Source organism: Schistocerca cancellata, chromosome 3 (genome assembly GCF_023864275.1).
Source record: "Schistocerca cancellata isolate TAMUIC-IGC-003103 chromosome 3, iqSchCanc2.1, whole genome shotgun sequence".
Lineage (NCBI taxonomy): Eukaryota > Metazoa > Arthropoda > Insecta > Orthoptera > Acrididae > Schistocerca > Schistocerca cancellata.
In genome coordinates, this window is record NC_064628.1 from 378,642,434 (window position 1) to 378,714,522 (window position 72,089).

Genomic DNA, 72,089 nt, shown 5'->3' on the forward strand with positions numbered 1-72,089 from the left:
TGTGGAACATGTGCAGACGGTAAAATTGTGTACATGGTCAGAATTTAGAAGCATCTTAGAAGAGTAACGCACTATATATACGGTACACAGTTTCTGGTGTAGAAGATAAATGTATTTTCATTCAACTCACCACACCCACAACCTACTTTATTAATATTTCGTTACGTTATTATTTAAGCTTTCTGTAGAAGGTTATAAATGATAGAAGTATTTGAGCCAGCGCCTTGACAAATGTCTGCACGAGCTACACTTCTTTGGAGATTTTAGATGACAACGGTCTTTCGTCTGGACGTGTACTCGTAGGAAACTGAACGTTTAGATCATTCGGTAAAAATGTCTTACATCTGATGTAAATGTTAAACTTACGACACGCTTTTTCACCTTATTTCACGTTTCCCAATAAGCTTTAGTGTTAAATATATCCTCTTGAGGTCTAGCTGTGAGCTAGGACGCTCGGAAAGAAAGTGCAGTTTCAGCTGCTGAGGTAAAAGAAAGTCGAAAGAGGCGGCGGAACTGACCAGTCACTGACGTCACAACTGGCTGACCAATCACAGTGCGTTGCTGTGGAGTGGCCACCTATTGAGTGTTACGAATGCTGCGATAATGAGGTCGCGGAATCTAGAGGCTGCGATACGTTAGCTAGATAGTCGCTGTAATTGCTTGCTCGTTCACTCCAGTGCCACTTTAAACTGCGGCGTTTAATTCCGTTCAGTGAATATCACGACTGTTGCAAAGGATTCTAGTACAAAGAGTCTGCTGTGTGATATTCAGCATGGAGTTAGCAAAAGTTCTTGTTCTGGTGATTATCATCTGCATCAGCCGTGTGGTCGTTGGTGACGAAAGTATGTAGCTCTAAAGCAATATCATTGTTGTAATCAGTTTTCTACCAGCCAATTATGATCTTTAGTGTGTAGTATATGTATGGTGTACATGTAAGTAGCTGTACTATAATAGCTCAATACAGCTTACACTTAACACAAAAACAAACACAATTCATACTCTTTTTAAACAATATTGCGGCGCTTTTAGCGTTATGCAATTGAGTTATTGAGGAAGGCTGGCTTTAAACGGCATATATATCGACCACCAGAAGCTTTCGACTTTCGAACTAAGCAAAAAGATCTGTTGCACGTATATCTAACATTTATAGAATAAGTTAGTGTCCTGTTCATAAATCAAAGTCGAGGTATTTTTTTCGAATAATAAGAGACACAGAAGTTTTATTGTTTTTTATATTAATTCGTCTACACATTCATCTTTTTTCCGAAGTTTCTCGACTATAAAAGTTACGAGTGCCTTTAATAATTCCCTTCATATTACATGGGATAATTCAATAGGTAGAACACAGGACATATCAGCCGTGTAGTGTGTCTAATATTATAGTTTTATAGACCATCAAATTAAACAGCTAGGTGAAATTTTCAAAATTTCATTCGCTATGAAAATGAAGGAAAATTCTCTCTTTGTTATGACTTAAGGTTCACCGATAATTTTCCACGTGAAACAAAAAACTGTAGTAGTTTACGTACAGACGATATTTGTGCAATAAATCAGCTTAAAACAAAAGGTGGAATAAACTTCGCGAGTACGTTGTGTAATAATAGAGGTTTTTTATTATTAAGTTATATTACTTTTCTCCAATTGCCACTCAGTGTTATCAATACAGTCTTTGAGACTACTGTAAGTATTAATTCAATAGTTACTTATTAACTACAGTAACTTTATTTGCTGTTAGAAAACGAGAGATGCAGTGATCGATTACTTTTTCTCTGTAAATGTATGTTAAATCTGGCTCCTGCCTCCTTGCTGATACAATAATCTCTGAAGGCATAGTCCATATCAATTCAGGCAGGCTAGGAAAAAATCTTGCCTTCATAGTCTCAGATGTTATTGAATTCAGCACATGTTAAAATGAAGGACTAAGTAAGGAACACGTCTTTTTTTGTTTTCTCCAAAAAAATTTCTGCTCCGAGATACAGCCCTCCAAAGATAATCTCTGAAGGCATAGTCCATATCAATTCAGGCAGGCTAGGAAAAAATCTTACCTTCATAGTGTCGGATGTTATTGAATTCAGCACATGTTAAAATGAAGGACTAAGTAAGGAACACGTCTTTTTTTGTTTTCTCCAAAAACATTTCTGCTCCGAGATACAGCCCTCCAAAGATAATCTCTGAAGGCATAGTCCATATCAATTCAGGCAGGCTAGGAAAAAATCTTACCTTCATAGTGTCGGATGTTATTGAATTCAGCACATGTTAAAATGAAGGACTAAGTAAGGAACACGTCTTTTTTTGTTTTCTCCAAAAACATTTCTGCTCCGAGATACAGCCCTCCAAAGATGACACTGCACATACCATTTTGAAGATGTGAATTTTGGAAAAAATTTTAAAATTCTGTATCTCTGGAACAGTTCCAGATATTTTGTTGGTTTTTTTATTTGAAAGATAATTGCTTTATCATTACAAAGTAATCCTCCGTTTGGACTTATCTGTCAAAGTTCGTTTACTATAAGGTTCTGAACTATTTTTATAATTTATGGAATTTTTTTCAAAAATACCAATCAATAAAATTTTGATTTTTTTCTGTTGATTAGTATCATATAGTTCTACATTCCCTGAAAAGGAGAGATTCCACTTTTAGGCTGAACAGGTTTTATAAACAATTGAAATTTTTGCCATACATAAACCTGTTTTATTACTGCATTATCACAAAACAAGCTCATAAAAATCAAAACCTAAGCTTATTTAACATAATTTTAGTTTTGAATGATGATTAAGAGACTCAATTTCACGCATTTTCAGTGGTTCCAAAATGTATGTGAAAGGTCGAAAGGTTTCAACTTTACACCTTCTGGCCACCCTGTTTTGTACTAAAATCAGCCAGTTAATGAACTAAAAATGTGTTCCACTGCTTCAGTATCTTCCTTTGATATAGAGTGATGCCTTCCTGTTGAACCAGTAGGAACTGGAGCACTTAAATCTTCAGAACATTGTGAACAGGAAGTAATCACTGATGGCATTGGTGCTGTCCTTCAGCTGGAAACCTATATCCAGCAGCTGGTCCACGTGGTAGCATAAAGTTCACTACAGTTTCGTTTAACTGCTGTCGATAATCTCTGCAATCCACCAGTCACAGTCATACACACGTGCCACAAACATCCTCCTTGTCAGGTTGTGAATCTGAGTATTATCCTGCTGTTTCTGAGGTGTTTGCCGAACGAACGAAATTTATTCTTTCTTGCTCTTTAAAGTGTGTGCAATATGAGTTAGCCCATCATTTTGAGTCCAAAAATGTGTCATCTGAATTTCTTTTATTGGATTAGTTTATTTGGACCATCGTTCTTTTCTCTGCTCACGGAATTCCTCGGTTTCCTCTTTGGACAAAAGAATGATGGCTGTGGCTGTGTAAGATTTCACGAATCTTGTAAAATACTCAGCATTCTGAATTGCAGCTGTATTTGGTCTGGAAGTATTATGTTTTGTAGCATGGTGCTTCAGCAGGCCTCCTACACCATCACAAGGCCCCTTCCCATGACCAGTAGCACTGTATACCCAGTCAGTTGGCACAAGCGACTTACTCAGTTCAAACTGCTGGTAACGATGTTTAAAACGACTACGAGCACCATTAAAAATAATGATGATCATCTCTGCCCCTGTTTGTAGTTGAAGAGTTTTGCACATTGCCAGCAAAGAATGTGCTGAGTCATGTCCTGTGTCATCACTTATAACTGCAACACTTGTGGTCTTGTTTTGAAAATATGTCGCTCCTGTAAAAATTGAAACCTGGTCATTACTCCAATGATACCCTTGTACTTCTTATGGGAGAATTACAAACCAATTCTCAGCAAAACCAGAGTGAAGTATTAAACATAGTTCTTCGGCCTGTATACTTCACTTCTGCAATGTATTATTGTTGCAATTTCTTCAGATGCTAGTGTGTTACTGCTTTCACTGACTATTTACCAAGTTCATCAATGAAACTGTCAAAGGCAACAGTTTTCTTAATTAGTTTATTTTCCTCCCATATCGCATAAGTAATTTCTGCAGAGTTATCTGCTACATCTTCCAGGCCAAGTGTCTGTAAAGACAGCCCTTCCTTTCCAGGGCAGTCACCACATTCTAGAAACAAACAAGTCTCTCAGTTTACATCACAGACTACAAATGACTTCACACCCCAACCAAGGTGTCATATGTCATGTGCTCCATTAAGTTCTTCAAAGTTACCAAACAGAGTTCAAAATTCGCGTAGTAGACACATAAACAGACATCTCTAGATGAGTGTGGAACTACCCACTTAGGTTGTAGTGCATAAAAATTTGATCTTGCAATATGTGAAGTTGTGTAGTTGCTCTTATTAAATTGCAAAAAAAATTGCAAAAAATTGCAAAAAAAATACTGCGAGTCATGCACCTCTTCACATTCACAACTTTATGACCTTCAGCTGTTACAGTTATAGTGTCATTTTTGTTGGCACTCGGGCAAGAACAGTCCTATTTATCTTCCAGATAAAATGAGTGCACTATTTTAACTTGAGCTGCTTCTACAGGATGACTATAATAGGGATCTGATCTTCCAAAGACTCCTTTTACAGACCTCACATTTCTTGATTTGTCTACCATGTACTTTGATACTGATTGAATGTGGTTTTAAATTGTTTCCTTTGAAAATGTCTCTGAAATAATAGTTAAAACTTGTACCTTTTCGCTGTAGGATGTACAATATTCAACAGCTGAATTGATATTTGTGAAAAATTCCTTGCAAGAGTGCTTTGGTTCATTTTCTTCTGAAGTAGGAATTTCTTCTTTGAAGATTGTGGTCAGTTTTGCTGTAGTGTATTTATCCATAGCTTTAGTAATTTCTCTGCGTTTTCTAGATGCATAGAGCTTATGACACGACTTCACTGATCTCGGTTTCTTAACGGAGCTAACACCTACCTCTGTAGTTGACTGATTCAGGGTATTTAATTCTTCCTCTACTGATGCAAAATCTGCTTCACTATCATTGATGTTACTCTGTCAAAACATTTACAACACAAAAAGCCGTCACTGGAAACATCTTCACTTTCAAACAGAGTCTTCAAATGAGAACACTTATTCCTAACCTGAACAAACTCTATTTTTTTGTCTCCTATATCACTCTTTTATGGATATTCAAATAGTCAGCACACTTCACTCTCCTGTGACCCCAGTCATAAGACATTTCAAATAGTCCTTTTCACAAAACACACTGCAACTCTGTCAACTGGCAAATTACTCACGAAAACACAGAACACGCTGGATAGTCTCAGATTTCTTAGAGGCCTCTTCAGTAAACAAATTAGCAGTGAACAACTACAATACAGAAACCTGCAATGAACAATCACGACAAAAGAAACTGAGAAGAAACTACAACAAAGTGTAAGAAGTATCTGCAACAATAAAAGTGAAAAGAAACAACTGCAAAAAAGAATGTGATAAGAAATAACTGCGACAAAGACAATAGAAATAAACACTGTACAAAAGAAAATAGTAAGAAACAACTAAAGTGAAGACATACATTACCCTTGAAAGTTAAAAAATGATGTTTTAAAATAAAACCTTTCCAACTTAAAAGTGGAAGCTCTCCTTTACGGAGAATATAGTACTACACGGTACTAGACAACAGAAAAAAATCTAACTTTTCTGCTTTGGCATTTTTGAAAAAACAATTTTTTTCTGTATATTATGAAAAAATTCAAAAGACGACAGTAAAAGAACTTTGACAAATTTGTCCAAACGGTAGATACCATTGTAATCATAAAACAATTACGTTTCCAATAAAAAACTGTAACAAAGTATCTAGTGTTACAGAGATACAGCATTTAAAAAAAATTTCCGGAATTCGCATCTTCAAAATCGTGTTCGCAGCGTCATCTCTGGGGACCTGTACCTCGGGGCAGGAATTTTTTTGGAGAAAACAAAAAAAATACTTTTTTCTTACTTATCCCTGAATTTTAACATATGCTAAATTCAATAACGTCCTGCCTTCTTGTTGATACCATAATCACTGAAGTTACTCTCACTTTGCGTTACGCATTGGTGGATGTACACACACAGATCAGCTAGAATTAACAGCTTGCTGCTAGATCTTTACAAGATGCCTGATTACTATTTCTGTTGTTGTTTCTCTAGCTTAAAAATTGTGTCCGATTATTGTCTCATTGATCCTCGATAAATAATTCCATAATCAAAGATCGAAAGTTTATAGATGTCACATCTAGTACAAGGTGCAGGCTGTCAAATGTTTGTGGCAACATACGCCGATGAGATTCTCTTTATTGTTGCTGCTTCTTTGTTTATTACAATTCAAATGCCCGTAGCCTATCTAACTGAACATCAACTGTCTGAGTTGGCGCAGTGATTAAGACACTAGACTCGCGAATAGGAGTAAAGAAAATACGTGACACGGATGTTAAGACATAAACCTTCCGTTATTACCCGAAATTCATAAAGGATGCATAGATGGTTCCTCTGAAAGAGACACGGCTGATTTCCTTCCATAATTAGCTCTTTGTATATAGCGCTTTAAACCTTATTCTTCCTTTATTTTTCTTCTGTATTCTTCCCTAAAAATTTTGCTTTTACTGTACAGCGAAAAAAACATAACATGTGGTGCAAAAGGTACCCCCAGTCACGTATTTTCTAGTTATTCGTTGAGAATAAATGTAGCTGTTGATTATTGTACGAGTACTTTGTCACGAGCAGTAGTCGCTAAACCTCTTCGGTGGCAACAAGCACCAGACGATCAATTAACGACTGTGAATGGGAAGAAACGGTCGATCTTTGTGAATGTGGTCTGTCGCAAGGCGAAATTGCGTCACGTTGGATCGTAATACTACTACGTGGGCTGCAGAGAAACAGGTTGTTCGTGAAAAAGGCATTAGACTATGACGTTAACGTGATATGGCAGACGGAGACTGGAATGTCATAACAAGTGGTGGCAAAACGGTAGAGCTCTGCCCGTGGCTTTATGCACAGATTCCTCTCCTGTGGGTATAGCGCTTTTCCTTGTACCCCGTGAGAAAGCATACGGTTAACAACGAAACTTCTTTTTTTTTCCTAAACCAAGACTGACTAAGAAGAAAATCGCACCAAACAGAAACATAAAACACACCAACCAAGACGCTGTAGCAAAGTAGACAGGTTAGGACAGGAGCACATGACAATAAATAAACGAAGGGAGGGGCAAAACATGAAAAATTCGGCCTTGAAGATTTACTACTTTCAGTGATAACAATGCCTTCCTACAGGCAGTCAAAGCCATAAAATCAGCTCTGTGGCTGACAGCACAGTTACATTAGACAGTGGGTGGCTGAGACACCGCACATAGAAGACTGAAACGAATTCAGTGACGAAATATTATGGAAAGGGAAGAACTGAATGAAGATACGTTTGCACTACGTCAAGAGTAATCGCGACCCTTTCGTAGAACGTAGTGACTCAGGTCTATCCAAACACGTACAGAGAGAGTCAGAGTATGTTCCCGATTTTTTCGACTTCAGTTACCCTTCAAGGCATGACAGACTAGTAGTTATCGCAGCCATAAGATGATCCTCCCGTGTTGAAGCTGCTTTTCTTAAAACGCTTTTCAGCAGGTACGATAACGAAATCGATTACAAGACTCTACTTTAAGGAAGTAGGAAATAAGGGTCTAGTACAGGCATGCTGAAAAGCTTTGCCGAATCTATAATCACCGTAAGCTGTGAACATTCTCAACTTAGCGATTTACGTCGTCCTAAATTTAATCTTCATACGAGAACGGTAATCCAAAATCTTCTCGCTACTGCAGATCGGTCATCATTTTCTTTGTTATATTCACAGCATACCGTATTAATGATGAACAGAAGGCTTGTATTATAAAACAATGACCATGTGCGAGGAGGACCCCCGCTGAGGGGTTAGGTGCAAAATTAATTACATATATAGACATTTCATCCATCCCGGGAGTCGAGAAACTCCATGATTTTTTTGCATTTTGTCGTCAGTAATACTGACAAGACATCGGTTTGGGGAATTCCCACACTTTCCCGAATGTTTTAATTGTAAGTTTGAAGCTGGATAACAAAACGAAAAAGAAATTCAATATTTTCGGATTTTTTCGTTTAGTTGTACTGTGAAACCTTGCTTCCTGCCAAATTTTATACCAGGCCAACTGAAAGTACCCTACGGGTTTTGATGAGTGAGTTTGGGAGTATCAAATTATGTGACATGAACGACCATATCTATTGATTGCATTGACTTTAAAGCTTCAATTTTGTGCACCGCCAGGTGACCACAGACGTTAATACGTGACATAAACTTCAACTTGATATGCCTACCCGCTACTGAAAAAAAGGATTTTCGACTGCCGGACAGGCAGACAAGAGAGTGATCCTATAAGGTTCCCTTTTCTCCGACTGAGGTTCGGAACCCTAAAAACAAGGAAGAAGATACCTACAAAGAAGTAGGATAGTGTCACCTTTCGAAAGATTGAGAAAAAATGAAAATTCTTTGAAGCGCTTACCAATGACAGAAGTAAAAGCGCTGTAGGTTGTTTAACAGAGAAGTACACACACTCACTCCGTCTACAGGCCATAAGTGGCTCATCGGGACCATCCGACCGCCGCGTCATCCGCATGGAGGACACGGGTAGGAGGGGCGTGGGGTCAGCACACCGCTCTCCCGGTCGTTATGATGGTGTGCTTGACCGAAGCCGCTACTAGTCGGTCGAGTAGCTCCTCAATTGGCATCACGAGGCTGAGTGCACCCCGAAAAATGGCAACAGCACTTGGCAGTCTGGATGGTGACCTATCCAAGTGCCTTCGATTCCCGGGGGGATCAGGGATTTTCTCTGCCTCGTGATGACTGGGTGTTGTGTGATTTCCTTAGGTTAGTTAGGTTTAAGTAGTTCTAAGTTCTAGGGGACTGATGACCATAGATGTTAAGTCCCATAGTGCTCAGAGCCATATGAACCATTTTCTTTTTTTTATCCAAGTGCCGGTCACGCCCGACAGCGCTTAACTTCGGTGATCACAGGGGAACCGGTGTAGCCACTGCGCCAAGGCCGTTGCCTAACAGAGAAGTGAAACGTGAAATATGCGGAAATTCAACGGGACAACACCAACAGAGACGAATAAAATGTGAATAGCTAAAGACACAAATTGTTCAAATGGCTCTGAGCACTATGGGACTTAACTACTGAGGTCAGCAGTCCCCTAGAACTTAGAACTACTTAAACCTAACTAACCTAAGGACGTCACACACATCCATGCCCGAGGCAGGATTCGAACCTGCGACCGTAGCTGTGGCGCGGTTCCAGACTGTAGCGCCTAGAACCGCTCGGCCACACCGGCCGGCCAACTAAAGACGTACTCCGAATTATTAATGACTAAAGTAAACGCAAAAATATGTATTAGGAATAGACAAGCCAGCAGTATTGGTTACTAAGAAGTACGATTCATCACTGGAAATTAAAATAAAGCATAATGACGAGGGACATTTTTAAAATAAAAACTGATAACACATCGAGTCCACGCTTCCTGTCACGTGACGTCCATTCATGATCGGCCACTATTGACCAGTCTCGCACTACACCGCCATTACGTGTCACATGTCTGCCCGAGTTTGTTGTAGGGTTATACTGCTTCGTTTGTCGCCATGTCAATCAGTAATCCCATCGACTGTGAAATGCGCTCGGTTATTCGATTCTTAAATGCAAAACAAGTTGGTCCTCCTGAAATTCACCAGCGGCTAATTGAAGTTTATAGTGCAGATGTTCTTCTTGCTGAAATTCACCAGCAGCTTATTGAAGTGTATGTTTTAGGTGAATAATGGATATGTGCGTAAATGCTGTAGGCTGTTTAATGAATGACGGATAGAAAACGATCTGGACGGCTTACTATCATGAATGAAGACTTGGCACAAAACGTTCATGAGGCAATTCGCCAAAACAGGTGCTTCACTATTGACGAAGTGCATCAAAATTTCACAAGTTTCAAGATCAGTAGTTTTTTCACATTGTTAATGATAAACTTCACTACAAAAAAAAGTGTGCAAGATGGGAAAATGTTGACAGAAGAAAACAAAACAAAGCGAATGGCACATTCTTTGTCCATTTTGGAGCACTATCACGAAGATGGTGACGAATTCTTGATTTACATTGTGACCAGTGAAGAAACATGGCTTGCGCACTACAGTCCAGAGAATAATCGTCGATCCTGTGAGCAGCATCATTCAAACTTCCCAACGAAACCACGAAAAATTCAAACAAGAATCTTCAACAAAGAAAATCATGGCAACGTTTTTTTGGGACCGGAAAGGCATCCTCCTGTTAGATTTTTTTGGTAAAAGGAGTGAGAATAAACGCTGAGAGGTACTGTGAAACATTATTAAAGCTTAGGCGCGCTATTGAGAATCGCCGTTGCGTGCAGCTCTACAGCGGTGGCGTTCTGCTTATGTTGCGACAAGAACAAAGACACAACTGGTCAAATTTCACTAGGAATCACTGGATCATCCACCATACGGCCGAGACTTAGCACCTTGAGAATTTCAGCTGTTTCCAAAACTGAAGGAATTTCTTGGTGGAAAGCGCTTGGAAACTGATGAAATGTTGAATGAAACTGTTACTAAATGGTTTAATGGTCAGATGGCAGAGTTCTTTGATGCTGGTATCCAAAAGCTGGTGCCACGAGTTGCAAATGTTTAAATGTTCATGTTCACTATGTTGAAAAGTGAAAAAAAATTGCGTACTGTAGTTCGTGATACAATTTACGTTCATAAAGCCCGCCCGGTTAGCCGTGCGGTCCAACGCACTGCTTTCTGGGCGGGAAGGCGTGCCGGTCCCCGTCACGAATCCGACCAGCTGATTAGTGTCGAGGTCCGGTGTGCCGGCCACCCTATGGATGGATCTTAAGTCCGTTTTACATCTGCCTCGGCGAATGGGGGCTGGATCCCCTTGTCCCGCCCCAGTTACACTATGTCGGCGACTGCTGCGCGAACACTATCTCCACGTACAAGTACACCATAGTTACCCTACCACGCAAACGCAGGGGTTACACTCGTCTGGAATGAGATGTTCCCAGGAGGGGTCCACTAGGGGCCTAACCGCAAAATAACCCTATGTTCGGTGTGGGGCGGCGGTGGGGTGAGTGGACTGCTGTAGCCTGTTGTGGGGTTGTGAAACACTGAGGGCTACGGCGGGGACGAAGCCCCTCCGTCGTTTCTAGGTCCCCAGTTCAATACACAATACACACACACACACACACACACACACACACACACACACACGCACACACACACAATACGTTCATAAATAAAGTTTCTCTTTCTCAACTGCTAATCGACTCTTAATTTAAGAATGACCCTCGTAGAATGGATGAGGGAAGCAGGTTAAGGAACTGGAAATGAAGTGGTCTTGAGAAAAATTGATGCTACATACAGGAGAATTAAGACTTACTACAGAGAATAAAAACCCATGACATGTGTATGGAATCCACCTGTTCAGTAAAAAACAATGACCAGGTTGGCAGCAGATGGTACGACAGAGAAGACATGTCCCAATGCTTGAACAAAGAGGCGGAGGCAGATGTGGAATAAGCAGGTGCTGCGATAATACGCTGAATGTCTGATGAAGCACTCCATAATCTGAGGTCAAAGAAGCTCGATGATTATAAAAGTGTCACAAAGTCTCATGAGGAGGCTCTGGAGACAGTTATGAATCAGAAAATTTCCATCGTACGATACTACAAGGTCAGCCTAGAGTAACTGCGAAATCAACCGATGCCTGCTAGACAACGGTCTATTTAGCTTTAACGCTGTGTAGGCTGTGGCAATCCATCAAACTATGTATTGGAGGCTCGGAGGAGTTGGTGTGTATGCCAAATATCCAGCAATGTGTGGCCCGCTCAGAACTGGGCCATGAATGTGGGAAGGGATGTACTCTTCGCTTATGAACACTGATTCAGCTTTTGTTACACTTTCTCACCTTCCAGCTTCATGTTACACATACTGAGCAAGTCACTAAATGGCAGGATATTCTTTGTACTGTCGTTAGTAATTCCCTTTCCTGTTCCACTGTTCGATTCGCAAATGGGGCCAGGGGAAAAGATTGTTGTATATCTCTGTACTAGTCCTAATCTCTCTTATTTTGTCCTTGTAGACTTTGGAAGCGGTAGAATCGTTCTTCAGTCTGTCGCAAATTCTAGTTGTGTAGACTTCCTCAGTAACGTTTCGGGAAAAGATGGTCTTTTTTGCCTCCCAGGATATTTATCTAAGCTCATGAACAATTTTCATAACTATCTCGTATTGGTTTCGAACCATCCAATAACAAATCTACCGGCAAGCCTCTGAATTACTTCGATGTCTTCCTTTAAATCGACCTGCAGGGTATCACCAACATTCGAGCAGTACTCAAGACTGGGTGGCACTGGTGTTATGTGCGCGATCTTATTTATTGTTACGCCACACTTACCCAGAACTCTCCCAGTAAACTGTAGTCGGCCTTTCGTCTTCCCAACAAGTGATCTTATGTGCTCCTTCCATTCCAGTTTGTTTCGTAACGTTACTTCTAGATATTTAATCGAAGTGACTTTTAATACCGTATTCGAACATTAAAGGAATTTCATTCTAGCCATCCACATTAACTTACATTTATCCATCTTTAAAACTAGGTGTAGTGCGTTGCACCAAATAGAAATTCTTGGGTGCATCCATTCTTGCTGTGCTGGATGGCGGAACAACAATCGATATGTAAGTAATAAATATCAGAAGAACCGTAAGCTCTAAGTTCTTTTCCAATTTATTTTGTAGGCTACCGGTTTCAGCCATAAAATACGGCATCAACAGGCCCTCTATTCTAGATGGTGACTGAATTCTTCAATGACAAAACTTATGTACGTCATAAATGGAAAAAACCAACCTTCGCGCCGGTTAATGTACGCACGACTGTAGCGCACGTCGACAGCCGGAACACAACTCGAAACTAAATAAAATGTTGTCCAAGTCTTCCTAAATATCGCTACAGTCACGCAAGGAAGACTCTATTCCGTATACAGCATTGTCATCTGGAAATAGTCTCAGAGTGACGCCTACCCTATACAACAGATAGTTTATCTACACTGAACACAAGAGCGATCCTAGCACATTTGCCTGAGGCACTCCGGGCGTTACGTTTGACTCTGATGAACACTCGCCATCCAGGACAACGTAGTGTGCTCAATTATTCGAAACGTGTTCGAATTGGCCACTTATTTCAGAACGTGTGTCGTATGCTAGAATCTTTGTCAACAGTCTGCAATGTGGCACAATGTCGAAAGCTTTCGGGAAATGTAGGAGTACAGAACCTGTCTGTTGGCCTTCATCCATGGTTCACAGGATATCGTTTGTGATAAGGGTGAGGTCTGTTTACGTGAGCGACGACGATTTCTAGATGTATGTTGATTTATCGACAGGAGATTATCTCTCTCTAAGGAACAAATTATAATCTAGCTTACTGCTGATCTACATTAAGGATGTTGGTTTACAACTTTGTGCTTCCATTCTTTTTCCTTTCTTTATATATTTAATTGAATGGAAAGTGATTGCTTGTACAGTGTAGGAAGATCTTGGGAAAGTTCAAAATGGTTCAAATGGCTCTGAGCACTATGGGACTTAACTTCTGAGGTCATCAGTCCCTAGAACTTAGAACTACTTAAACCTATCTAACCTAAGGACATCACACACATCCATGCCCGAGGCAGGATTCGAACCTGAGACCGTAGCGGTCGCGCGGTTCCAGACTTTGGGAAAGTGATCAAGTTGATAAAGATGGGCTTCTTATATGCAGAGATACAACATTGGGTGTATGTAAGGAGTTTTACGTCTTCTTTGGAGATCACAGAAATACTGTTAACGCCAAAAGATGCATAAACCACGTACTGCAATCAGAGGTTGTGCGACTTTACAGAGGTGCAAATGGCCTGGAGTTCCTCTTCGTGGACAAATAATGCTCATTCACATGAATTATTTGTTGAGTGAATTTCTCATGCACAAACAAAAGCACCACGTACACTAGCCATCGAAATCTGTGGATCTGAAGCCTATAGATCATATCCGTTCCAAGAGTCGGACACCAACGGTCTCATGTCAACCAGTTGCGGCGATGACACACACTTCTACCATCACTCACACCAATGGCCAGTACAATGTCTGACTTCAATCCATCAATCTTAACTATTACAATAATTCACTAACGGGACGAAAATAATTGATGAACCAGATGTGTGTAGCTCCTTATTTTTGGCCTAATGTTTTAGCGTAGCAAAAACAATAGCCCCTAGAAATAGCACAATGAATTTTTGTCCGAATTTTCATAGCTAAACGAAGAACGGGAAATGAAAAAAAATTGAGCATCATATTGACAAACATGAGATCTAGTTTTCCTGAAAAGATTTAATTGCTTGAATGGTAACTGAGAAAAGTTTAATTAGTGATTTGAGAGAAACATTTTGTCTGAAGTTTCAAACGAAGTGTAGGAAATTGACAAATGGAGTATGAAATAGATCAGCGTAACATCTACTTAAAAAAAAAAACAGTTTATTATTTCGAAAACAGCCGCCATTACTGACAATACGTGTATTCCACTGTGAGACAAGACTGTCAATGCCTTCATAGAAAAATGTTTTCGGTTGACTACGGAACCTTGACTGTTCCTAGGTATGCACCTCTTCATCCGAAACAAATCGTAGCCGCGAATGTCTTTTGTCAGGGCTCCAAAAATATGGGACAACTCGGGACTGCATAAACTAAGTATAAATAACTGAAAATTCTGCAGCGTGGTCGATGTATCTTAGGCAACATGTCAGCAGACCCCGATGACATCTGGCTCATTAAATTTACTATCAGCTGAAGATTGTGGAGTTGCAGTGGTTTGGAACTTGGGTGAATTTCTTGTGGGTACCGTCAGTTCATCTTGAGTGTAAATGAAGGTAACATAGTGCGTATAAAAAGGCGAAGGACTCCATTACTGCGCCGTACATTACTGATGATAAATCACCGGAAACGGTAACAACCGTGAAACACCAAGGCGTAACCATCTGTTTTGAGTCCTAATGGAATGGTCACATACATATTATTGTAGGAAAATCAGATGAAAGGCTGAGATTCACTCGAAGAAGGAAACCTGCACCTCAGTTGATTGATTAGCTAAAAAAGCTCATGAATCTCAGAGACAGTATTCATGTGGCATACAAACTGCGCCCCACGCCTGACAATCATACTGCTTACAAGCAAAAGTGGAGAAATGCAAAACTCTGGTATAGCCAAACATTAACCGTGAACGGACACAGACAGAAGTGGAACAGACTCAGTCAAGCTGTCAGAAATGCAAAGCTTAGTTGTGGCCATTTGTTAACCTTTAAGAGACACTGATCAGCTGTGTCTTATGGGAAAATCCTGCGTGGTGTTGGTACAGGCAAAGTAAAAGCTGTAGTTGATCCCATTGTCCCAGTCGAGGAACTGAAAAGGTACTTGACATTACCTACAACCACAACTGAAGGGGTCGCTAACAAAATAGAGACTTACTGGTTACTTCATGAAGATAAGCTAAATTCTGTCCTAAACATTTCCTTGGCAATACCGTCAAATAATCCACCATGCGTGTCAGATCAGCATCTGGCGGACACGGTGACATCACAGTTCATATGATGAATGTTATTATTGACCCACAACTGCCCATATAACAGATATTTCTAGCCACTTCTTAACCACAAGTGTTTTGCCTGAGGAGCAGAACGGGGGCTTGTTAAGCCACTGCCTAAAAAGATCGTTTCCATGGAACCGTCTGATTACCGACTTATTTGCGTTCTTCTGCGACTATCCAACTACTTAACTAAGAACAACCTACTTGAGGAATAACAATCAGGTATTCACAAACATCACTGCACAACATCTGCTTTCATAAAAACAAAGACGGCCTGAAGCTTCCCACAGGTGGATGAGAGGCGACTATCATGTGCTTCTTAAACTTTAGCAAAGCCTTTGATTCTGTCAACTTCGATATTTTACTAGCCAAACTCAGCAGCCTAAATTTCTCTCCAATTGCAGTGCGGTGGTTTCGTTCGTACCTGACGTTTCTCCTGGAATGCATCATGTCCGGCACCATAAAGTCACAAAGGCCACAGGCAGTGTCAGACGTCCCCCATGGTTCGGTATTAGGTTTATACTCTTATCATTGTATATTAATGATCTGTTATTAGTTTTTTCCTGCTGTAAATACCCAATGTCTGCTATGATCTCCAGTTGTGTCTAAGTAAAAAACCAATAAAACTGAGGATGTCTGTCGAGGATTTCAATACAGACCTGTGTGCACTATCAAACTGGGCACAGGATATGGGGTTAAACTTCAACCCATTGAAAACACAAAAGGTCCTGACTGGTCCTTCTAGGCTCTTTAGACTGAAATATCGGAAATTCCTACCATATTTAATGCTTAATGGAACAAACACAAACATCTTTCCTTCAGCAAAGAGCCGAGGAGCAATAATTGGTGGAAAACTAAATGAGGCTGAACGCATAGCACCAGCGGCTTTCCAATGCCGTACGAAAATATAAAAAGCTATTCCGTCTTGACTGAGAAAGCTGCTCGGCCATCATTGACCAGACGTTTTCAGTTGGTGAGAGATATGGAGAATGTGCTGGCCAGGGCAGCAGTCGACCATTTTCTGTATCCAGAAAGACCCATACAGGACCTCCAACATGCGGTCGTGCATTATCCTGCTGAAATGTACGGTTTCGCAGGGATCGAATGAGGGGTAGAGCCACGGGTCGTAAGACATCTGAAATGTAACGTCCACTGTTCAAAGTGCCGTCAATGCGAACAAGACGTGACCGAGACGTGTAACCAATGGCACCCCACACCATCACGCCGGGTGATACGCCAGTATGGCGATGACGAATACACGCTTCCAATGTGCGTCCACCGCGATGTTGCCAAACACGGATGCGACCGTCATGATGCTGTCAACAGAACATGGATTTATCCGAAAAAGAGAAGTTTTGCCATTCGTACACCCAGTTTCTTCGTTTAGTACACCATCGCAGTCACTCCTGTCTGTGATGCAGCGTCAAGGGTAACCGCAGCCATGGTCTCCGAGCTGATAATCCATGTTGCTGCAAACGTCGTCGAACTGTTCGTACAGATGGTTGTTGTCCTGCAAACGTCCCCATCTGTTGACTCAGGGATCGAGACGTCTCTGCACGATCCGTGCAGCCATGCGGATAAGATGCCTATCATCTCGACTGCTAGTGATACGAGGCCGTTGGGATCCAGCACGGCGTTGCGTATTACCCTCCTGAACCCACCGATTCCATATTGTGCTAACAGTCATTGGATCTCGACCAAAGCGAGCAGCAATTTCGCGATACGATAAACAGCAATCGCGATAGGCTACAATCGGACCTTTTACAAAGTCGGAAACGTGATGGTACGCATTTCTCGTCCTTACACGAGGCATCACAACAACGTTTCACCAAGCAGCGCCGGTCAACTGCTGTTTGTGTATGAGAAATCGGTTGGAAACTTTCCTCATGTCAGCACGTTGTAGGTGTCGCCGCCGGCGCCAAGCTTGTGTGAATGCTCTGAAAAGCTAATCATTTGCATATCACAGCATCTTCTTCCTGTCGGTTAAATTTCGCGTCTGTAGCACGTCATCTTAGTGGTGTAGCAATTTTAATGGCCAGTAGTGTATCTGTAAAGTTCGACTCTTTGATCAACGTCACAGACGTAGTTCACCATTTTGTACAGAGCCGTCCTGACTGCGTGCAGATAAGCAAAGAAATTTCCATACACTCTATCTCCGCTACTGTCTTATCAACGTATACTGCCCGTCGTATCTCTCCTCGAACTTACCGCTCTTGTCTAAGCAACGTGGCAGAAACACTCGTTCCGATAAGAACAAAATTCATTCTGTCCCACGTCATCGGTCAACCGCGTTTGCGAAATCCTTTTCAGGATCAGGAATCCGACCCTGGAATACATCCGTCATTAAATCAGAAAACTGAGTAACAGCTCCAGCTTCAGAAGACAGTTAGTGACATATGTACTAAAGCAGCAATAATATCTTCCTTAGTCGCTGTAGGCACTCTTTACCCCAATATATACTTCTTTCCTATTAGATCTTCCTCATTTCGCAATGCTCTTAGCTGGAGTGGTCTACATAAATTCATCTCCCACAGAACTCACTACGTAAGAAAACATCACTTTCGTGTACCTGTTAGTACATATCGTATCTGCCGCTTCTGTTATTATTATTAGCTGCAGCAGTAGTTAGTCTTAACTTTATTAATTTTTATTCAGTATATTGACTCTACATACGTACTCTCAAATAATTTTAGTTCAACAGCAGCAGTACTATTTCATTACTGCCTGTCATATGAAAATTATTGTTATTTCTTAGGTAACTAAGATTTCTAAAAAAATACTGTGTGTGAAATCCTGTTGCGATGTAAGAAAGAGGTAGAACATCCTAATGTGAATTGTTAATGAGTTAATAATTCGTCTGCTAAAGAAATGACTAAAAACAGCCGTTGATAAATTCATGAACGCTGCTCATCAGTCTAGAACCCTTACAAGGTTGGTTTAATAGAAGAGATAGAGAAGATCCAACGAAGAGCGGCGCATGTCATCGGTGCGAGAGCGTTACGGAATTGCTCAACAAACTCCAGTGGTAGACATAACAATAGAGGCGTTGTGGGTCACGGAGAGATTTCCTGTTGAAATTACGAGCGCGTACGTTTCAAGAAGGATCGGGCATTATACATTGCTTCCTTCCAGACAACGACGAGAAAGTCAGAGACTTTTTTTTTTTTTTTTCTTTTTTTTTGACGGGTCCAGCCACACAGTCCATGACTGCAGCGCCCCAGACCCCCCCCCCCCCCCTTTTTTTTTTTTTTTTTTTTTACAGTAGCGGTCGCGCGGTTCCAGATTGTAGCGCCTAGAACCGGTTTTTTTTTTCTTAAATAAAAAAAAAATAAACTCCTCACTCGAGGTTAGACTTGAACCAAGGACCTCTTTTTTTAATTCAGTTATTTAATTTTAATTTTTTTTTTAATTTTAATTTTTTTAATTTTTTTTGTATTTTTTTAACAGTAAGGAACTGAAAACTAGTAAGTGCACTCGTTGGGCCGAGTTGGGGACGCACATAACTAAAACCATGCTAATAGTTGTAGAAAAAGGCATAAAGAAAGAGAGCAAAGTGCGGGGCGAAGGAAACCATGAAACAAAACTGAAGGGTGGAATCCTTACCACCATTAACCAGTGCTACATCTTGCACTGGATGGAAAAACAAAAACTGCGAAGACCTTTTCGCACTGGGGACAAAAAGAGGAAATGGGGCAAATACTGCTACAGAGTGTGAGGGTTCACAACGAACCTCTCCATCTGCTGTATCATCCAGGTATGACTTCTCGTAATGATGAAAGTAGATCCCACGTTGTACCGTGTAGTGTTCTATCATCGTCTTGTAATCTTAACTTCTCTTACCCGTGATGTTCCAGCTACGTGGAGGGTCGTGGAACGCACTCCACAAAAAATTGGAAAAATATTGTCGATACTTTGGGTTACGGAGGATCTTGCAATGTCGTTCCTGCAAATAGTTCCAAAAGTCTAAAGTGTCCTTAGTGCCGTCTTGAAACAAATAATGCACTGCATGTCCACGAAGCCACGTCATAGCATTAGTTTTAGTGCGTGGGTAATACATGTCATCCGGGAATAGGATAGTCTTGGGGTCGATATGATTCGGTGTTACCCGAAGGAAGTATGCTGACATTTGCCTCACTAAGTGCCACACTGCCGTAGACTCGCCACAGCTAAGACGGTGTTCATCGTTGTCTTGAACGCCGCAGCTCGTGCACGTGGGTGAGTCGACTATGTGGATCGCATGTAGCCTTGATTTGGTCACCTGCTTACCGTTGACAGTGATATACCACATCGCCGTGACGTCAGTGTCCAGTGTTACGTGGTGAATTGTCCTCCACACTACTCGCCAGTTGACGTTCGGGTGCTTCCTCTCCACGACGTTATCAGGTCGTCCACGTTGCAGGACCCTATAAACCACCTTTGCCGTCGCCAGGTGAGTCGCTGGTAAGGCAAGCCGAACGTAACTGAGTTCGAGGTAAAAGACACCGATGTAGAAGAGCGAGGAGGGGACGTGGTGTATCGGCACAGGCGGCAACAGTGAGGGCGGTGCTAGTTCTTCTATTAACAAACTGGTCAAACTGTCCGGACGGCGGTGCCATAGTTTGACTAATGTGCTCACAAATAGGGCGACCGCTCTGTCATGAACGTGATAAAGGCCAAGCCCTCCCCGATCCGGGGGAAGGGTGAGAGTCTCATATTTGATCTTGAAAAGCATTCCTGAACTCACGAAGGACCCAAAAGCCGCAAGTATACGGCGAGCTAACATCACCGGTATAGGTAATATCTGGGCGATGTGCGGAATGCGTGACGCTAAATGTGTGTTAACATACTGGGTCCTTTGGACGATGTCCAGGGCTCGTAGGCGGTTGTTGGCAATTCCAGTCCGAACATTTCGTAAAAGCCGTCGATAGTTGTGAGCAGCGGTCCGTCGTATATCGTCTGTAAAATCAATGCCGAGACATTTCAAACTATCTCTGAGCTGGAAAGGGGTGACACTGTTCTCAGACAATCCGGCCCCTATGTTCATAGCCACCGATTTTGCGACGTTGATACGACTACCAGTGGCCATGCCATATTTCTCTATCCAATTCAGTGCGCTAGCGGTGTCGTCACCGTTGCGGATGACAATCACCAGGTCGTCAGCGTACGCTTTACATCGGAAAGTGTGGCCTCGTAACGTCATACCCGTTAGTCGTTGGCGCAGGCCGCAGAGGAGAGGTTCCATGGCCACAGCGTAAAGTAAAGTGGACAGAGGGCAGCCTTGGCGTATCGATCGAGAAATGATGAGGGGCTGCGAAGGTCGGCCGTTGACGATCACCTTGGATGTCGCGCCACGGAGTAGTCGCATGACGACAGTGACGAATGGCTGTGGGTACCGCTTATGTTGGAGGACCGCTTCCAAATAGTCGTGGTCCACTCGGTCGAAAGCTTGACTAAAATCGATTGCCGCCAGTGCACCCTTCAGACGACATGCCCTCGCCAGTGAGATCAAGTCACGATATTCACTGAGTGCTGTTTGAATATTATTGTCGCCTCCTAATGACGTTTGATCGGGTGAGATAACATTTCGTAAGGTCTGGCGTATCCGCGCCGCCAACAGTCGAGAAAAGATCTTAAAGTCGCAGTTCAATAGCGTCAACGGGCGGTAGTCCTGCAGACGTGAGCCACCGGACGGTTTGTGAATAGGAATTATCATCCCTTCCACAAGGGCCGCAGGGAGCGGCACGTCCGGGGATAGTAGTTCGCGACAGATGTCCGTCCATCGGGAGGCTAATAAATATTGAAAAGTCCGGTAAAATTCCAAGGGGAGGCCATCAGGACCCGGTGACTTGTTGACAGCTCCTTTTCTAATGGCGTCGATCACTTCTTCTTCTGTAATTTCGTCCATCAAGGCCTCTTCCATTACCGGGGTGACGGTGCCGTAAATCGTCTGAGAGACGTCCTCCAGTGCTGTCAGATCAGGGCTCTGAGCGGAATAGAGTTGGGAATAATGATTGTAGAACGCTGTGTTTATGTCTTGTTGCGTGGTGAGGCGACGACCGTCCTCCGTGTCGATGAAGCGTATCAGCGCTCGTTGGCGTCGTTTACGTTCACGAAGGACGTGGAACATTGACGGGCGTTCGCTCGGTATCCGATCCTGCGTCCTCGAGCGGATGACTACCCCCTCTAGGTGGCGTCGCATATGAGCGAGGATCTGAGCCTTAGCACGGTGGACCGCCGTTTGTCGTTCCGGAGACGGCGCCATAGCATCGCAGTCGCGCAGGACCCGGAAGTAAAAGTCGAGTGTATGTCTTCGCCAAGTAGCGTGGTCGCGACCGTAGGTTATCAACGTTCGCCTCAGTGCCGGTTTGGCGCAGTCCAACCACCAGCGGATCGTTGTGGGATATGCACGGAGGCGATTTTCACACGAATGCCACGTATCCTCAACGGCTTGGCGGCAATCCGGGTACGACAGGTGAGCGATGTTTAATTTCCATGGGCTGCGGCTTCTCCACACTTGTTGCCGCCGCAGGGTGACTGCACAAATGTAAGCTGTGTGGTCCGAGAATGCTGCAGGCCACAGTTCCGCATCCTGTGTTCCAGCGGCGAGAGAGCGTGAGACATAAATCCGATCGATACGACTGGAAGAGTGACTCGTGAAGTGCGTGAATCCCGGTCGATGGCCGTGAAGATGTTCCCAAGTGTCCACCATCTGCAGTTCTCGAATTAGCGTCTCGAGTTCCGGGCACGGATTATGTCGTGGGAGTTGGTCTCTGGGCGCCAGTACGCAATTGTAGTCACCTCCAAACACCAGATGGTCGTGGCGGCCTTGGAAGAGCGGGGCGACGTCTTCCGCAAAGAATCGTGAACGTTCGCGACGTTTGTCCGTCCCGGAAGGTGCGTAGATGTTGATAAGGCGGACACCCAGTACTGTGAGTGCCATTCCTCTTGCCCCAGGCAGAAACAGGATATCGTCCGCCACTATCCCTTCCCGAAGAAGTACAGCGACACCACTGCCTGTTGGGGAAGCTGGAGAGACGCAAGCATCGTAACCGTACATGCCTGGGAAGTCGTCGACGTACACTTCCTGGAGAAGGGCTATGTCGATGGAAGCAGAGTTCAACATATCCTGAAGCAAGGATAACTTAGCGCGCGTCCGTATAGTGTTGATGTTTATAGTTGCAACGCGATAAGTTTGAGGTCTATCCATAGCATCCGTGTTGGCCATCAATACCCTTGTAAGGCTGCCTCGTCACTGTAAATGATGGCGGGAAAGGATCAACATTGGTGGGGTAAAGTTCCCCCCGTGTCGTCCGACACGATGGGCAAGGAGTGTTCCTCACAGTCGTCCGCCCACTCGCCATGAAATACCATCGGCTGTTGGTGGCTGTTAGTGGCTGCTGCGGCACTCGGCGCTGAATCCATCGGCTCTGCTGGCTGGGAATCGGCAGCGGCTGTCTGCTTGTGATCCTGTTGTTCTGTGGGGTCGGAGGGGCTGGAGCCATCACCACGGCGATCTGTTGAGTTTGATGTTACAGCGGCCTCTGTACCGTCGGTACCGTCGTCGGAATTTCCACAGTCCATGTCAGACGATCGCTGCAAACAATCGTCCGATGGAGCACGCCGCCGTCTCTTGTGTTTTCGCGGGGAACGCTGTTTACGGACGTGTGTTTCAGAATCTGAATGTGGGTGATTTTCTTCAGCTGCTCCGGTGTCTTGAAGAAAAGCCGCTGTCGGCACAACCCGTGGGTCAATGTCCATCCTAGCATCCACGCCTTCTTGCAAGGTCGGTCGGTGATTATCTTCAGGTGGGGGCGCCGTTGTAGAGGCCGGATCCTGTACTGCAGAAGCCATCACGGTCTCGCTATCGGGGGCGGCTATCGGACTAACGTGGGCAGCATCAGAAAGGGTTGCTGCCCGTGTAACTTCTGCGTAATTGAGAGGAAGTGTCGTCACCGTAGAAGGAGTCATAGATTCACCTGTCGGGATTTGAGTAAGCCGTCGTCGGAGACAATCCGACCGGACGTGCCCTTCTTGGCCACAACCAGAGCAAGTGCGTGGCTGACCGTCATACATAATGATCGCCCTACATCCGCCGATGACAAGATATGACGGAACATGTTTGGTCAGTTCAATTTTTATCTGTCGCACCCCGTTAAGAACGGGGTACGTTGTAAAGGTGGCCCATTTTTCGGCCATATGGCTGATCACTCTGCCGTAAGGCTGGAAAGCCGCGGTGACTACGTCCGGTGGTACTTCGAAAGGGAGTTCGAAGACGCGTATCGTACGGAGGCCAAGCCCCGCGTGATCGATAGAGACCGCCCCAATATGGCCATCAGAGTGTTTGAATTTAAGATCGTTCGCATGTGCGCGCACGATTCTGTTGCACACCTCGTCACTTACTAGCTTGACGTAGACAACACTGCTCGTGATAGAGAGATGGATACCAATTATGTCTCGCGGTTCAATTTTAACGTCGTCACGTAGAAAACGTTCCACTTCAAAAGCTCGCGGTCGTGCATGATCGGGTTGAAAACTGATCTTGATGGTGGTTTGTCTGTATGAATGTGCCATGTTGCGTCGGTAGTGATGGACTCTAAACTAGCGACAACGCAGTAGTAAACGACGGGCACTCGCGACCGCGCGGACGGGACGTAAACAAGACGTCCTCGCCGCAGCGCTGCGGAAAGCAGACTGTAGACTTAGGTCTTCTCACGAATCATTAGCGCAAGAAACTGGAAAGGCGAAAGAACATAGTGGTGGCGGAAGTAACGCTAGGCTGTACACAGTTCAAAAATGGCTCTGAGCACTATGGAGCTCTGAGCACTTAGAACTACTTAAACCTAACTAACCTAAGGACATCACACAACACCCAGTCATCATGAGGCAGAGAAAATCCCTGACCCCGCCGGGAATCGAACCCGGGAACCCGAGCGTGGGAAGCGAGAACGCTACCGCACGACCACGAGCTGCGGACGCTGTACACACTAAGATAGCTCGCAGAATATAGATGTGGATGTAGAAGTAGATACCATCGCAAACAAATTAAAAAAAAGGACGAATTCTTGAACCTCCCCATGAAGGAAGCGACGCAAAACGGGCACTTACTATTTCCGGTTTCACTTCCCCCTAAACACATCCCTGAACTTAAAACCAAAGGCGAGTGGGAAGAAACATAATAGGAAAAAGGCCTCCAGTACCTAACCTACAATCTTCAAATCTCTCCCTCTTCCTCCTCCCTTACGTACCAGAAGACTGTGGTATCCAAATTGATCAATCAGTGGAAGACAGCTAACGCCAATGATTAGCGTGCGCTCCGTCCGGCAAACTACCTCAGTTAACTTTATAAGATAAGCGTTATTGACCCACCAACTTGTTCGTGAACTCATAATCGGAAGGTGGTGTCAGTCGTATATTGCTTTCGCGTGAGTAGTATGACGTACAGAAAATAATTTTGTACAAGAGGCAAAGCAACTTAAAAACCAATTTCCTACCAATATTGCCAGTGCCCTCACATCAGGAAACGCTAACGTTTTAAGCTATTTGTAATTCTGGTTGAAACGTTCGTTTCGTCCGTGACTCGGAAATCCGTAGCGTCGCGTGAAACCACACACACAGCCGTGGCCAGAATCCATTGCACTCTTAGTGCTGTGCGGCGCGCGAGACAGATTATGCGATGTATTCATTCCTCTCCCCATCAATTGTAAATGTCTATTGGTGGACACAGATTAGTTCTCTGCATTGCTGCGTATCTTAATTCAGAATAAAGAAGAGACGCCAGACTCGCTTTGACGTGCGAGACAGGTTTAAACTTGACAACTCTCCAAGCTCATAATTAAGCCCTGTAGCAATCAAACTACTTTCACAAAGATTGTGTGACCCGAACACGGGGCTTCAATATGTTCACCACTAACAGCACATACACAGCCTCTAATCAACCACTACAACCTCCGTTGATAATCTCAACACGACAAAACAGCAATCCAAGTCATCCGCATACAGAGAAGTGGAGACCGACGGCCCTACAGCTGCTGCTAGGCCCTTAATGGCCACTAAAAATAGAGATGCACTCTGAAAGGAGCCCTGAGGAAGGCCATTCTCCTGGATATGGATGGAACTATGGGAGGCACCAACTTGGACACAGGAAGTACGGAGCGACAGGAAGTTTTGGATAAAAATCGGGAGCGGGCCCCAGAGACCCCATTCATACAATGTGGCAAGGATATGATGTCACCAGGTCGTGTCGTATGCTTTATGTAAGTCAAAAAAGACGGCAACCAGATGTTGGCGTCGGGAAAAGGCTGTTCGGATGGCAGAATCGAGGGACACAAGATTATCAGCGATAGAGCGACTCTGGCGGAAGCCGCCCTGACATGGAGCCGTTAGGCCACGTGGCTGCAGGACCCAACCCAACCGCCGATACACCATACGTTCCAGCAGCTTATAGAGAACATTTGTGAGGCAGATAGGCTGATAGATATCCACATCAAGCGGATTTTTACCGGGTTTTAGCACCGGAATGATGGTGCTCTCCCGCCATTGCGATGGAAAGACGACATCTCACCAGATCCGGTTGAAGATGACGAGGATACATCGCTTGTAGTCACAACGAGAGATGTTTAATCATCTGACCGTAGATCCGATCCGGCCCAGGACCTGTGTCGTGGCAATGTGCAAGAGCGCTGAGGAGCTCTCACTCTGTAAAGGGGCGTTGTAGGGTTCACTGTAGCGTGTACTGAACGAGAGGACTTTCCTTTCCATCTGCCGTTTGAGGGTGCGAAAGGCTGGAGGGTAGTTAGCCGACGCAGAGGCTCGAGCATAGTGCTCAGCAAAGTGTTCGGCAATCGCGTCTGCGTCGTGGAGAGCACGCCAGGATGTTTAAAACTTCACCTGCGAGTGCTGGAAAACACAGGCCGTCACGGGAATTACTCGCCCTTGAGCTGAGACCAGTCGCCCCCGACCATTAGTCGTTAATGGGGATTAGGGAAATAACACAGCATCATTTTCAGACGAACAGAAACCCCATTCCCCCCTGCAAGCGGAAACTTGCCGAGGTGCCACAAAGCGAAACACGTCTAGCACACAATGATGGTCACAAAATGACATGATACAAGGTTGCATTAGCCATTAAAATTGAAACAACAGGAAGGATAGGTAATAACGTAGTTTATATTATTGCGTTTATACGGTATAGTAGCAAGAACACATGATCAAATTTGCAGGTGATTTGTTGTTCTACAGGACGCAAAATTTGGTACACAGGGCTGACACATCCGATACCAATAATGTCTGTAGTGCAAATGGCTATCGAGCGGCGTGGCATTCTGTGGGTAATTGCACCCTGAGGGTAAAATGAAATTTTTAGGTGGGTAAAAACTTAACGATTCGATTCTGTTTCAGTCACGAAACTAAATATTTTCAAAAGATCATTACTATTATCATAACTCTGTAACAATCTAATACTGATTATATAAGTTATCAATAGTTATTCTTCTCAATTAGTAGCATTAATGCGGTGGAGGTTACAGGTTCCTCACACAATCCACCCACAACACACTTATGTTGTGCTTTGTTCCGTACATCACTGATGATAAAAGTGGGATGTATGTACGTAGCAAAAGCTAAATATCTGAGGAAAATGTCTTTTACATGTTGTAGATAGGAATTGGAGTAGTCAAGAAATTGCTTCATTACTCGTTTCGAGACAGATGAATGCATTAATTGACAGCACGACACAGAAGTAACTACATAACGGTTACTACATTGAAGCGCCAAAGAAACTGATATAGACATGCGTATTCAAATACAGAGATATGTAAACAAGCAGAATACAGCGCTGCAGTCGGCAACGTCTGTATAAGACAGCAAGTATCTGGAGCAGTTGTTAGATCGGTTACTGCTGCTACAATGGTAGGCTATCAAGATTTACGTGAGTTTAAATATGGTATTATAGTCGACGCACGAGCAGGGGGACACACCATCTCCAAGGAAGCGATAAAGTAGGGATTTTCCCGTACGACCATTTCTCGAGTGTACCGCAATATCAGGAATCCGGGAAAACATCAAATCTCCGACATCGCTGCGGCCGGAAAAAGATCCTGCAAGAACGGGACCAACGACGACGGAAGAGACTCGCAAATTGCTGCAGATTTCAGTGCTAGGCCACCAACAAGTGTCAGCGTGCGAAGCATTCGAAGAAACATCATCAATATGGGCTTTCGGAGTCGAAGGCTCACTCGTGTACCCTTTTTGATTGCACGATGCAATCAAAGCCTGGGCCGTCAACACCGATATTGGACTGTTGATGACTGGGAACATGTTTTTTGGCCGGACGTGTCTATTTTCAAATTGTATCGAGAGGATGGACGTGTAGGGATATGGAGACAACTTCATGAATCCATGGAACCTGCATGTAAGCAGGAGACTGTTCAAGGTGGTTGAGGCTCTGTAATTTTATGTTGTAATGTTGTAGTTAGAATGATATGGGACCCTTAATACTTCTAGGTACGTCTCTGACAGGTGACATGGGCGTAAGCATCCTGTCTTATCACCTGCATCCTTTCATGTCCATTGTGCGGTCCGACGGACTTGGGCTATTCCAGCAGGACAATGCGCATCCAGAATTACTACACAGTGGCCCCAGGAACACTCTTCTGAGTTTAAACACTTCCACTGGCCACTAGACTCTCCAGACATGGGCATTATTGAGCATAGCTGGGATGCCTTGCAACGTGCTGTTCAGAAGAGATCTCCACCCCCTCGTACTCTTACGGATTTATGGGCAGCCTTGCAGGATTCATGGTGTGCATTCCCTCCAGCACTACTTCAGACATTAGTCGAGTCCATGCCACGTCGTGTTGTGTCACTTCTGCGTGCTCGCGGGGGCCCTACACGATATCAGGCAGGTGTACCTTTTTCTTTCGCTCTTCAGTGTTTATGCCATGCACGGTGTTATTAGTATTATTGTTATTAATAGACAGCACGACACTGCAGAAGCTGGATAAGGGATACTCTGACAGTATTATCATTATTATTGTTAGAGTGGCTAGACACAAAGCATTAAGAACTTGAAGTAGTCAAATTTCTGCCAGACAGCAATCAGGTGATTTACAAACCGTAAGTATAGTGTCCACATCTGAACCTGTTTAGTTTTAAATTGGGTTCCACTGTGCAGGTCAGGCAAGTGTAGCAACGGTCAGGACTAATTCAGGGGAAGCATGTGTTGTAACAAGTGTCTACCTTCACTGTGGATCTTACCCGAGAAGGAGTTGTGGGTAGCACTTGCGATGCACCACTAATTCCTTCGTCATTCATTGTAACGCGCGCGCGCATTCTCTCTCTCTTCCTCTCTCTCTCTCTCTCTCTCTCTCACACACACACACACACACACACACACACACACAGACACAAAATATTATTAATCTTTCACCACTTTAAAAATAAAAGTGTTCCAAGAAAACACTTTCATTCTATAATTTAGTTAGCTGCTAAAGTTGATAATAATGTAAGTGGAGAGCAAGAGACGGCGGGGGAGGGGGTGGGGGCGGGGAGGGGGAGGGGGAGGCGGTGAGGGCACTAGCTAATGTCTGACTGCAATCAGGGGTAATGGTCTAAGAAATGTTGGGAACCACTAGTCCGGAGGAGGTGCTGGCCGGGACTACAGTGGAACACGCTCCGAATCGAGGTAGATTTGGACAGCACGGCCAACAAGCAGTCTTGCGTTATCTTGCTGTAAGATGTCACGGAGACGTCAAAGACAGGACACAGCAGCCAGTTTCAACGTGATAGCAATGCGGCGAGTGCTGTCCAAGTTATTTGCTGTGCAAACCAGGGGTGACCCAGTTGTGAACACAGTTTCATACGTTCCAGGTGTGGAACAGTATGACGGTGACAAACGCAGCCTAGCACCGTTACCCTCCGCCGCTCGCACGGATTACACTGGTCATCCACATGACTTTCCTGCTCAATTTTGTTTGACAGGGCAGGATTGAGATCGCTCCATTTTCAGTACCTTTCTGTTAACTCTCCAGCAGTTAGCTCCAATCATTGTTGGCTTTCAGTTACGAAAGATATATTGTTTATCAAACATTATTATAGTCTGGAGGACACCAGTCATCCGCGCGAGCTCTGCTGCCATAATCTGAAACAAAGTAAGTCTGTATTACTTTATTGCTTTCCTAGATTCAATCGATCTTTCATGTCCGTAAATTTGGACTTATTGAAACTGACTGCAGTTATCTTCCGTGTTACCTAGTATTCTCTTAATTTTTAGATTGTAGAAGAAATGTCAAAATCAAAAAAACCTCGGACAGAGTTTAGTATAGATCCTAATGTATGGTTGGAGTGGTTCAATGAGCTGAGTGATGAAGATGCTCACAGTGATAGCGCTGACTCAGAGACTGAGGACTGTGTTCATGAAATCAGTCATGATTCAGGAACAGAACTAGAAGTGCCAGAGAATTATCATGCACTAATATATCCATCAGCAAAGTTCATGGTAATTTATCTAGGGAAAGAGATGCTAAAGAAACAGATGCGATAGATATCAGAGCTTTCATTGGTTTATTATATCTGTGTAGATCTTTGAGATGTTCTAGGAAGAATATATCGAAATTGTGGGATAACTCAAAGGGAAACGGACTTGAATCATGTTGTTTACGCATAAGTGAAAACCGATTCAGCTTTCTGTTGAGATGTCATAGGTTTGATAATATCCGTGATAGAGGTGTTCTCAGAGAGACTGACAAGTTAGCTCCTATCAGAGGTACTTGAACTATTCACGTACAATTTCCAAAAGCATTTTTCACCTAGTGAATATCTTAATGTTGACGAACAGCTTTTAGCATTTAGAGGAAACTGTCCATTCAATTCAGGCAATATAGGTTTCTCGAAAAGAACGTGGCCTTCCTTCTAGGGATTCCCATTTGAGTTCCGAAGCATCTCCGTAATACTTACGTGTTGTTCTAACCTACCGGTAACAAATCTAGCAGCCCCTCTCAGAATTGCTTTGATGTCTTCCTTCAATCCAACCTGGTACCGATTCCAAATACTCGAGCAGTACTCAAGAATAGGTCGCACCAGCCTTTTATGTGCTGTCTCCTTTACACTAACCACTCCTTCCTAAAATTCTCCCAGTAATGTGAAGTCTACCTTTCGTCTTCCATGCCACAGTTCTCACAAGCTCGTTCCATGTCATACAGATTTGCAACGTTACACCCAGACATTTAAAAGACTTGACTGTGTCAAGCAGGACCATAGTAATACTGTATCCGAACATTAAAGGTTTGATCTTCCTACTCATCCGCATTAAATTACATTTCTCCACATTTAGGGCTAGCTGCCATTCATCACACCAACTAGAAATTTTGTCTAAGTCGTCTTGTATCTTTCTACAGTTACTCAACTTCGACATCTTACCGTACACCACAGCATTATCAGCAAAGAACTGCAGATTGATGCCCACCCTGTCCGCCAAATCATTTATGTATACAGAGAACAACAGCGGTCCTGTCACACTTCCCTGCGGCACCCCTGACGATACCATTGTCTCTGATGAACACTCGCCGTCGAGGACAACATACTGGGTTCTATTACTTAATAAGTCTCTGAGCCACTCACATATCTGTGAACTTAATTCCATACGCTCGTACCTGCGTTAACAGCCTGAAATGAGGCGGGCCGTGTCAAATGCTTTCCGGAAATCTAGAAATATGGAATCTGCTTGTTGCTCTTCATCCATAGTTCGTGGTATATCGTGTGAGAAAAGGGCAAACTGAGTTAGGCACGAGCGATACATTCTAAAATCATGATAATTCGTAGACACAAGCTTCCCAGTCTCAAGAAAGTTTATTACATTTCAACTGAGAGTATGTTTAAGGATTCTGCAGAAAACAGAAGTTACGGATATCGGTCCGTAAATTTGTGAGTCTATTCTTTTACCCTTGTTATACACTGGAGTCACCTGCGCCTTGAGAGCGTTCAAATACTTCACAACGTCGTTGGAGCCCTCCTAAACCCACAGATTCCATTTCAGCAACCGTGTCATCCCCATCACTATGAGCAGAAACATCACAGAACGATAAACTGCAATCTCAGTAGACCACGAGCCTGCCAGAATCGAAATGCAGTACGTGCTGGTAGACTTTCCTCCTCCTTACACGAGGTATAACACAGTATTTACCCTCAGACTTCAAGAAAAATGTTTTTAACTAACATTCCAAAGAAAGTGAGCACTGAATAAGTTTTCAACTGCCAAGATAGCTAAAATAATTTATTCATATAGATTACCGGTTTCGGCAATTATCTGTCGCATTTTCGGATCTGCAAAAGATGGAACAGAAAACGCTAGGATACGCCACTAACACAACGGCATACGTAATTATATCGAAGATTTCCGGTACATGCGATAACAACTTGCCCATATTTACATCACTGCACAATCTTCTCCTTCAGCACAGTAAGTGGTGCTATGTAACGTATCTTCACATTGGTATCGTGAACTATACCAGAAGTGGGCATGTCAGTCTTAAAATAACAACTATGTATACACATGTTACTGCTCCGATTACAAGTGCGCACATTCATCACTACTTTACAAATGACGGAAGATTCGTAGTGATTATGTACATTACGTGGCATAGTTGTAGTACCATCTCACATTAAGGCATGGATATACTATTCCATACAATTATATATGCCTAAATTTTTATCATAACTTAGACTGCTGGCCATTAAAATTACTACACCAAGAAGAAATGCAGATGATAAACGGGCATTCATTGGACAACCATACTATACTAGAACTGTCATGTAATTACATTTTCACGCAATTAGGGTGCATAGACCCTGAGAAATCAGTACCCTGAACAATTACATCTGGGCATAATAACGGCCTTGATACGCCTGGGCATTGAGTCAAATAGAACTTGGATGGCGTGTACAGGTACAGCTGCCCATGCAGCTTCAACACGATAGCACGGTTCATCAAGAGTAGTGACAGGCGTATTGTGACGAGCTAGTTGCTCGGCCACCATTGGACAGACGTTTTCAATTGGTGAGAGATCTGGAGAATGTGTTGGCCAGGGCAGCAAAGTTCAAAATGTCGTCAATGCAAACAAGAGGTGACCGAGGCGTGTAACCAATGGCATCCCATACCATCACGCCGGGTGATATGCCAGTATGGCGATGACGAATACACGCTTCCAATGTGCGTTCACCGTGATATCGTCAAACACGGATGCGACCATCATGATGCTCTAAACAGAACCTGGATTCATCCGAAAAAATGATTTTTTGCCATTCGTGCGCCCAGGTTCGTCGTCGAGTACACCGTCGCAGGCGCTCCTGTCTGTGACTCAGCGTCAAGGGTAACCGCAGCTATGGTCTCCGAGCTGATAGCCCATGCTGCTGCAAACGTCGTCGACCTGCTCGTGCTGATGGTTCTTGTCTTGCAAACGTCCCCATCTGTTGACTCAGGGATCGAGACGTGGCTGCACGATCCGTTACAGCCATGCGGATAAGATGCCTGTCATCTCGACTGCTAGTGATACGAGGTCGTTGGGATCCAGCACAGCGTTCCGTATTACCCTCCTGAACCCACCGATTCCATATTCTGCTAACAGTCATTGGATCTCGACCAACGCGAGCAGCAATGTCGCGATACGATAAACCGCAATCGCGATAGGCTACAATCCGACCTTTATCAAAGTCGGAAACGTAATGGTACGCATTTCTCCTCCTTACACGAGGCATCACAACAACGTTTCACCAGGCAACGCTGGTCAACTGCTGTTTGTGTATGAGAAATCGGTTGGAAACTTTCCTCATGTCAGCACGTTGTAGGTGTCGCCACCGGCGCCAACCTTGTGTAAATGCTCTGAAAAGGTAATCATTTGCATATCACAGCATCTTCTTCCTGTCGGGTAAATTTCGCGTCTGTAGCACGTCGTCTTCGTGGTGTAGCAATTTTAATGGCCAGTAGTGTATTAAGCGAAGTCAATATTCTACAGTTGAAAAAACAGTCTATAAAATCTTATGCAGCATTCATAAAACATAAATTTTACATAAATTTTTGCATCATTTTAGAAATTTTTTAAAAACATTTTATAAAAATTCTTAAAACTTCTTTGCGAAAATATTATTTGTACAAAATCACAAACAATATGACATATAACCACTTAAAAGATGTCTATGTACTACTAATGATATCACATGTAGGTTGATGTCAATTTGTACTATCACTGCGACGTTGTAATCTGTCAGTTGTAAATTGGTGTTGAATGTGATCATTTGTAATGGGCCGCCGACCAGGGTGCCCGAGCGGTTCTAGGTGCTACAGGCTGGAACCGTGCGACCACTACGGTTGCAGGTTGGAGTCCTGCCTCGGTCATGGGTGTGTGTGATGTCCTTAGGTTAGTTAGGTTTAAGTAGTTCTAAGTTCTAGGGGACTGATGACCTCAGCAGTTAAGTCCCATAGTGCTCAGAGCCATTTGAACCGTCTTCCTATACGATTTTTACCCTCCACGCTGCCCTACAATACTAAATTGGTGATCCCTTGATGCCTCATAACATGTCTTACCAACCGATCCTTCTTCTAGTCAAGTTGTGCCACAAATTTCTCTTCTTCCCAATTCTGTTCAATCCCTCCTCATTAGGTATGTGGTCTACCTATCTAATCTTCAGCATTCTTTTGCAGTACCACATTTCGAAAGCGTCTATTCTCTTCTTGTCCTAACTATTTATCGTCCTTGTTACACTTCCATACATGACTACACTCTATACAAATACTTTCAGAAACGACTTCCTAACACTTAATCTATACTCAATGTTAACAAATTTCTCTTCCTCAGAAACGCTTTCCTTGTCACTGCCAGTCTACATTTTATATCCTCTCTACTTCGACCCTCATCAGTATTTTGCTCCCCGAACAGCAAATCTCATTTACTACTTTAAGTGTCTCGTTTCATAATCTAATTCCCGACTTAATTCGACTACATTCCGTTATTCTCGTTTTGCTTTTTTGTTGTTCCTCTTATATCCTCCTTTCAAGACACTGTCCATTCCGTTCAATTCCTCTTCCAAGTCCTTTGCTGTCTCTGACAGAATTACAATGTCATCGGCGAACCTCAAAGTTTTTACTGTAATAAACTCCATTAATGCGATTTGCTTGAGTTGTTGTCTAGAGATCCGAGAGAACATCTTCCTAGGCACCCTATATTAGACGAGTGGCAGACACAATATTAATAATTTTTATTTTATTGTTATTTTATGGCCTTTGGCCATTTTCAATTACAATAATTTGTTTGTGTGTTAAAAGACGTTGGTCTAGTACGAAGTACAAGTTCTTGTCGAGAAGGCATATCTGGACATATGGGCCAGATCTGTCATTAGTAAAAGTCAGATGTTCCCACTTTATGAGCAGATATGCTTTTTCAACAAGGATTCGTATTGCATACCAGTCTGATGTCTTTTGGCATACAAATAATCTTGTACTCGAAAATGGCCTAAGGCCGAAATCTGAATCATGTAACAATAAAATAAAAATTATTGCAGTCGAATGGCTGCAGCATCAGTCTTGGGGTGGAGGGGTAAAACTGCGGAGGGAGGCCAACAGGCGAGTCCAGTAAGTAGGATGAAACGGAAGTCCATTGCAGTAGTTATCCTGAGATGTGGGGGCTTGTAGAGGATAGAGTAGTGTGGAGAGATGCATTAAACCAGTCTTTAGACTAGGACTGCTGATATTTTTACAAATATCGGGAATCCGATATATCGATATCTGAAAAAGGTATATCATAACTGTCTCTCGACATATCGAAAGCTGCTTCTGTATATTGATACATCGACAGAAAAAATATCGACGAACCTCGCCTATAAAAATTGTAAACACTCGTATACTGCTAGACTTAGAGCCTATATTTTCGTAAATACATAAATTTATTTAATATTAGATATTCTGTATATCAACAAGCTTGCAGCCAGCCTATTTGTCTTAGAGCAAGAACTGAAAGGGGAACGATGCATGTTCACACTTGGCGATAACCACTTTGCTAACAATGGTAACTGCATGTACATAGCACAATAGAAGGTGTTCGATGAGTCTGTCATTCGGTTTCGTCACCTATCGGGTCTGTCCAAAACACTTGATATCGACTTCCCCGTTTTCTCGTGTATGCCAACGCCAGCGACTTAGCAATCGCAGCATCAAAATTGAGCGGCTAAGCTAAACGTTGCAATTCTTGTTGATAGCACCGAGCGCCGATTACGTCAGCATTTCCCCTCACACGTCTCCGCCCACCGCAAAGACCAACCTTGTCATTTAGATTCTTGTTCATCAGTTTCAGCAACTGCCGAAGAATGCCGATGTGAAAATATAGCACAGCGTTATTTCTTCACTTAGGAAATCTTGTTATTTCATTCACAGTGCAATTCCCCCAGTGCAATCGGACTTCTTTTGCGCTACATATACTTGCTTTACATAGTGAAGGAGGAATATTGCCCGTGATGTAAGCTCAAAAAGTAGTAAGACGCCTTCACACAATGAAAGTAAAATTATGTTCTACTACAATTTCAAAAGAACAGCTTCGAATAACTACTAAAAATTGTGAAAAAAATATAATATGAAATAAAAATATCGGCACTCGAAACAGCCATTCTGATATAGAAGTATCGATGTATTAATGGTAAAAGGTCATCGATGTGTATCAATGTAATCTAGGAAAACTATCGATACGAGGGTCACTCCAAAAGAAATGCACACTATTTTTGTAAAAATCCAGTTTTAATTCTGCATTTGAGAAAGTTTTAGAGTGTGTAGATACATCCTTCTCGATTGTTTTCAAACTTAGTCCAACCTGTTCCCGTGAGTGGCGCCGTCATAGCATATCTTCAAGGTGGCTGCTACACTTGACGTTCGTCAGAAGCAACGTGCTGTCATAGAATTCCTGTGCTGTGAATACGAGGCAGTGGAAAACATCCACAAGAGGTTGAAAAAGGTGTATGGAGATGCTGCTGTCGATCGCAGTACAGTTAGTCTGTGGGCAAGCAGGTTACGTGATGAAAGCGGGCACGGCAATATTGAGGATTGTCCTCGCACCGGCAGGCCTCGTACTGCACACACCCCAGACAATGTGCAGAGAGTTACCGAGCTGGTGACTGCTGACAGACGCACCACAGTGAACGATTTGTCTCACTACGCTGGGATAGGGGAAGGAAGTGTTTGCAGAATACTGAAAGTGTCGACGTTAAAAAAGGTTTGTGCCAGGTGGGTTCCCAGGATGTTGACAGTTGCTCACAAGGAAACAAGAAAAACGGTATGCAGCGAACTTTTGGAACAGTACGAGAATGGTGGAGATGAATTTCTTGGAAGAATTGTGACAGGTGTTGAAACATGGCTCCACCATTTTTCACCAAAGGCGTAGAGGCAATCAATGGAGTGGCATCATGCAAATTCACCCAAGAACAAAAATTCAAAACCACACCTTCTGCTGGAAAAGTTATGGCTACGGTGTTTTTCGATTCCGAAGGACTCTTGCTTGTGGACATCATCCAAGTTGAACCATCATAAATTCTGATGCATGTGTGACGACAGTGAAGAAACTTCAAGCTCGACTGAGTCGTGTTCGACCACATCGGCAAAAGCAGGATGTTTTGCTGTTGCATGACAATGCGCGGCCACATGTCAATCAAAAAACCATGGAAGCTATCACAAAACTCGGATGGACAACACTGAAACACCCGCCTTACAGTCCTAAGCTGGCTCCATGTGACTATCATCTCTTTGGGAAACTGAAAGACTCTCTTCGTGGAACAAGGTTTGAAGATGATGACTTCCTTGTGCACGCTGCCAAACAGTGGCTCCAACAGGCTGGTCCAGAATTTTACCGTGCGGATATACAGGCGCTGATTCCAAGATGGCGTAAGGTAGTTGAGAGGGACGGAAATTATGTGGAGAAATGAAAATATTGTTCCTTGAGGATGTATCTACACACTGTAGAACCTCCAAACATGTAGAATAAAAGATGGATTTAAACAAAAATAGTGTGCATTTCGTTTGGAGTGACCCTCGTATATAGATATTTTATGTATTGCCCTACTTCGGACTCAAGACAACCACAACAAAAACGCGATCTTCTCACAATCAAACAACGTGAAAATGTGGTTTCTGAGTGAGAAATCCGTTGAGAAATTTTTTCTTGTATACAGACGGTAGATACGGTAGATGATGTTACGCTGGCTACTTTGCGTTGGTACACTTCGATGTTTGTTGCATGCCAGCTTCGTGGTTGTGCTGTTTTAGAGCCAAACAGTGTAGAAAGGCAGTGTTGAGTAATTGCGCTGTGTACTGTGCGGACCCGCCCAGTGTGCCCCAGGATGGTGGAGCCTGTGGTGCTGGTGCACGGCGGCGCCGGCGACATCCCGGACAGCCAGGACCAACCCAAGCTGGAGGGCGTGAGGCGGGCCGCCAAGGCGGGCTACGCCGTGCTGGAGCAGGGCGGCAGTCTTCTGGACGCCGTACAGGCCGCCGTCGAGGTCATGGAGGACGACGAGGCCTTCAACGCAGGTACCCGCACACCACAGCGCTCTCTCTCCCCCTCTCAAACTGGATCTTACCTAAAATGCTTTTTTATTCCAGTCTCTGATCACAAATGAATCCTTTAGACGATGACCGGTTTCAGTCTGTAACGACCATCCTCAGATCTTTTTTACACCATGCCCTAAAGTGATACGGCCATAATGGCATCGTCAAAACATGTAAATATAATCAGCATAGCATCGTGACATAGATTTAAAATATGTGATCAGAGACTGGAATAAAAAAGCATTTTACAGTACTGGATCACTGTTTATATACGCGATTATGTCGCAGTTGGTGGATCTTACCTGCTTGCTTGCATGTTCTTCACAATGAACACCTGTAATTTGAAGGTATATTTCATGCATGATGATACAATGAAGAGCCAAAGAAACTGGCACACCTACCTAATATCGCGTAGAGCCCCACGAGCACGCAGAAGTGCCGCAACACGACGTGGTATGGACTCCACTAACGCCTGAAGTAGTGGTGGAGGGAATGCACACCATGAAACCTGCAAGGCTGTCCATAAATCCGGAAGAGTACGAGGGGTTTGAGATCTCTTCTGAACAGCGTGCTTCAAGGAATCCCAGAAATGTTCAATAATGCTCATGTGTGGGGAGTCTAGTGGTCAGTGGAGGTGTTTACCCTCAGAAGAGTGTTCCTGGAGCCACCTTGTAGCAATTCTGGACGTGTGGTGTGTCGCACTGTCCTGCTGGAATTGCCCAAGTCTGTCGGAATACACAATGGACATGAATTGGTGAACGTGATCAGACAGGATGCTTACGTACGTGTCACCTGTCAGAATGGTATCTAGACGTATCAGGGGTTCGATATCACTCCAACTACACACGCACCACACAATTACAGAGCCTCAACCACCTTGAACACTCCCCTGCTGACATGCTGGGTCCATTGGATTCATGATGTTGTCTCCATACCCGTACACATCCATCCACTCGATACAATTTGAAACGAGACTCGTCCAATCAGGCAACATGGTTCCAATTGTCATGAAGGGGTATACGTGGTCTGCAACCAGTATATGATACTGTCTTGCACGAGCTCCAGTGGACCAATGGATGTCCACATTAATGTTCCTCATAGTATAATGGAGCCCTCGCCAGCTTGTCCCCTGAAAGACGACTGATTCGCGACCTCCCATTGGCATTATGAAGAAAATATCGGGATTAAGCAGGCCATGTAACACTCTGCCACTGCCCCAACGTCTAGTGCCGATAGTCACATGCCCATGTCAGTCGTAGTTGCCGATGTCGTGGTGTTAACATGTATGGGTCATCGCAGCAGAGGCAGACGCTAGGAGTGTTCAGTGCTCTGTGCATTCAGATGCACACATACTCTGCCCAACGTTAAAGTCTGATGTTAGTTCCTCCACAGTTCCCCATGTATCCTGTTTTACCAATCTCACGACATCTGGACATGGTTTCACTTTGGTTTCGCCACGTGTCCAAGACACTCACTACAGCAGTCCTTGAACACCGGACATGTCCTGCCGTTTCCGAAATGGTCGTGCTGAACCTGCAGGCCGTCAGAATATGCCCTTGGTCAAACTCAGACAGCTCGCGCGCCTTTCCTGTTCTAAATACTGACAGCACACTCACTGAAACTATGTGTATGCACCATGCATGTGTCTGTCTAGCAGTCATTCCTCGCCAGATGCTGCTGCTATCACCTGGACGGGTTTGTATCGATAGCAGATCGGTGGTCATAATGTTCTGGCTGATCAGTCTAAATGACGATTTATTATCGAGCCTTATAACTTACACAAAGTGCGACCAGCACATTACAAGTCAGAGAGCAGACTGTCATACCAAAGAGAGTCCATACGATACACTGCTACTGGAAACCAGAGAGGTATTTTTCCTTCATACCAGCGGTCCTTATGTTTTTAATATAACGTTATTAACATCACTTCTTTCCCGTCTTGAATGTTAGGTCTCCTTTTTGGCGGGAAAAAAGTCGTGATAAACAAGTGCCGCTAACTCACTAATAGTAAAGGGGTAAAGACTTTATTAACATTAATCCATTACAAAAAGTCCTCTATGTATGTTTTGTTGACAGAATCAAGGAAAGCTTTGGAGGAGACTCAACGACGAATGAGACTTGTGTTGACAATGTTTTCCAGATACATCAATCATTAAGTGGCTCACATTATTATATCACAAGACAGAGGATATTGCACCCTGTAGTGTCTTCTACACATCTATAATGAAGTTTTCCTGCTTTCTAAGTAATTTGAGTGGTGTCTGACAGCAATGGAACTTCTATATCAATAAGAAATTTCCTCCTTGCATTGATCGGTAAATGAACTGTTCACAATATCTCGAACAAACTATATGTGGAAAGCTTTTTCATTACAATAATACCCTACTCCACATCGCTTTCTTTTTCTCAGGACATGGCTCTGTTCTTAATGCTGACGGAGAGGTTGAAATGGATGCCATCGTTATGGAAGGAACAGGACTTAATGCAGGTACAACAATTCATTTTAGTAATACAGAATACAGAGAAATTATCTGTACATTAAAGAGATTAATTTTCAGGAGCTGTTGGTGCCATCAAGAATGTATCTCACCCAGTGTATGTAGCCAGACTGGTGATGGAAAACACATCGCATGTTTTACTCGTTGGTGATGGTGCAAAACGTTTTGCTAATGATATGGGAGTTCCAGATGTACCTATGGAATCTCTGATAACGCAGAAAGCAAAAGATGCTTTGGAGAAATTTAAGAAGAGCAAAAGTAATGATCCAACTCGAACAGAACTGGGGTAATGTAAATGTCATAGTATCTTGACTGATTTTTCGCATTGTATACAAATATATATACAGGGTGTATCCGTAAGAGCATGCAAAAATTTAGCACGACGTAGAATTTGAGGCAGGGAACCTGGGATCGGAGAAGCCAGCTTAAGTTTATATGGAAGTAAACTTGCCTTCCGCTTGTTCTAGTATTACTGTTTTCCGGCTTACTTACAACTAACATGCGTACAAGTTTACATGTAATGTGCTGCTTATTTACATGTACATTCTTCATTTCCTGCAAGGTAACAAGGAGGAGGAGCCTGATTACCACGAAGTCATGATGCAGGTTTTCTTTACTTTGCTTGTCCGTAAGATGGCTTTGTTGTATCGTATTTACATTGTCCCATGACAAAACGTGCTATGAATCAGTGACAGACGCATTCATTACTCAGTGCTATTCAGAGACGTACAGTACAATATGATGGAGCAGGATCGGTACAGTATTTCCTGGTCGCTGGATTGGAAGGGGAGGTCCAATTCCATGGTCTGCAAGGTCACCTGACCTGAATCCCGTCGATTATATCTAAAGTCACTTGTGTATGAGACCCCGGTGTATACGGAGATGGAATTAGATGCCAGAATTGTAGCTGCCTGTGATGTGATTCGAAACACATAGGGGATATTTGTCAGCATGCGTCAGAATCTTGTTCGCCGATGTTGCATTGAGGTTGATGGCTGTCTGTTTCAGCACACATTGTAAGATACAGTACAAATCGTACGTTCATTGCGCCAATGATGGTATTTGCGGTTAATTAATGTAAATAAAAACGTACACAATAATGTGATTTTATTCCTTTTATTTCCTTAAACTGGCTTCTCCGATCCCCGGTTCCCTACCTCAAATTGTTTAGTGGTGCATCCTCTATGTCCCGTTAAATTTTTGCACGCTGTTGCGGGAACACCCTGCGTATCTATGAGGCGTCTGTTCTTTTGGACACCATTTTGAGCTGCGCGGTCTGGGGCGCCTTGCCACGGTTCGTGCTGCTCCCCCCATCGGAAGCTCGAGTCCTCCCTCCGGTGTGGGTGTGTGTGTTGTCCTTAGTATAAGTTAGTTTAAATTAGATTACGTAGTGTGGAAGCCAAGGGACTTATGACCTCAGCAGTTTGGTGGCACAGGAAGTTATCAGTACAACACAATTTTGATCGAGCACCCGTTATGAATTGAGGCACAAAGGAATTACAGAAATTGGCTGTGAGAAAGCAGTGATAAAAACCAAGGGGCCAAGTTGAAAATATGTGTTGGATCAGGATTCGAACCGGGTCAGACCCAAATTCTCAACTGCCACACACACTACTATACTAATGTAGTGCCCCTTGCCCATTATCCTCATTATTAGCGGCATTTCGACGATTCCCATAAGAGGGCGAACCTGGAGTGCATCTTCACTGAATAGGTTATTGGCCGTCTCACCTCAGTTATATATATATATATATATATATATATATATATATATTCTGACCAGTGGTGTTATTACTACTGCGTTTTGAAAGTTTAGCTTTAGTTATAATCACCCTATATATATATATATAACTGAGGTGAGACGGCCAATAACCTATACTACTGCGTTTTGAAACACCACTGGTCAGAATGACGTCAAATTGCAACGGAATATTATCTGAGAAGGGGGAAAACGTATGGCAGAAGAAAAAAAAACTGTGAAAATTGATCAATAGATGGCGTTGTATGTGTCAGAATCTGTCATGCGCACTATCCATTGAAGTTGGTATAAACACGCCGAGTACACGGCTTTTCCTCCTTCCGCGTCTGCGGCGTTCGCCACGACTGTCTCAATGCAGGATCACGCCCTGCTTGTAAAGCTGTATTACATGAACGATGACTGTGCACACGTCGCTCTGCAGAAGTTCCGGACACTGAAGGGTTTGAAAAAACGCATTGGTCCGATGATTGCCGTGGGTCTGCAGAAAATGATTAGGAAATTCGAAAAGACGGGTTCTTTTGGTGTGCAACCTGGTAGAGGGAGGAAACGAATTGGTTCGACGTCATTGGAAGCAGTGGCCACAGGAGGAGACGAGTGGTGGTGTGGAAACGTGTAGTGCACGGAGAATTGCCCGAGCTTTGGACATACCCGTGAGCACGGTGCGTAAAATCCTACGAAACGTCCTTGTTTGCAATCCATTCAAAATCACCCGCGTGCACAAGTTGCTTCTTGTTGACCTGGCAGCAAGAGAGATCTTTGCTTTAGAATTTCTTGCTTGCATGGAAGTAGACAATGATTGGCCGTGGAAGATTTTGTGGACAGACGAAACCCACTTCCATCTCACAGGATATCTGTATATACAGAATTATAGAATAAATATGGGCAACGGAAAATCCACACTCAAATCAACCAGTACCACTTCACCCTGAAAAGGTCACTGTGTGGTGCGGGTTTACGGCATCAGTTATCAGAGGACCACATTTTTTCGAAGAGACAGGTGCTTCCTGTCCTGTTACCTGTACCGTCACTGGTAAGCGCTATGATTGTCTTTTGCGGCCGAGCCTTTCTAGGCGCTACAGTCTGGAACCGCGCGACCGATACGGTCGCAGGTTCGAATCCTGCCTCGGTCATGGATGTGTGTGATGTCCTCAGGTTAGTTAGGTTTAAGTAGTTCTTAGTTCTAGGGGACTGATGACCTCAGAAATTAAGTCCCATAGTGCTCAGAGCCATTTAAACCATTTTTGTCTTTTGCGCAACCACGTCATTCCAGCTCTCCAACAGCGTCGATGTGTGGATGGGATCATTTTTATGTAAGATGGCGCACCTCCGCACATTGCAAATCCAGTTAAGCAGCTGCTGAAGCGCCATTTCGGAAATGATAGAATTATCAGTGGCCATTTACCTACAGCCTGGCCGTCCCGATCACCTGATCTAAATCCGTGTGACTTCTGGCTGTGGGGCTATCAGAAAGATGTGTTCAATGTTCCGATCGCAGACCTAGCTGCATTGAAGGCACGCACTGTGCAACACATTCAGAACGTTACTCCAGAAACACTTCGATCAGTTGTGGAACATGCTGTTTCTCGATATTAACTTGATGCAGAAAACGGTGGACAACATAGTGAACACGGAAATTAATAATCCGATTTGATTTTGATTGATGCTTTTTATGCCGTTTTTGGCCTCGGGACTATTAAAAAGCGATTTTTCCCATCCGATGTGATACGACTTTGCCGGGGTGGATGGGCTTACGTAACTAACAGTATCACACCTGTACAGCCAACCACACTGAATAGTACAGTTTGTTTAACGTCAGACGTACACCTTAGGCATTGTTGTATGATACATTTGTCATTTGTAGTCGACCACTATTAAATTATGATGCTTACAGCGCGATCTATTCCTAAGTTTTGTAACTATTTATTTTTCTTCTGCCATATGTTTCACCCCTTCTCCGACAATATTCCGATGCAATTTGACGTCATTCTGACGAATGGTGTTATTTCGACAGCGGTTTGAAAGTTTATCTTTAATTATGATCACCTTGTATATATGTATATGCGGTGTCTATGCTTTCTAACGTATCTGTAATTCTTTTGTGTCTTCATGTGAAGAGATCATTGGCTGTCTTCCCTTCAATATATATATATATTGAAGGGAAGACAGCCAATGATCTCTTCACTGCAAATACAAACCAAGCTTGAACTCTTACAGGAATCGCCGAAATGCCGTGAATAATGATGATAATGGGCATATGGGCATGGGGCACTACATTAGTAGTGTGTGGATAAGGTGAGAGTTTAGGTCTGATGGCAGGCGTGCTAGGGTAGCCCGTGCAGCCACGATGACTACTGTGTCAAGATGGCTCAGTTGTCAGAGCATCTGCCTAGTAAGCAGGAGAAGCAGGTTCGAATTACAATCTGGCATAGATTTTCCACTTTCCCGCTGACAGACAATGTCTATAATTCCTTTGTGTCTGTATTCAAATTACTTGAAGGGTATGAGCTAAAGTTTACTACTTAGGTTCGTTGTGTTTGGTGCACTGCCATATGACTGGAGCAAGTGCACGGTATTAATTATTCTCTTTTCCTGTGACAGACATGATTTTATCCAAGTAATAAAACTGTGTGTTTTATTACCCATTTTTACATCTATCCAGCATTACCATTCAGAAAAATTACAAAGCTTTTGTTGTGTTCAATATATTGTTAACAGAATTGTGGGTGAGAACGCTGCAACTTGATATGGTATCATTTCAACAAAATAATGCAATTTCTCTAGACATATATTGAGATACAGTCAGAAAATGTGGCAGTCTGGTTTAATTTGAAATGTGCCAGATTGCGTTAATGCCAAGTCTGGGCATTCAGACTCGCCCTTCACTTGAGTGCACCCACAAATTCCGATATGCCATCACTGTAGCAAAAAAGACAGGAGAAAGGGAGCTAATTTTCTCAAAGTGCGTTTTATATTGAGCCCTATTAACTAGTCTGAGCAGAGAAATTAATGAGACGTTCCATGCAGCGGGAAGTCATTTCACATTTGTATCCAACACTGACTATCAACATAGCTCAATGAATGAACTACCGAAACTGCAGCTTCGTGCACAGCGCCTATTTAAAGATGAGGTGGAACAGTTATCATAAAATGTTAAAATACAAGTTAGTATTTTATGTTAGTTATGTGATCTATCCATCTTATCTTCAGCATTCTTCTGTAGCACCACAGTTCAAAAGCTTCTATTCTCGTCTTGTCAAAACGGTTAATCGTCCATGATTTGTTCCCATACAAGGCTACACTCCAGACAAATTCCTTCAGAAAAGACTTTAAAACACTTGAAACTATAATCGATGTAAACAAATTTCTCTTCTTCAGGAACGCTTTTCTTGCCATTGTCATTCTACATTTCACATCCTTTACTCTGGCCATCATCATTTAGTATACTGTGCACTACTTCTACTTCTTTAAGTGTCTCGTTTTCTAATCTAATTCCCTCAGCAGCACGTGATTTAATTCGACTACATTTGATTATCCTTGTTTTGCTTTTGTTGAGTATATTCTCTTTTCAAGACACTGCCCCATTTCGGTCAACTGTTCTTCCAAGTCTTTTCCTGTCTCTGGGAGAATTACAACATCACAGACAAACCTCAAAGTTTTTATTTTTCCTCCATGAGCTTTCATCGCGTCTCCAAATTTTTATTTGTTTCCTTATACTGCCTCTTCAATCTGCAGATTGAATAACACTGGGGACAGGCTACAACCCTCCATTCTCAACCACTGTTTCTCTTTCATGCACCTTGACTCTTGTAACTGCCGTCTGGTTTCTTTACATAGGTAAACAGCATTTTGCTATTTTTTCCCTGCTGCCTTCAGAATTTCGAAGAGCATATTCCAGTCACTATTGTCAAAAACTTTCTCTAATTCGGTAAGTGCTATCAAGGTAGATTTGCTATTCCTTAAACTATCTACTAATATAAGTCGTAGGCTCAGTATTGCCTCACGTGTTCCAGTATTTCTCTGGAACCCAAACTGATCTTCTTCGAGTTCAACTTCTACCAGTTTCTCTATTCTTCTGGAAATAATTCGTGTTAGTATTTTCCAAACATGATTTATTATACTGAAGTTCGGTAATATTCACAGATGTCAGCACCTGCTCTCTTTGGAACTGGAATTGTTACGTTCTTCTTCAAATCTGTCTCACATCTTGCACATCAGGTGGAATAGTTTTGTCTCTCCCAAGGATACCAATAATTCTGACGGAATGAAAATACATATATGTATTTTGACTAACAATAAATTGTACATTGTTCAGATGGTAAAAGTGATATGTATTACTTTCATGTGCCTCATTTTATATGCACACTTTTACCGTGGGATTTATAAAAGCCAACCAAAAATGTTCAAGAACCTCAAATTATCTAATTGAAGATTTCATTAAATAACATGTTATTCCAGTAATACTGCACACTTTTGGAAAGAGGAAGACAGGACTACGGACTACGATGTTTTTGAAAGAATTGCATTCTAAGTTTCTAACATTCTGAAAATCAACAACTTTGATAAAGATAACTTTTTAACTTTTCAGAAAAGATCAGATGTTCTTTAGATGGATGAGAATGAGGGCTTTTTTACAAAGTAGTTCAATCACAAAACAAACAACTGTGAGTGTGCTCTGATTTTCAGGTGTATTTATTTTTCACCACTCGTAAATTTTGAATATTTTTAAATAAAGTGTTTCTACATGAACTATTTACGTTGTGTTTATCAGCAGCTTGAAAGCAATACATTGAATAATAATTTTTAGAATAATGCACTTGTATAGGAATTGCTTGTAGTAAAGAGTGTCCCATAGAGAACACACTTTTAAAATGCCTGCCATTCCTGTTATAGTATATTGACAGCAGTGATGGTTGCATGATTGTCATTTGTTTTCTTTGTGGTAAGTAATAAAGAAGTACACGACAGAATAGTGTGTTGGCCTAGTGAAAACTTGTCGCTAATGCAGTGAAGATTGCGCAGAGACAGTTCGTAAACTCCGTGGAATGTTTGGTCAATGTAATGCACCGAATAAGTTGACTATGATGAGTCTGACTGCTAAATTTGAGAAAAGTTGTATGGTTGGGGGTTTTCAAAATGGCTCTGTGCACTATGCGACTTAACTTCTGAGGTCATCAGTCACCTAGAACTTAGAACTAATCAAACCTAACTAACCTAAGGACATCACACACGTCCGTGCCCGAGGCAGGAATCGAACCTGCGACTGTAGCGGTCGCTCGGTTCCAGACTGTAGCGCCTAGGACCGCACGGCCACTCCGGCCGGCGGTTGTGGGTGTTACACCCTCGTGGCGTCCTTGTATTAGTCACTGTGCACAGAACGTCACCATTATGTGTAATAATATAGCTCTTAGTTTAAGAAAAAGTACTTGCTGACGTTCACAACAATTAGATATTCCCAGAACCAGAGTGCAACGAATTCTCAAAGGTGGTCTGTGCCTTCGGGTTTATAAAATCCAACTGGCACAAGAAGGAAATCCGAACGATCATTAAAATCGCCAAGCGTTTGCCTATTCGGTGCTCGCGGAACAAAGAGCGGGCAACAGTTTCATCAAAAAACTATCGTTCACTGACGAGGCGCAGTTTCTGTTGAATAGCTTCACGAATAGGCAAAACTGTAGGATTTGGGACACAGAAAACACTCGAGTAATTATGGAGAAGGCACTACATCCACAACGAGTGACTGTGTGATGTAGCATTTGGGCTGAGGGCGTAATTATGCCGTACTTCTAAGACGGCGCCAGAAACGCATAACCTCTGGATGGCGTATTGCTACCGCAATATTTTAAGAGAGTTTCTGTGATCCGAACGGGATCGTGTGAATACTGAACAGATTTGGTTTCAAGAAGATGGTACAAACCGTCAGACATCGTTTTCAACAGTCGACCTGCTACGAGACAGGTTCTGTGGCAGATGACGTGAATTGGCCACACAGATCTTGTGATCTGACACCATGACATTTCTTTCTGCGGGGATATTTGAAATCTGTGTGTACACCAACAAACTACGAGCACTTTCACAACTCAAGACCAAGATTCAGCTTGTAACTTCAAAACTCGAGGTGCAAATATGGCGAAAAGTTATGGAAAATTTCATCGAAAGAACGAGAGCTTGCTTGTAGAGTCGTCGAGGGCATTTGAATTGTATCATGCAGTAATGTGAAAATTGCTTAATTTCTTCAATAAATTTCTATGTTATTATGCTCTAAGAAGTTGCTTTTATTGTGGGGACACATTTGATATGACTAACATACGAGAAAGACAGAAAAATGAAAAGAAGAAAATAATATTCAGTGTTAGGACCGGCACTATAGCAAATGGAGCTATTACACCTTTCTGTTTCAAGATTTGTATGGATTACTTGTTACATTTACACAACAGCACATTTATATTTTATATTTTGTTTTTGAAATTATTTTTTTATAAAATTATAATATAATTTGGAAATCCACAGAGGTGTTGGCACTGTAGGAGCAGTAGCTGTGGATTCTGAGGGTCATGTAGTGTGTGCAACCTCCACTGGTGGAACGAGTGGCAAAATGGTTGGACGCGTTGGCGACACTCCCATACCAGGTAAATTTACTTTATATTGAGCGTATTCGAAAGAAAATTTGTCGAGAAATAATTTGCATCCGCTGACTGGCTTTCAAGTTTTACTGTATGTTATTATCTTGAAAATTCCAGAATATCACCTTTCATCAAATGAGTAACAGAAAAAGCACACAAGAAATTTCCCAAAAAGTCGTGTGTACATTTTCTTCTATGTTGCCTAAAACATGTCAAAAATGTGAAACAGTTCTTAATTATACATCACAAGTAAATACACTGTTAAATATTGTGGTTTAACACACTGCTTTCGGATGTGCTATAAATGTTACTTATTACTGATGTAGCAGTGATGATTAGAAACATTAATTATGGAAGTTTGACGAGAACCTGAACCGTGCCACACCATTCAGTGCACAGTCTTGAACACGAAGCTTGGCAGCAAACGACCCCTACATACCCCCATGTTGACCCAAATGGCATCGTCAGTTACGATTGCAGAGGGCACAATATCTTGATAACACAACCGTGGATCAATCGGCACATGACGCCTGGTAACGAATACGTTTCTTGTTACACCAGCTTGATGAACGAGACCAGGCGAATGAATGCTCGAAATATTCAACATGCCACGGACACAGGCCGGTTGCTGCACGAAACATGCTCATGGGCTTTAATGGGACCTGTGGTAGTAATTGAAAGCACCAGGACCTCTGTGGACTAGACGAACATTATTGCTGACCACTCGAACCCTTTTTTGATGTCTTCATAGACAGTGATGATATTTTCCGGTAGAATAACAGTATGTGTCACAAGGCTGGAATCGTGCTACAGTGAGCTCACGTTGATGTCTTAGCCACCGAATTCGCCTAGTCTGAACCCGATGGAACACATCTGGAGTGCTATCGAGTGCCATCCATGTGTCCCAAAACCACTGGCATGTAATTTGCAGGAATTGTGTGGCTTGTGTGCAGACATCAACCAGTTTGATGAATGAGCTCAGAGGAAGACAAGGACATAGCTATGACCATATCTTAGAAACCATAGTGATGTTCATAGCAAGCTTTGACTTAAAGATAGCTTTCTCTTAAGAAAATTAGAATACTATGGTGTCACTGGCAGTGCTGCAAAATGGTTCAAATCTTACCTAACTAACAGTAAACAAAAGGCGTTATTGTGAAACACATGTAGAGTAAGCAATCAGTCTTCATCTGATTATTTACATGTGGTGTTTCTCAAGAGTCCATCTTGGGCCTGTTGCTTTTTCTTGTCGTCATTAATGATCTCTCGTCTGTTACATTGCCACAAGCTAAGTTTGTTTTGCTTGCAGGTGATACAAAGATTGCAATATGTCGCAAGTCACGTACAGATTTAGAAATAGCTGCTAATCAAATTGTCTCTGACATTAATAAATAATAATTTATAAATTAATTCACTGTCGTTAAACTTTGAAAGACCCACTACATGCAGTACCTGTAAGAGATTTCCTTCCATCATGTGTACAATATATGAAGACATGCAGATCAAAGAGTTTGACAGCATTAAATTTCTGGGATTACAGCTTGATAGTAAATTAAGTATGGAAGCGCATATTACCAAACTGCTGAAACGCCTAAAGAAGTCTGTATTAGCAGTGAGAATGATGTCAGATGTACGAGATATAAATATAAAATGTTGCATACTTTGCTTACTTTCATTCTATTATGTCATTCGCGATTATATTCTGGGGTAACTCGTTAAACCAACCAAAAGTTTAAGGGTTGCAAAAACGTGTAATAAGACTTATTTGTGATGTAAACTCAAGAACATCGTGTAGAACCTGTTCAAGGAACTTTGTATTCCAACCACTGTTCCTCAGTATATTTATCCCTTAGTGAAATTTGTTGCAAGTAATATATCTTTATTTCTGACCAATAGCTCAAAACATAGCATCAATTCTAGGAATAAGAACAATCTACATAAAGACCTAATATTACTATCTTGGTCCAAAATGGGGTCCAATATTCAGGAACACACATTTTCAATAAATTGCTAGCAACCATTAAAAACTTGGTTTCAGATGAAGCACGATTTAAACAGTGTTTAAAAGGCTTTTTGATAGGCAACTACTTCTACCCTATAGATGAGTGTCTTAATAGAGACTGTTAGACAAACTTGATTAAAATGTCTGTTAGATTTCAGTTTTGACAGCACTTGGTGACAACAGTCAAGATTAGGTATTTCGTGTATGATAAATTTATTAAAAGTGCATAACAGTATTTCAATGTATTAATTCTGTAAATATCAGCAGTTCCAGTATACTGTTATGTATTTGCCTATTTTGACTATCTCCTGACAAATGATCGGGGTAATGAGTATTATACTCAAATGTTTCACGTTTTTTAAGTTATATATTCTGACTTGTTCCACAGTCATGAAAATTATCCCATTTTTGGGTCTACAGAACGAAATCTGAATCTAATTTAATATAATCTTACCTTAAGTTACTAGAATGAGACACATATGATTTAATGTTGATTTCATCAACACTTACTACTCTCTGTTTAGCTCTTTTTTTTATGTCAGTATTATTTTCAGCTGTACTTCTTACTTCACATAACGTCCCCCACCTTTTGCTATATTTCATTGTAGTGTCTTTAGATAGGTGAAATATGAATCACGCTTATACACTCATGCATCAGGCAGAGAAAAATAACAGCGATGGTGGTACAATCTTGTTTTATGAATTTCAAAAAAGGGTCTCATTCTGACTGAAATTACTACAAGTGAATGTATAGAGTCATAGTACATAACTGTTGAAACTTTATGAACTGCAAGTGTGTTGTATAATGCTTATTTTTGTAGTATTTACATAAAGAAAAAATAACAGCAAATGTGAAAAGAAGCTAATCCATCAACTTCACTGCAGGTTCAGGAGGATACAGTGATGATCAGATTGGCACTGTATCCACTACAGGTGTTGGTGAATCTATTATGAAAGTTAATCTGGCCCATCTTGTTTTGAATATTATGAAACAAGGTAACGTATTACAATTTATTTTCTGTCTAATATGTAAATAGGTGATCAATATATTACCTTATGCATAACATTCCAATAAAATTCAGATCTGTTTACCATCAAACATGGCACCTGTACAGTGCATTCTTGTGAAATATTACTTGGATTCTTACTTTTCAAGTTGTCCCAGTTACAAATATGCATGCATTCTTACCTTCCTTATTCAGTCAACATCTTTCCTAATTATCTTCTAGTATATAAACATTTACCAATTTTGCTTTCATAACCTTACATGGATAATATAATATCATTTCATGCCTTGGCTGTCCTCTTGAATCTTCCTGTTACTGAAATTGTGGTAGTCTGACTGCCAATACCCTAGTCTTGTTCTAATAGTAGAAAAACACACATACTCAAAGGAAGTGTCACTTGTAAGAGGGTACAGTTACTCACTCAAAATTTTATGCTGGAATGGCTATCATGGAGCCCATAGGTAGGTCTTATGACCACCAATGTATTGACTACACTAACAACATACAGTACCATGTTCTGGTGATACTGTGGTAACAGGAGGAAAATGAGTATTTGTTTCAACATGAAACTCATTTGAATCATTCTTCCCAGCACAAGTGCATTCAGACTGCAAAGCTGGAAGTTGGATTGTTGAATTGTAGTTGTCTGCTGCCAATTACTTAGTGATATTATTATATATTTTACTAGCATTTTTCCATTTGGACCCTATGTAAATTTTCGTTAATTTTTTTTCCTGCACCTAGTTAATCATTGTTTCAGTTTCTTACTCATATTTCTTTTTAGTTTCATGCTGAAATTCAGCTGTCACAAACTTTTTTCAGTTTTCAGGTTTTCAATGTATAGATCTAGTTTTGACCACCATGCATTATTGATGCATGTCATCATAGTTGAACAATGTAAATAATACGAAATAGGAAAAAATGTCAGCTAGATAGTAATAAAACAGTTATTCGTTGATCTCTGTTACAGGAGGCCTTTATATTCTGGATCTTAAGTACTACGGTTACTCCATTCTTACTTTGTAATTACACTCCTGGAAATGGAAATAAGAACACATTGACACCGGTGTGTCAGACCCACCATACTTGCTCCGGACACTGCGAGAGGGCTGTACAAGCAATGATCACACGCACGGCACAGCGGACACACCAGGAACCGCGGTGTTGGCCGTTGAATGGCGCTAGCTGCGCAGCATTTGTGCACCGCCGCCGTCAGTGTCAGCCAGTTTGCCGTGGCATACAGAGCTCCATCGCAGTCTTTAACACTGGTAGCATGCCGCGACAGCGTGGACGTGAACCGTATGTGCAGTTGACGGACTTTGAGCGAGGGCGTATAGTGGGCATGCGGGAGACCGGGTGGACGTACCGCCGAATTGCTCAACACGTGGGGCGTGAGGTCTCCACAGTACATCGATGTTGTCGCCAGTAGTCGGCGGAAGGTGCACGTGCCCGTCGACCTGGGACCGGACCGCAGCGACGTACGGATGCACGTCATGACCGTAGGATCCTACGCAGTGCCGTAGGGGACCGCACCGCCACTTCCCAGCAAATTAGGGACACTGTTGCTCCTGGGGTATCGGCGAGGACCATTCGCAACCGTCTCCATGAAGCTGGGCTACGGTCCCGCACACCGTTAGGCCGTCTTCCGCTCACGCCCCAACATCGTGCAGCCCGCCTCCAGTGGTGTCGCGACAGGCGTGAATGGAGGGACGAATGGAGACGTGTCGTCTTCAGCGATGAGAGTCGCTTCTGCCTTGGTGCCAATGATGGTCGTATGCGTGTTTGGCGCCGTGCAGGTGAGCGCCACAATCAGGACTGCATACGACCGAGGCACACAGGGCCAACACCCGGCATCATGGTGTGGGGAGCGATCTCCTACACTGGCCGTACACCACTGGTGATCGTCGAGGGGACACTGAATAGTGCACGGTACATCCAAACCGTCATCGAACCCATCGTTCTACCATTCCTAGACCGGCAAGGGAACTTGCTGTTCCAACAGGACAATGCACGTTCGCATGTATCCCGTGCCACCCAACGTGCTCTAGAAGGTGTAAGTCAACTACCCTGGCCAGCAAGATCTCCGGATCTGTCCCCCATTGAGCATGTTTGGGACTGGATGAAGCGTCGTCTCACGCGGTCTGCACGTCCAGCACGAACGCTGGTCCAACTGAGGCGCCAGGTGGAAATGGCATGGCAAGCCGTTCCACAGGACTACATCCAGCATCTCTACGATCGTCTCCATGGGAGAATAGCAGCCTGCATTGCTGCGAAAGGTGGATATACACTGTACTAGTGCCGACATTGTGCATGCTCTGTTGCCTGTGTCTATGTGCCTGTGGTTCTGTCAGTGTGATCATGTGATGTATCTGACCCCAGGAATGTGTCAATAAAGTTTCCCCTACCTGGGACAATGAATTCACGGTGTTCTTATTTCAATTTCCAGGAGTGTACATACTCTGTATTATCATTATAACTGATACAAGATTCGAAGCTACTTTCCCTCCACTTCATCCATCACCTGAGCATCTCACCATTTACTTTCTTACAAGAAAAATTTTAAATAATTCTGAAGTCTACTGCCCAGCTTCAGTCGTTTTTCTTTTGTCGCTTTTTAACAGACATTTCTTCACTGTCATACAGAAGTTTTGAATGTCATAAAGTTATTTTTAATTTATATCTGATATCTACCTATTAGAGGATATAGTAATGATATGTCAGACAAACAATGAATCAAGAGTATAATAAGTTTGAAGTACCCACGAAAATGTGCCCTCATGAACTACATTATTTTTCAGGTAAAACAGCTCAAGAAGCAACAATCGAAGCAGTTAATGAAATGACAAATAGGGTTGGTAAAACAGCAGGTGCTATAACTCTTTCTAATGCAGGAGATATTGGGATTGGGTTCAATTCAAAGAAAATGGCCTGGGCATACCAGAAAGGCAATGAAGTACATTATGGTATCCGAGATGGTGATGACTTTATAGAGCAGATAAATTAAATTTTAATTTTACCTTCAAGAGTCACCAGCTTAATATTCACTTGAGCAACATCAGCATTATGTTAAAGTTTATTTTCCTCACTACATAATTGTATATTATGGACACAATAAAAAAATCAGCAACTGCAGTCACACATATGTAGTTGCATTATGTATGGCACATCGAAACATGTAACAGCACAGACATGTTACTTCCTATTGAGCTACAGCACTTTTCTTAGCATATGTATACATTTTATCAAATACAGCTCTACAGACACTCAGTCACATTGACTTGTGGCCACACCGCGACTGACTGTTTCTGCTTGTAACCTAATTCTCAATTAATAAAGGATCATAATAAGTAAATCTGATTTATGTAATACTGTTTACTGTTATTATCAGTGTGTATCATCTCCCCTTATATTATTGTTTACCTAGATTATATTGAAATTATGGTATTACTTGTTAACTACATTAATGATAAACTAATTGTACTACCACATACTGTACTTGTGGCAGGCCATGTTTATGAAAAATGTGCTAAAATTATTTACTTACCTTGGAAAAAGTAAATACTAGTACTTGTTCAGATTTTATTTGGTAGTGTGCATTCCTATGCACCTACACATTTATTAGCTACCGATTGCTTTTCCTCAGTTTTGTTAGTATATCCATTGTCTTGTAAATTCTGTTATTGTGCATTTATTTAATTTAAAACAAGCTTTTATTCTTTGTTATTATTGTATGTCACAGAGATTATGAAAACTCATATTACAAATTGCATAGAAGTTGAGCAGAATCTTATAAAAATAATTTTTGTCATTAATTCTTTTGTTTTTCATTATAATACAGTTATCTGAAGCTAATCACCAATAGGTGACAAAACAAAGGCACTATTCTGAACCATAGTAAATTGTCATCATCCATTTTCTAAATTTCTACCATTCACATCAGTACAAAAAATAATAATTCCATGAATTTCTTATTGTTTGTAGATATTTATGTCAGAAATGAAGAATGCAGGTGCAGAAAATGACACAATAGAATGAATGTTGAGGATTTTTTAAATAATACCTAAATTAAACATTATCTTGTCTTCTGAAGAGTAATGTGTTATAATCAGAGCAAAAAATGATGCAATTACAATGATCCTGTATCAGTTCCATCTCTGTTCACAAACCGTTTGTTACCTGAGACAGTGTAGCGCCAATAAAAGCATGTTTGCTTCTAGTATCGGTGTCTATGTAGCAGTTATATCTTACCTCACAAAATACCTCTTAGCTCACCTGTATCTGGACTATATTCGTTCTCACTGGAAGACACTTCTCTTGGTTTTATTATCAGTTGGTAACTGACAGTATCCTAGCATTACAACCCTCCTTACGTTCATCATTTGGATGAATCAAGGTGAGAAATAGTGGCAGAGGCCATCATCAGAACTGGAGTATTGTGTTTTAGCCACATAATACAGTGAGCTGTGGCTGTGTCTAGTACCAGTGTAACCCACCACTACAGTACACAGGTGTGGGGAAAATCTATCTTTTAAATAGGGGGAACACCCTCCAATTGGAGTAATGTACCACCACTGACTGCAAATTTGTAGCCACAGAACAGCACTTACAGGGAACTGTGTGGAACTTGAACCATATCAGCCAAGTCACATTACAACATTCACATATATATATATATATATATATATATATATATATATATATATATATATATATATATATATATATATATATATATATATAGGGTGTTACAAAAAGGTACGGCCAAACTTTCAGGAAACATTCCTCACACACAAATAAAGAAAAGATGTTATGTGGACATGTGTCCAGAAACGCTTAATTTCCATGTTAGAGCTCATTTTAGTTTCGTCAGTATGTACTGCACTTCCTCGATTCATCGCCAGTTGGCCGAATTGAAGGAAGGTAATGTTGACTTCGGTGCTTGTGTTGAAATGCGACTCATTGCTCTACAGTACTAGCATCAAGCACATCAGTACGTAGCATCAACAGGTTAGTGTTCATCACGAACGCGGTTTTGCAGTCAGTGCAAAGATTTACAAATGCGGAGTTCGTAGATGCCCATTTGACGTATGGATTAGCACAGGGCAATAGCCGTGGCGCGGTACGTTTGTATCGAGACAGATTTCCAGAACGAAGGTGTCCCGACAGGAAGACGTTTGAAGCAATTGATCGGCGTCTTAGGGAGCATGGAACATTCCAGCCTATGACTCGCGACTGGGGAAGACCTAGAACGACGAGGACACCTGCAATGGACGAGGCAATTCTTCGTGCAGTTCACGATAACCCTAATGTCAGCGTCAGAGAAGCTGCTGCTGTACAAGGTAACGTTGACCACGTCACTGTATGTAGAGTGCTACGGGAGAACCAGTTGTTTCCGTACCATGTACAGCGTGTGCAGGCACTATCAGCAGCTGATTGGCCTCCACGGGTACACTTCTGCGAATGGTTCATCGAACAATGTGTCAATCCTCATTTCAGTGCAAATGTTCTCTTTACGGATGAGGCTTCATTCCAACGTGATCAAATTGTAAATATTCACAATCAACAGGTGTGGGCTGACGAGAATCCGCACGCAATTGTGCAATCACGCCATCAACACAGATTTTCTGTGAACGTTTGGGCAGGCATTGTTGGTGATGTCTTGATTGGGCCCCATGTTCTTCCACATACGGGATACTCTACCTGTGCTGCTAGAACATGTGCCTTTACAAGTACGCACAACATGTGGTTCATGCACGATGGAGCTTCTGCGCATTTCAGTCGAAGTGTTCGTACGCTTCTCAACAACAGATTCGGTGACCGATGGAATGGTAGAGGCGGACCAATTCCATTGCCTCCACGCTCTCCTGACCTCAATCCTCTTCATTTTCATTTATGGGGGCATTTGACAGCTCTTGTCTACGCAACCCCGGTACCAAATGTAGAGACTCTTCGTGCTCGTATTGTGGACCGCTGTGATACAATACGCCATTCTCCAGGCCTGCATCAGCGCATCAGGGATTCCATGCGAAACAGGGTGGATGCAAGTATCCTCGCTAACGGAGGGCATTTTGAACATTTCCTGTAACAAAGTGTTTAAAGTCACGCTGGTACGTTCTGTTGCTGTGTGTTTCCATTCCATGATAATGTTATTTGAAGAGAAGTAATAAAATGAGCTCTAACATGGAAAGTAAGCGTTTCCGGACACATGTCCACATAACATATTTTCTTTCTTTGTGTGTGAGGAATGTTTCCTGAAAGTTCGGCCGTACCTTTTTGTAACACCCTATATATATATACAGGGTGAGTCACCTAACATTGCCGCTGGATATATTTCGTAAACCACATCAAATACTGACGAACCGATTCCACAGACCGAACGTTAGGAGAGGGACTAGTGTAATTGGTTAATACAAACCATAAAAAAATGCACGGAAGTATGTTTTTTAACACAAACCTACGTTTTTTAAATGGAACTCCGTTAGTTTTGTTAGCACATCTGAACATATAAACAAATACGTAATCAGTGCCGTTTGTTGCATTGTAAAATGTTAATTACATCCGGAGATATTGTAACCAAAAGTTGACGCTTGGGTACCACTCCTCCGCTGTTCGATCGTGTGTATCGGAGAGCACCGAATTACGTAGGGATCCAAAGGGAATGGTGATGGACCTTAGGTACAGAAGAGACTGGAACAGCACATTACGTCCACATGCTAACACCTTTTTATTGGTCTTTTTAAAAAAAAATGGTTCTGAGCACTATGGGATTCAACTGCTGAGGTCATTAGTCCCCTAGAACTTAGAACTAGTTAAACCTAACTAACCTAAGGACATCACAAACATCCATGCCCGAGGCAGGATTCGAACCTGCGACCGTAGCGGTCTTGCGGTTCCAGACTGCAGCGCCTTTAACCGCACGGCCACTTCGGCCGGCTGGGTCTTTTTCACTGACGCACATGTACATTACCATGAGGGATGAGGTACACGTACACACGACGTGATTTCCATTTTCAATTACGGAGTGGAATAGAGTGTGTCCCGACATGTCAGGCCAATAGATGTTCAATGTGGTGGTCATCATTTGCTGCACACAACTGCAATCTCTGGCGTAATGAATGTCGTACACGCCGCAGTACATCTGGTGTAATGTCGCCGCAGGCTGCCACAATACGTTGTTTCATATCCTCTGGGGTTGTAGGCACATCACGGTACACATTCTCCTTTAACGTACCCCACAGAAAGAAGTCCAGAGGTGTAAGATCAGGGGAACGGGCTGGCCAATTTATGCGTCCTCCACGTCCTATGAAACGCCCGTCGAACATCCTGTCAAGGGTCAGCCTAGTGTTAATTGCGGAATGTGGAGGTGCACCATCATGCTGATACCACATACGTCGACGCGTTTCCAGTAGGACATTTTCGAGCAACGTTGGCAGATCATTCTGTAGAAACGCGATGTATGTTGCAGCTGTTTGGGCCCCTGCAATGAAGTGAGGACCAATGAGGTGGTCACCAATGATTCCGCACCATACATTTACAGTCCACGGTCGCTGTCGCTCTACCTGTCTGAGCCAGCGAGGATTATCCACGGACCAGTAATGCATGTTCCGTAGATTCACTGCTCCGTGGTTTGTGAAACCCGCTTCATCGGTAAACAGGTAGAACTGCAACGCATTCTCTGTTAATGCCCATTGACAGAATTGCACTCGATGATTAAGGTCATCACCATGTAATTGCTGATGTAGCTACACATGAAACGGGTGAAAGCGGTGACGATGCAGTAAGCGCATGACACTATTTTGACTCAGTCCACCGGCTCTCGCAATGTCCCGTGTACTCATGTGTGGGTTCATGGCAACAGCAGCTAACACACCAACTGCACCCGCTTGTCCTGTGACGGGCCTGTTACGGACCCGTTTGCGTGCTACGACCATACCTGTTGCATACAGTTGGCGGTAGATGTTTTGCAATGTGCGGCACGTTGGATGCTCTCTGTCTGGGTACCGTTCTGCATACACCCTGCAGGCTTCAGCTGCATTTCGTCGACACTCGCCATAGATGAGTATCATCTCCGCCTTTTCAGAGTTCGAATACACCATGGTCACAGTTCCTACAACACTACACTATCACAGACGTCTGGTAAGACGGTGTACTACAGTTGGTCTGCGTGCGGAGACGAATGCAGAATAACAATAGCAGCAAGCGCTACATGCGGACACTGCGACAGCTAGACCAAACCACAACAGTGCACTACAGCCACACTCGTAAACATGGTCGTCATCGTAAACATGTCCCTGCAGATGCTGCTCGCCGGCCGTGGCCCGTGTTTGTTACAACACGCCACTGAACGTTGGAGGTTTCAAGCGTCAACTTTAGGTTACAATATCTCCGGATGTAATTAACATTTTACAATGCAACAAACGGGACTGATTACGTATTTGTTTATATGTTCAGATGTGCTAACAAAACTAACGTGGTTCCACTTTAAAAACGTAGGTTTGTGTTAAAAAACATACTTCCGTGCATTTTTGTATGGTTTGTATTAAACAATTACACTAGCCCCTCTCCTCACGTTCGGTCTGTGGAATCGCTTCGTCAGTATTTGATGTGGTTTACGAAATATATCCAGCGGTAACGTTAGGTGACTCACCCTATATATATAGGATCTTCAGTGAATCGCTCATAGAAGACTGAATTTAGTATTTCGGCTTTCACTATCTTTTCTTTCATTTTCGTTCCCGGGGTGGTCATCTGAATAGATGATTCGTTTGGTCAGTTTTGAGATACTTCTTTTGCTAAAAACACAGCCAGTTACGGTCATCATCCTTTCCCAGGCCTAGTGTTCCGCCTCTAATTATCTTGTGGTGCACAGGACATCAAACCCTCATATTCCTTCCTTCCTTCTGCGCCATACAAAGTTCTGTCAAATTCACACGGACAACATCAAAGCTATGATCCACTTCACGTCATACATCCGGAAGCTTAAGTGAAGTCAATGACACCAACACATTATAAATGCACATTTTGAATTCTGGACCTGTTTTCACTATAGGAGGCATGCACGCGGTCTTTCAAGTACCCCCATAAAAAGAAATCCATAGGTGTCAGGTCTAGAGATCCAGATGTCCAGGAACAGAAAACGGCGTCATCATATCCAGTACAACTGATCCAACGGTTTGGAAGATGATTTAAATATGTGCGAACTACCATATCCCAAAGGGAAGGAGCTAGTTTCACTGCCCACTTAAAGTGAAGTGACGTCAGAACTAGGTTTCACTCGATGCGACCACCAAACTCGATAGTAGTCGACCCAGTAATCGGTGACACAAGCTTCTCCTGTGTGAGAGTGGACCCACGGAGATCGCGACATGGAAATAAACAGCCATATACTTGTGACAAGCAAGAATGAAGAACATAAATGTCAATGTAAGCTGTGCCCTTAGGTTCCTGCCTAACAAAACCCTCGGAAATCGTGACATATTTGGAAATAAACAACCAAATATTTGTGAAAAGCAAAAATATAAATGTCGCCTTTCGTTTTTTAATCAGACCGAAGTCACAAAATCGAACAAATTCACTCCTCTGAGAGAAAGTGCTCTTGTATGTAAATAACGTCGAACATTGAAAAAAATACTTCTATTACGTTAGTAAGAAAGTCCCAGAATCTTTTACAAACACGAAGATATATAAAATAATATGAAAATATGACAGGGCACGAAATTATCCCTTTTAACTCTTTAACTCCACCTCTAATCACTACACACGGAAGTTTTAACAACAGTGCCTTCTAACTTAGGATTTCCTGAAAGTTTTTGTCATCGACGTGCCATTAACTGACATTTAATTATAACAAACGGTTGCAACAGTGACGGTTGGCGATAAATGTTCAATGCGCCTTTTCCTTGAAATGCCATACTGCCGTAACACGCAAAGTTATAATATGAAAACACAGATATATAATATAGCGCCTCCAGAGTTCTTCATTTGCCGACTGCTATCGAGGTTCGTGATCGTACAACACCACCTTGATGGAAAGGCCGAACAACAGTAAGAATTGGAAACTGTGACGGCACCAAGAAACGGAGAAAGTCTACAGCTGTCTTGTGTTGCATCAACAACGTGTTCATCTACCTCTAAATTATATTCCGCAAGCTACCTAATAGTGTGTGGCGAAGGGTACTTTCGGTACCACTATCTGATCCCTCCAAACCTGTTCCACTCGCGAATAGTGCGTGGGAAGAACGACTGCCGGTAAGCCTCTGTATTGGCTCCAATTTCTCAAATTTTCTCCTCGCGGTCAATACGTGAGATGTATGTGGGGGGAACTAATTTGTTGCCCGACTGCTCCTGGAAAGTGCTGTCCCGAAATTTCAATAGTAATTCTCTCGGTGATGCACAACGCTTCTTATGTACCGTCTGCCAGTGGAGTTTGTTTAGCATCTCCGCAACGCTCTCTCGCCAGCTAAACGATACCGTGAGGAAACTTGCCGCTCTTCGTTGGATCTTCCCTATCTCCACTATCAGCCTTGCTTGATAGGGATCCCAGATAGATGAACAGTACTTAAGAAAGGGGCAATTAAGCGCTTTATAAGCCACTTCTTTCGTGGATGATTTACATTTCCTTGAGATTCTTCCGATAAATGTAAGGCTGATATCTGCTTTTCCCACGATCTGTTTTATGTGCTCATTCCACTTAAGGTCGCTCTGGATAGTTACTTCTAGATATTTTACGGCAGACGATGTCTCCAGCTGTTTGTCGCCAATAGTGTAGTGGTACTCTGGATATCACCTTCATATCTATCGATTTAGTTCCGTTAAGAGCGACGTGTTGAGTTTTATCTGCAAGAAAGTCTTGAATCCAATCGCAAGACTGCTCTGATACTCTGTAAGCTTGTATTTTTTTCATTAAACAGCAATGCGGGACGGTGTCAAATGCCTTATTAAAATAAAGGACCACGGCATCAACCTGAGCGCCGTTGTCCACTGCGCTGTGGATCTCATGGAGGAACAGAGCGAGTTGAGTTTCGCAGGATCTCTGTTTGCGAAATCCATATTGATTTTTACAGAGGAGATGTTCATTTTCCAGAAACCTCATTATTCTTGAGCATAAAGCATGTTCCATAATTCTACAACAGATTGCCGTCAACGATATAGGTCTAAAATTGTGTGAATCTGTCTTACGGCCTTTCTTAGAAACGGGAATGACCTGCGCTTTTTTTCCAGCCGTTAGGTACCTTTCGTTGCACAAGCGAGAAGAGAAGCAAGTTCTTTTATACAATCTTTATAGAATGTTGTTGGTATCTCACCTTGTCCTGACACCTTTCCACAGTTAAGCGATTGTAGCTGCTTTTCAATTCCGCGAACAGTTATCTCATTACACAGGTCTACAATATTTTTTTAAAGTTGTTTGAAATTCGATAACTGACTTTCATGTACTTTTCAACGCTGATTTAAAAAATGAAATCCATTTTTTTCTACCACGTCAGGTTTTCTCACAAAAAAGGGAGTATTTTTAGGTATAATAACAAAATTTAAGCAATTATCACATTTTTTCCAACGTTATAAAATTACATGTTGTTCACAAATCATGTTTAAACTACTTTTACAGTACACTTCAATTTCTCTTTATCTCATAAGTCCTTATAATAACGCTTTCTGTCGAAGCTTCTTTTATTGCTTTTCCGGCTGTGGACTCGTTGAGGATCATTTCTTTTTATCATCCAGCAGTAGTCCGCTATCATGTTGACGTTCCATCTTCCTTGATACTTTCTTTCCAGTTCTTTGATATCTTGGTGGAATCTTTCGCCCTGCTCTTCACTTACACCACCAACGTTTGCAGGGAAGTAGTCAAGATGTGAGTGGAGAAAATGAACTTTAATGCTCATGTTACAACCCAGCTTCTTAAAGTTGTCGAGCATGTCTGCGACGATTGTCTTGTAGTTTGGATCTCTTTTGTTTCCTACAAAACCGGTAACAACTAATTTAAACGTTGGAATCTGTCATTAGTTTTCTAATGTCTGGTCCGACAAAGATTCCTTCCTTTAGCTTTGCCTCGGATAAACCAGGAAACTTTTCAGAAAGATATCTGAAACACTCCCCTTCTTTTGGCAATGCCTTAACAAATTGTTTCATCAGCCCCAACTTAATGTGAAGTGGTGGAAGTACCACGTTTTTGGAATCCACGAGGCTTTTTCTCTCAACATTTTTAACCCCTACCAGTAAGGTTTTTCTCAAGGGCCAAGCTTTTTTTATGTAGTGTTGCTTTTTGTCTCTACTGTTCCATTCACAGAGAAAGCAAGGGAACTTTGTATAGCCACTTTGTTGACCAAGCAGCGTTGAAATCACTTTTAAATCACGACATAGTGTCCATTTGTGGTCTGAATAGCAGAGTTTGCTTAAAACCAGTTCAAGGTTTTCGTAACATTCTTTGAAGTGAACCGAGTGTCCAACTGGTATAGAAGCATACTTATTGCCATTGTGTAGAAGTACTGCTTTAAAGCTTCTTTTTGAAGAATCAATAAAAAGTCTCCCCTCATCAGGAGCATATTCTATTTTGAAACGTGCCATAAGTCCAGGAACATCATTGCAAAACACCAGGTCACTTTCTTGAGAGAAGAAAGATACAAACTCTTTTTCTCTCGATCGATACCAAGTAAAGGATGTACCCAGAGCCAACATACATTTATCTTTCAATGTAGATCCTAAAAACTCTGCTGATTCTTTAGAAAGGCCTAGGTGTCTTACTAAATTGTTCAGTTCAGATTGAGAGAATGGAATGGGATCGGTTGTGCCAGGATCGTAGCAATCTCTGTCTTCTTCACTATCACCTTGCTGAGCCAATGGCTCGTGATCATCTGTATCACCCCAAGAATCTGGAGGAGAGGGTATTGGTACTTCAGGTCCATGAGGAACATGGCGAATGGCTGATTGAGTGTTAGGGTAAGAAATATCCTTTTTGTTTTTCAAATTGAAACCTCGTACGTTGCAAGAACAAAAATAGCAGTCATCACTATGATTTTTGGGTTTCCTTCGAACCACTGGTATTGCAAAACGTAAGGACTGCTTTTTACGTTGAAACCATTGCCTCAGTCCTTCAACACACACTGAACAAACTTTTGTGTGGGGCCCAAGGCTTATCTTGATCGCCTAACTTTATACCAAAATAGGCGAAATATACTTTTGCAACAAAATCGGAAATGTTTCTTTGTTGCTTTTTAACGGTATAGTTACCACAAATGTAGCAGAAGTAATCTGGCGAGTTTATACATCCTCTGGTAGCCATTGTCCATTGTCCATAAAACAACTTCACAACACAAGAAAACAATCACTACTTTAAAGCACTAGTAACAACACCTCGTGAACAGCACAGAGTAAAGAGGTACTGTGAACTGAAGGACAATAGTAGAAGCTCACTGCGTGATGACGGGAGAAGGGGCAGCGCGACAGACAGGAACTGACATGAAAATACTGCTGGTGTCTCCTAATTACTCTTGGTTGTACGTATATCTAGTATAAAAACGGCTAAATAACAGTTTACGAAGAACCTAAAAACCAAAATTCAAACACATTAGAGTGCTGAAATATCGAAAAAAGCTAAAATTAGATAAGCAGTTTGTGAATTAACTGTACGTGATGGAATTTTTCACTATTTTTTCCAGAAATCAGCGTTGAAAGCACTATAAACATGACTTAATACATTTGAAACAATTTTAATGTCGCAGACCTGTGATATATCTGCCATTTCGACGTTTGTACGACAGTTGAAAGGAGGGACAGTGTTACGATCTTCCGCGGTGGAACAACTTCGGAAGACCGAATTCAGTATTTCGGCCTTGTCTCCGTTATCTTCAGTTTCAGTGCCAGTGTGGTCGCTGAGAGAATGAGAATATGATTTTGAGCCACTTACTGATTTTACATACGACCAAACTCTCTTAGGGTTTTTACTCAGGTCGGTTGACATCATCTTACTTTCAGAATCATTAAACGCTTCTCTCATTTCTCTCCTTACACTCATTTTCGCTGTTGGGCTTTTGTTTGTCGTTAGATTTATACTTCTCTTGAATCTGAGATGAAGTGCTCTTTGTTTACGTAACGCTTTTCTAACACGGCTGTTAAACAATGGTGGATATTTCCCGCCGGCTGGTGTGGCCGAGCGGTTCCAGGTCGCAGGTTCGAATCCTGCCTCGGGCATGGGTGTGTGTGATGTCCTTAGGTTATTTAGGTTTAAGTAGTTCTAAGTTCCAGGGGACTGATGACCTCAGAAGTTAAGTCCCATAGTGCTCAGAGCCATTTGAACCATTTTTTAATATTTCCCATCCCTTAAAACCTTACTCGGAACATACTTGTCTAGGGCATATTGAACGATGCCTTTGAATTTTTTCCATTTGTACTCCACATATTCGTCCTCATCACCGAATATTTGATGGTGACTGCTGAAATATTCTGAAATTTGTAGCCTGTCACCCTTTCCGAGCAAATATATCTTCCTGCCTTTCTTAACATCCTTGTAGAAGCCGTCGTCATAGATGCTGCCACAGCCTTATGATCACTGATACCTTCCTCTACTTTAACTTATTCGATAAGTTCAGGTCTGTTTGTCGCCAGGAGGTCGAAGATGTTACCCTCACGAATTGTTTCTCTATCTAATCAAGGTAATTTTCAGACGAGATGTCCATAACAGTGCCACACAAATCCCTCTCTCTGGCACCAGTTTTGATGGCATAACACTCCCAAACTTTACCTGGCAAGTCGAAGTCCCCCACTATTACAGCGGCATGACCAGGAAAATTACTATTGATATTCTGCAAGTTCTGTCTGAAGCGCTCTAAAACTACAGATCCTGACCCAGGTGGTCTATAAAAGCATCCGATCACCATTTTTGACCGTTCTTTGATATTTAATTTCACGCAATTAATCACATTCGGAATCCGTGATAACCTCGCTAGATTTTATCGAATATTTTACTGCAATAAACACGCCGCCACCTTTGGAGACTAACCTATCCTTATGATAAACATTCCAGTCTGAACGCAGGACTTCGTTGTCATTGACGTCTGGTTTCAACCACCTTTCTGTTCCCAACATTATGTTTGCATTATAACCTTCAGTAAGCGATACTAGTTCTGGGACCTTCCCTCGGATGTTCCTGCAGTTCACTAAAATCATAGTAATCTTTTCTATTTCTGATCTGTAAGGACCAAGATTCTCAGAGGTCACTGTGGCTGATTTAGCAGGCCACACGTACTCCGATACCCTAGTAGCCGCTTCCTGCGTGTAGTGCACGCCTGACCTGTTAAGGGGAACCCTACAATTTTGCATCCGATAGCGGAGGTCGAGAAATTGGCATCCAATACCGTCGCAGATTCGTCTGAGCCTCTGGTTTAGACCTTCCACTCTGCTCCAAACCAGAGGATCGCGATCAACCCTGGGTAAGACGCTACAAATAGACAGCTTAGCCTGCCCCCCGCGTGCGTTGCTAGTTTCCTTAGCCAGCCGCCGAAAGGAGCCGAGGATGGCCTCAGAACCCAAGCGGCAGGCGTCATTCGTGCCGACATACTACATGCAGCCGGTTGCACCCAGTGTGCTCGATAGCCGCCGGCATGGCCTTCTCCACATCACGGATGAGACCTCCCGGCAAACATACCGAATGCACACTGGAATTCTTTCCCGCCTTCTCTTCTGTCTCTCGGAGGGTCTTCATCACCCGCCAAGCGTTGAAACTCTCAATGACTGGCATACCCAACCTCTTCACTTGTCCGGACTGTGCAGGAAAATCAACCGATGGCCCAACGGGAAAGGCTTCCCGTGCTGGGTCAGAGTTATCATCAACGCTGGGTAGCACCTCGTACCTGTTGCTAAGACGTAGGGAGCCAGCTACACGGCCTGCTCCCTCTTTCCCCTCCCGCCCAGTGACACGTGAACCCACCACTCTCTGCCACCCACTCTGGAGCGAGGACGGACCGGTCAGATGTTGCGTATCGGAAGCCACATAGACGCCCGGGCCAGCAGGGGAGTCCAGTGACACCAAAGGCGTCAGAGGTCTCGTCACTGGCAACCCGACGTCACCCAACTTTGAGCAATAGGTAGAAACTTTTCGACGGTAGCCAACGCATCTTCCAGTTGTTTATGGACAGCGGCCATCTCTTCTTGTGTCCGCTCACAACAAGTACAGTCCGTAGCCATAGCTACTATGTATGTGTTCAGGAACCTTTTATGCGAGGCGGGAAGATTTCAAGGCTCCCCTTACATTAGATCACAACAGCAGGAACACCAGACGTGAAAGCCGCGATAATAGTAGTTAATAAAAACCTTGCGAGTAACACAGATCGCCCAGTTTTGCTCTGAACACATCGCCACAGCAGAAATAACAGACCGACAGGATGTGTGGCTCATGTTGTCTATTTACGCTTAATGCACGTATGATACAGATCCTTTCTTAGAGAAAGTAAAAGACATAGCACAACATTCATAAAGAAAAAGACTGCTCATTCTAACCAATATCAACGCAAAATCCCCCTTGTGAAACTCAGATAGAACTGACGACAGAGGACAACTAGTGGTTAACGTGGTAAATGACTGCATCCTCTTCATACTGAATAGGGAGGGTCATCCACCTACCTACTGCGGAGACGCCGCTGGCTTAAGTGACATAGACCTTTGTCTAGGAAAGGCAAAATCTCTTCCACTAGTCGACACATGGAGGGTGTTGGATAGAGCCACGCACAGCGACCACAACGCAATCGTCATAATCACAGACAGATTTGTCAGTATACACGTGTGAAGGAAGAACCGACTGGCAAAAAGTTCGAGATATTGTTGATACGTCCTCACTAAACATTGTTCAAGGCAGTATAGATGACAAAACGCATGTACTGACAGTGGTCCTGCAAAGAGCACAGGAAGCAGCTATACCACGGGCAAAATCCTGGTGGGGACAGAAACAACCGTGGACGACAGAACTGGCAAGCTAAGGGACAAAAGAAAGTACTACCAACAAGAGGAGACATCTCCTTAAAGACTTGACATGTATCATGACGCTAAACAGAAATGCCGAAAACAACTTAAGACAACAAGGCAACACTACTGGACCAATTTCGTCAAAACCCAGCTACAGAACGACATCTGAGAACAACCCTTCAAAATATAAACAGAACGAGTTAAGGCAACGACAGTTCTGTCACCACTACAACAAGCTGACGGCACAATGACCAGAGGATGGAGAAGCACAGCAGAATATCTTCTGAACAGGCTCCTCCCAGATGACGACCCCACACAAGACGAGCGACACCACGCTGTTCTAAGAGAGAGCATGAGGCAACCATACATCAGTGACAGTGTAACCATGCCATTTGAAACGTCCCCTTAGAAAAATTATACATGACTGTGCTTAAACTGACACACAATATTTTTAGCGCAACGCAATCTGACTTTCAAAAACCCCTACAAAAGAATGGCCCTGACTAACATTAACCTATACGTTTCACAAATCACTTACCTCACAAAAATCTTGGTTACTCGAACTACTGCAATACAGCAAGCGCCACTACTGCCAGCTAAATAAAAGATTCAAACTACGGAAGGCACTAACTACTGATAGGCATAGTTAGCAAATGAAAGATTTTGATAGAGAACAAACAATGTATTTACCTCAATAGTGTTCAAAAGTCATAATGTATATAGCAGTTCATGACATCCAGTCTTACAAATTTCAAAACTCCGCCATTTCTCTCCCCACATCCACCACTGCTGGCGGCTCACCTCCAACTGCCAACTGCGCAACGCTACGCGCTGTTTACATCCAGCTGCCCAACACTACAATGGCAGACAACAATGCAAACTAACCACAGACTGCACACAGCACAGCCAGTGATATTCATACAGAGCGCTACGTGGCGTTACCAATAAGAAAACCTAAACAGCCTACTTACACATTCTCACAACAAGAGGTCGCGACGGCAATTAGCGGGCTTAAAAACCGAGAAGCACCTGGCCTAGACAAAATACTTTCAGAAACAGTAAAACAAACAGTAACACAAATCACACCTTCTCTTACCAACATGTTCAACGAGGCACTACTAACAGGAAGAATTCCAAACCTCTGGAAAACTGCTAATGAAGTAATGATCAGGAAATCGCAAGACAAAGAGCTAACAGAACCCAAAACATACCGACTAATCTGCCTCTTAAACACTCACGGCAAGGTACAGGAGAGGCTCCTGTGTGACCGCTTACAGTCGCACAGAAGCCACCTCGGGCTAAAGCCCCATCAATTCGGCTCCAGGGAAGGTACATCAATAGAAGACGCCGTCAACCAAGCACTGACAGTTACAAATAGCATCAGTGACAAATACGTGGCCACCTTAAGGGAAATGAGGCTGTCAGTTTCCTTCTACAATTGCCTCCTCGATTACTGCAGAGGCAGAGTGGCGGAGTGGAGGGCTGGTACACGCAAGGTTGTCAAAAGAATAACGAAGGGTTGTCCACAGGGCTTGATCTGCGGACCATTATTCTGGGATATCGCAATCGAGCCCTTTCTGAACACGCTGGACGGTGACGATAGAGTAAGAGGCGTTGTGGCGTACACAAATGACCTGCTCGTAGTGGTGTCAGTCAACTCGAGAGCAGCACTAGAGCCATAAGGCACGCAACTGCTTCAGAAAATTAACACTTGGTGCAAAAAAAAAAAAATTAAAAATCGCTCCCAACAAAACTGAATATTTACTGCTCAGAGGGGCACTATAGAGGAATCCAATTCTAAAATTAGACAATAGAAGCATACAGAGGAAGGAAGCCACGCGTTATCTAGGACTGCATCTTGCTTTTAACTATCATATCAAACTGACAGTTGACAAAGCCTCCAAAATTATGCGCAAACTAGCAAGACTCAACACAATTCAATACAAATTACCTATTAAAACGATAAGGACCTACCACACTGCGATATTTGAATCCATCGCATGCTTCGACGCAAGTACGTGGGCTCACGGACTGAACATACAGACTAACAAGACAATTGCAAGACGAAGTCAACGTAGTGTACTCCTGAGAATGAGAGGAGCCTTCAACACCACATCACTAGAGGCACTTTGCGTTGTGATGGGAATCTGTCTTATAGACATAACAATACGGTATAGAGCTGCACTTTTCTGGCTTAAGAGGGACAGGCTTGATAAAGTCACCGAAATTACAGGAACTAACATTATGAACAAAACACAAATGAAACAGTGGTGCATTCAAACATGGGAGAGAGAGTGGGACGCATTCGACAAGGGTCACCGAGTACACTCTTTCCTCCCGGACGTACGTGAAAGACTGCAACTGAAACATGTCGACCCAAGCCGGGTGATGGTCCATTTCCTGACACGCCACTGGCCGTGTCCGGTACATTTAAATCACATAGGACTAACTAACGATGAAATACGCATTTGCGGAAAAACTGGGACACCAGAACATATCGCACTGCTAAGCAACATGCTTGCTCAAGTGAGACCTATACAGAACGACAGTGATATCACCAGAATAATACGTAATCCCGACGATTGGAACACAATAAACAGCGTAGCCGATAATGTATCGAACACACTGCATGAAGAATATAAGCGGCAAAATTCATATGGAAGGAGGCGTAGGCAAGCACAAACAACACAACAAACCACATGGGGGGACATAAGCACGACCACCGATTCCAAAACCGAGTAAGGAACTAACACACTAAGTGAACATGACTCAGAAGTGATCAACACGTTAGGAACCCAAACCAACAACGCATGACACTGAATGCCACAACAGAGTCACAAACAACACAACAGACAGTAACAATCATAAAACAAACAAACACCGGCACCGCATACTAAGATTCTAGTAATAACGAAGTGTCGCTTGGGATGAGAAGGCTCGAAGAAATTTTTTTTCCGAGGCTCCTATTCGCCAACGACATATTGCATAGTCTTTTAAAGTATACTACACACAAGCAGTAACGTATT

General features: G+C 42.8%; 1 protein-coding gene across 1 annotated transcript; it reads left to right on the forward strand.

Moving 5' to 3' along the window:
- The first annotated feature begins 603 nt into the window (after window positions 1-603).
- On the forward strand, window positions 604-56,327 carry LOC126175073 (isoaspartyl peptidase/L-asparaginase). The gene is made up of 7 exons (XM_049921600.1): window positions 604-842; window positions 38,006-38,206; window positions 40,635-40,712; window positions 40,783-41,008; window positions 48,989-49,107; window positions 51,989-52,099; window positions 54,909-56,327. Exons 1-7 carry the CDS (start codon window positions 773-775, stop codon window positions 55,112-55,114), a joined length of 1,011 nt encoding a protein of 336 aa, XP_049777557.1. The 5' UTR covers window positions 604-772; the 3' UTR covers window positions 55,115-56,327.
- Window positions 56,328-72,089: the final 15,762 nt, after the last annotated feature.

Coding starts and splice junctions, on each gene's coding strand:
- LOC126175073 (XM_049921600.1), top strand. CDS start 773: ATGGAGTTAGCAAAAGTTCTTGTTCTGGTGATTATCATCTGCATCAGC. Junction 843..38,005: donor TGTGGTCGTTGGTGACGAAA/GTATGTAGCTCT, acceptor GGACCCGCCCAG/TGTGCCCCAGGATGGTGGAG. Junction 38,207..40,634: donor CGACGAGGCCTTCAACGCAG/GTACCCGCACAC, acceptor TCTTTTTCTCAG/GACATGGCTCTGTTCTTAAT.